Consider the following 54,323-nt stretch of genomic DNA (forward strand, 5'->3'; position numbering starts at 1 on the left):
TATATCAGGAAGCAAAAAAACCAACAACAACAACAAAAAACCCAACTCAGAAGAGGAATTATTAGAGCCATTCTGCTCAGGAGTCTATACCAAACTGGTGTTACTAACTAAAAGAAGTTAGGCTGCCACTGGCTACATCACAATACAGTCTTTAGCCATGTCTCTTCACTAACAGGATACAACAGTTAATGCTTTGCAATGCATACTGTTATATGAGCTTTCTATGTACGTCCTTTGTACATAGGTATTCTGTATTCCCAGAAGTCATCGAATTCTCCTCTGTACCAGATTGACCACAGAACCAACAGGCATGTTGAGTCATATGCATTTCAAATACACAGAAAAGCACAGCAGGAGTTGCAAATAAGAGATAGAAAATTCCTTACATAAGTTCTAATTTTAGATACACATGATTATATCTAACTGATTTTAAGAATATAGCCAGGTAGCTGCTGGCACTCACTTTCTTGGCCTCTTCTCCTAGGTAACAGTGACAGGACAAGTGGGAATGGACTCAAGTTGCACCAGTGGAGGCTCAGGTTGGATATGGAGAAAAATTTCTTCTCTGAACAAGTGATTAGGCAGCAGCACAGGGTGCCCAACGAGGTGGTGGTGTCACCATCCATGGAGGTGTTCAAGAAGCATGTGGATGTGGCACTGAGAGGCACAGTGCAGATGGTGGGGATGGAATAACGGTTGGACTAGAAGATCCTAGTGGTCTTTTCCAACCTTAACGAATCTGTGATTCTCTATGTACTAACATCAATGAACTAAACCAGATATGCTTCTCAGGTGAGAAGTAAAAAGACACAACTACATTTTTCAGACTGCACCATGCAGCTGGAATTGCAAAGGTGACCTTTAGCCAATAAACTGCTTTTCTTAGTCCCTCAGCACTGCAATCTACTTTTGAAATAAGGATGAAGATATATGATCTTGAAGATACTGAAGTTGTTTTAAGGGAGGTTTCCATGCAAGTTTCTCCAGGGTTAGCCTTGGCAGACCTTCTATTGCTGCTGAGGATTTTGCTATGAGGCATTTCATTGGATGTCAGTGCAGCACCCTAGCAATATGCAAGGCTTGAAGTGAGCTAGCATTGATTATGTTGCTGTGAGTAAAACTAAATACTACAAGAAGAGTGCATTTAGCTATCCTAACAGAGATTACAGTTTAAAGAAATTGAAAAGAAGTCACTAGATTGGTGATGGTGGTGGGAAGACGGTTGGACTAGATGATCTTGTAGGTCCTTTGCAACCTTGTGATTCTATGATTCTATGATTCTGTCAAATTTTAGAGCTGCTGAGAAACAATGATCACAGAAAGCAGTCCAAAGACTCCTGGTGATTTTGCATCAGATTTATTAACCGCTCTTCTCGTTAACCTCGTTTCTTCTGTGGGACACTTTGAAAAGAAAAGCTTTTAGCTGCATGTACCTCTTGGTAAGCTGGTGCTCTCTGACATTCCTTACAGGCAGCCAAGGGTGGCTGCACAAGGTTAACAGCAGCACTGATGCTGCTCTAGGAGCAGCTCACATGAAACATCACTTAGTGCCCCTCTCTGATGGCATGATGATCTCTGTTCTGATGCATCCTGAAAAGATAACATAACAGTGTTGTCTCAGTAACCCAGCAGGAGCTGCTCTGCAGCTGCTTCAACCCACAGCAGGAAATCAATCAAAAACACAGCCTATTGATCTTGGCTTGATGGGAAGCTGTGGGATTGCATTTGGGCACACCAGCATTGGAGCATCTCAGTGCATCACCACAATTGCAGCAGACAAGAAGTGAAGCCTTTTTGCCCACAGACTTTTGAATTCTCCTTATTCTCAGGCATTGAGAAAAGCTTTCATTGTGGTTGTGGCATTACCCTCCTACACAATCATCTCGCTTGCTAGGTGCAGACACTTAGGTGTGATCTTATTCTGCTGACATTTTTTTTCCTTGTAAGTGAAATGCTTGTAGAGGACTTCATAAAATCTCCCTTAGCCTCATAACCATGTAAAGATTGTGAGACTTTTAGCTGCCTGTTACATTTTTAACTATTGAATTCCTATCAAACTGCAATAAAATTAGAAAATGTTCATGCAACCATAGAATGCCTTGTGTTGGAAGGTAGCTCAAAGCCCACCCACCCCAACCCATGCCATGGGCAGGGCTGCCTCCCACCAGCTCAGCTGTCCAGGGCCCCATCCAACATTGAGCATCTCCAGGGATGGGGCACCACAGCTTCTCTGGACAGCTGTGCCAGTGCCAGGACTCCTGAGAGACCAGAATGATGAACCTATAGCACTGCATAAGCCTTTGTTTGTCAGGTGATTTTTAAGAGCTGCCAATAGCAGGGGCACCTCCCTCTAGCCCAGGTTGCTTAAAGCCCCATCCAGCCTGGCCTTGAATGATTCCAGGGAGGGGCATCCACAGTCTCACTGGGTAACCCGTTCCAGTGTCTCACCTCCCTCACATTAAAGAATTTCTTCCTGATACCTAGTCTAAATCTACTCTCTTCCAGTTTAAAGGCACTTCCGCTCACAGTATCACTACCTGCCCCTATAAAAAGTCTCACCCCAGCTTTCCTGTAGGCTCCCTTCAGGTACTGGAAGGCCGCTATGAGGTCTCTTGGGAACCTTCTCTTCTCCAGGCTGAAGAGCCCTGGCCTCCTCTCTCAGGTACTTCCATTAGACCAAGTCTATGAAGGAGTATCATCCATTTTGTCTACTTTTAAAATAAAAAGCAGAAACTAACTCACACAACATCAAAAGATAAAAGACCGCAAAAAAAAGACATGCATTAATTTTGTTTGCTAGCATAGATCTACTTAAGTAGGCTGTCACAAGTCAAACATTTTCTTTTTAAATGCAACAGTTGCACATTTTTATTGCACAGTTAGTCACAACTTTAAATTTCATGATTAGTGTTTTCATCTCTGTGCACAAACAAATCTTTTCTTATTTTGTAAAACAGCATCTTCACTGGAAATTTGTCTGATTTCAACACAACCGTAAGGTGTTTTGTTTTTTTTTTCCCTGAAATATCTGGCCTGTTCTACTGATAGGCTTACCAGGCATCAAGGACGTTTGCTGCATGCTTATCTCAGGTTCAGCCAGTATTACCATAAATACCCTCAAGATGTTCCTGCAAGGACACCTGCAAATTTACCTAAAGACTGTCATACAAAAGCAGGCATCTTTTGTGCTTGAGTATTGCGTATTTAGCCAACTGTAGCACTGCAGAGGCTCTGACAGCTAGATACAAACAACTTCAAAGTATAAAGCAATTATATATGGTTTCTCGCACACAAAGCTCAGTAGGGCTTACAGAGCTACTTGGCTGAGGAGCAGCATGCTGACACTCCAGTCAGATGCCTGAGAAGTCTGCTGAGCAGGCAGGCATTGCTCGTGGAGGGGGTGGTGGGAGCAGCAAGACTGGGGCCAGGACAGACTTGCAGACTGTGGGCACTGCTAATCACACCGGCTCACAACATTGTCTACATCGCCAGCCTAATCAACTGGCTGTGGTCTCGGCACTTTTCCCTTCATGATTTTGTGATTTTCACATCCGTTATTCTTGAATCCATGAGTAATCATCATAGAATCATAGAACTGTTTGAGTTAAAAGGGACTTTTTAAAGGTGACCTAGTCCAACTCCCCTGCAGTGAACAGGGACACCTGGACACAGCAACACCTGGTTGCACAGAGCCCCACGCAGCCTGACCTTGGATGTCTCCAGGAATGGGGCATCCACCACCTCTCTGGGCAACCTGTGCCAGTTCCTCATCACCCTTATTGTAAAAATCTTCTCCCTTATATCCAATCTAAATCTCCTCTCTTTTAGTTTGAAGCCACTTCCTCTTGTCCTGTCACCACTGCTAAAGAGTCTGTCCCCTTCTTTGTAATAGCTCCCTTTTAGACACTGAAAGGCTGCTCTCAGGTGTTCCCAGAGCCTTCTTTTCCTCAGGCTGAACAGTCCCAGCTCTCTCAAGACTGTCCTCGTAGGAGAGGTGTCCCATCCCTTGGATCACTTTTGTAGCCCTGCTCTGGATGCACTGAGCCATATCTCTCTTTTATTGAATATGATAACATCCCTTCCTCAGCCTGTAATTTCACCCCTTCTCTTCCTGCACTTTCTCACAGCTCCCTCTCCTGCGGTGGCAACATTTGTAAATCCATGTCCAGGTTAGGCAGCTGTGCCTAGGACTCATGGAAAGGAAGCAACTGAACCAGGAGGGGGCTGGTGGGGAAGGTAACAAGGGGTGCAAGGGTTACAAGGAGTGCAGGTTATGCACCGGAGGGGCAAAGAGGAAAAGTCCATGAATTACAAGTACTGAGAACTATGATTTGCTTGTTGTTTGTGCTAGCTGAAAAATGATGTTGTTTCTCAGGCTTTTCATGGCAATGCAAGGATGGAACTGAGAGCGAGCACAGGAGGTCAATACAGGCAAGTGCCAGGAGATGTTGGAAGTGGCAACCTTGGGACAGACCTACAGAAAAGAATTAAACGCCTCTGCAATTGCGCTTTCAACTGGCAAATTAATTTGTTCTCACTAATTGAGGAAACCAGTTCTTTAAATAGATGTTCAGCAGATGGTAGATGAAGAAACGACTGCAAGACATTTCTTGTAGGTTTCAGAGTGATGGGCACTATATAGGATATAAATTAAGTGAGCAAGAAAAACATGATAAATTCTGTCTTTCATTTCACAGTGGAATCCAGAACTGACTCATGTTATTATTACACTGCCAAACAATAGCAATTCAGCAGCATCTCTGTTTCTTCCACTCTACTGCAGAATTTTATCTACCTAGAGAACTACCACTTCCTGCATTCCTACTTCCCTTCATTCAGACACCCCTTCTTAATACAATTTTCTTTTAAAATCAACATTTAAAGCTTCATTTAATTACTGCAAAACACAAGTGAATAGGTGGCTGCTTCAATCAACACAATAAAAAAGGACTTTTGCTTTAATGCAATTACTAGAATTTCCCAGTTGTTGTTTCACATTGTACATCGCTAATTTTATATGCAGTAAAAAATAGAATTAAAATTTTATTCAGGCTGAGAAACAAAAATTCTGGGGAAAAGAATGAGCAATCAATCTGGAAAAGAAAGTAACTCATTATTTTATTATTTATTCCTAAAAATTAAATCTTGGTGTTCAAACGTAGTCAACCTAAATCTTATAAACCAAATTTAATGCATGTGCGATCTAATAAATAACTGCCATATGCAATCTGCATTTCCAATTAAGGCAGCTGCATTACCTAGGGAATGTTACATGGAAGAAAGATGTCTAACAGAAACAAACAAACAAAAATCAATTCTGTTCCTAGGGCTTGATTAATGAAAAAGCAGCAACGAGCCCCAAACCCCATACCCTCTTTCTGGAAATGGCTCGTTGGCATGGAAACCAGAGCATGCATCACCATTCGGGGGTGCTAACAATATCCACATCCAACATGAGATTTCAACTCAGGAAAAGGGGAGAAAATAGCAACATTTTTATAATACAGTTATTGAACTGTTCCCAATCTCCCTCCAATAAAAACAAAACAAAACAAAACAAAAAAACATTAAAAAAAAAGATACCAAAACAAAACAGAACAAACAGGAAGAATCTACATGAACATAATAGATTAAGCTCTTAAATGGATCCAACTCTGCAGTCTGAGCTTTTACACTCATATGGATCTCGTTTTGATCAAGCAAGACTCCTTGTGAAATTAATTACTGTCTGAGAGCTTTACATCCAGCTCTGTTCTCACTGTTGGGGTCTCCAAGCACTGCAGTATAAAGAAAGTAACAATAGGATTTAATATTAAGTTTAGGAGAATATTTTTATTGGTAACATATAGCTTTGCGAAAAGCAAAAATTACCCTCCCCACACAAAGAAAACTAGGATTCTTTCTGTCCTTTACCACCAGCAATTAAAAAAAACCCACAGCAATAAACAAACAACAAAAAACAGAAAAGCAGTAGCAATTCTGTGTTTTAGAGAGCACTTCATGAAGATCACTGCTTCACCAGTTTCTGGACAGTTCTTGGTTGTATTTTCAATGAGCAATAGTTTGCAATACAAAGAAAAACTACTAAATTTCAAGCTGCTAAGACTTTCATATTGGCTTTTGTTTGATAGGTGTTCATTGCCTCAACTCTCTTGCAAACACTTTTCTCCTCCCACGAAAAGCTTATTTACCAGTCACTCAAAACACATCTTGCATCGGAATACCCATAGGGTCAACATTACATATACAGAAACAGCTCAAATTTGAGGTATGATTTACTCTATAGATTTCTCAGCAAAAGTCAGGGAAGGCAAGAGGAAAGAAACCCCATGCATGTGACGGTGTTTTCTTATAGCACGTTGGTTTAGTGGTTGGCAACCCTGCCTATGGCAGGAAAGCTGGAACTAGATGTTCTTTAAGGTCCCTTCCAACCCAAGCCATTCTATGATTTTGAAGCCAAGCATCCGAGAGCACAAGCACATCTATCTCCTTAAACTCCTGATATACAAAGACATACAACAGCAGCTCCAGTTCTGAGCTGCCAGACAGCTGGGGAACATGCTGACCCCTCTGCACTCTAAGCATTTTCCTCAGAACATAAGCAGCAGCAGCAATACAGTTAGATTTTAAGAACATAAGCTAGGACTGTGCTTTCTTCCTGACTCAAAATCGGATCAAGGGCAAAGCATTAAAAAAATTGTGTTCCTATGGCTTATGTGCTCTATAAGTTGTCCTTAATGATAACCTACCTTAAAAACAGAACAACTCTCCTCACCTTGCTTGTATCAAAATCTAATCTACAAAAATACAGTGCATAGAAAGGTATTAGGTAGGATGCCTTAAATGTAGATGCTATACTTCTAATTCCCACAGAGGCAAGGACAAGAGCAGAAATACAACCTAATTCTTTCAGAACATCTCACTATCCAGTTAAATGAAATTCCTCATCAATCTAATCAGATAGCTGGGACTTCTAGATGCAATCTACAATAGGCTGAATTATGATCATTTTCATGGACGTAAGCAATGATGGCATTTCTCCACTCACCTTATATTATGCACTGGGATAAGCTCTCTAAACACTGAGATAGGCTCCCCAGGGGGGTGGTTGAGTCACCATCCCTGGATGTGTTTAAAAACCGTTTGGATGCGGTGCTCACAGACATGATTTAGTGGAGGGTTGTTAGTTAGGGTAGTATGGTTAGGTTGTGGTTGGACTGGATGATCTCTAAGGTCTTTTCCAACCTGAGCAGTTCTATGATCCTATGATTTGCAGTTATTTTCATATTGGATTAATATCCACACTTATATTTATTAATACATCTTCTGACAGCCAAAATCAGGGATTACCTTCTGCACATTTACTTATACACCCACTTGTACTTGCAAGCAATACAACACTATCACTATTTTCCCTTCCTAAACACCACAAAATATCCAGAGACAGATGAGCTCAAGTCCTGGTCCTGCACACTTTCACACCGCTCAGAATGCCTTTTAACAACTGCATTCTGATAGATAAATACATAAATATCTGTTCTACATGGTTCAGATGTCAGGTAGGATGATGGAAAAACTGAACTTAAGCTAATTTGCAGTTTTACTTTAAAACCAAACTTAAATCTTTCCTCTTGCTAGTCATTCTGCGTAACTTTCACTTTTTATCTGAAATAATTAAAAAAACAGAGAGCACACAGATGAACTTTAGGGAGAATAAAGTTTCTCCCACCACCCCTTACTTTTCCAGTGCAAAGCTGTCATTTTCAGTTACGTAAATGCAGCTCTACAGTTATTTCAATAAACATTAACTAGAACTTTTCAATATGATTGACCAATACAAGTTCTCAAAAAAGCAGACTATTCTGTTTTACAATGTGTCATTACTGGTGTTCTGATTCTGAAATACAAACATCACAGATACAAATTCATGAAAATAAAAAGTCACGAGAGTAATGCAGTATTACAAATTTATTTAATTTCTTGAAGTCATCTTTTTCAGCATTGAAAATTTCACACATACAAAACAACTTCTATGCATTAAATCCTAAGTATGGATTGTATTATGAAGTGCTGTGCTTTTCTTTTTTTTTTTAAACCTCTCATGAAACAAATTTTTCAGTTACAAATTTGATAAAAATAGGTGATGCACCACCACTTTTTTTTTTTTTTTAAAGAAGTGAAATTCATCTCTTTGGGAAATAAGGTTTGAGTTCGCTTTTTTTTTTTTCTCTTAAACATTGTATCATGAAAGATACAGACCTGAAAAAGGATAAACAATCATACACAAGGCATAAACTTTACACAGAGTAGTTTAGACATTTTATAAAGAGATTTGGAAAAGTATCTAAAATAGCATTATTTAGTACAAAATCTCAATAAAAATATTGCTCATAATAAATAAGACATGAGTTTCATTAATACTGTTCTCCTGTTAAAGCTCTCTTTGATGTAACATGATCAAATCTGATCAAAACTCAGTTTTTTATTCCTCCTCTGTATGAAGTAGGCAGATTTACTTCTGTATGGAATGGGCAGGTTCAGGTCGTTCTTTGTTAGAAACAATTTTATTATCAACAGAACACAAAATTTGGTTCAAGGTTCATGCATCATTATGGGCAAAAACAAACCCAGGATGGGAATAAACCCCATTATAATAGGTTTAAATACCTACAATATTTGTGTGTTTTCTTAAAACCGAAGTGGCTGAAGACTTTATATGGATTAGGAATGCAAAGAGCAAGCTGCCTGAGTTTCCTCAAAAGCTTCTAAATATCTGTGCAGCTGTATTTAATGGTTATCAAAGCCACCAGGGAAAGTAAGCTCTACAGGGGATATGAGCTGTATCCCCATCATATGGGGACATTTGATTTCATTCCCGCGCGTCCCATTTGTAGACATGGCAATTTGGAGCAGTTCTTCAGCAGCTGCTCTATAGCAATATGACGGACATTCAGTTCTGAAGCCAGTGAGTCCTTTTCTTGGACTTGTTGCGTCAGTTCCTCAAATACATCTGCAAGAACATTAATTATTAGGTTAATGCATTTGGTCGCTGTACTTTTATTACAGAGTTAAGAAGCAATGGTGAACATAAATATCTGTGCCTTCTTAATAATGAAGTGAGCTCACACACTAGAACAAGCTTCAGCACAGCCTGGTATATGCACTGTATATTAAACAGAATCACCAGTTATGTTTTAGGGGACCTGAGCCAAGGTGGATCAGTTTGTAACTTGAAACGAAGCTGAATCCAGTTAAAAAAATTAAAGAAAACGCACATTATGTGCAAGTTTGTGTCACTCAAGAAGGTTACATAATAGAAGCACTGAAGTTTCTCGCATGTGGAACAAGGTGCAAAGAGATTTTAGTTCAAAATTTAGCTGACAGTAAAGCCTTCACTTTTTTTTTTTTTTTTTTAATAGAAGATTCTTTATTACAAAGCAGTACAAAACCAAAACAAAGAGTACTGAAAATTTCTCACCCTGGATTTGCTTGAGCAGTTTTTCAGTCAGCTGCTTTAACTCTCCAGGAGTCATTGCATTCACTGTAACAATAAAATCAGTTATCACTTCTACAAAAATAACACGAACACCTCTAAACAGATTGCCTTTTTGTCTTCTTTTTTTTTTTTTTTTTTTTTAATTTGCAACCTAATAATCAATTGTTGCATGACAGTAAATCAGAGGCAGCACTGTTCATTAATACATTCTAGAAAACTTGAAAAGTGTCTCCTGACATTGACATAGATTTCAATTCCATAGGAAAGTCCTTTCCTCAATGTCGAATCAAGCACTCAAAATAGAAATGCCCAGAATCAGAATTGTTTGTAGACTGCCTGCCCCCTTTTAACACTTCTATGAGAACTTCTGACAGCATAACATGTTTTCCACACTCTGACCCCTGCAAATACATCTGTTCAGCTGATGTCAAGCAGCCAATACTGAAGCAAGTCCTGCTATTTTATTTATTTTATTTATTTTGAAGTCCATAGGAAATCCCTCCTGGACAGAATTTTCAGCGCATAACTACATTGATTGCCTAGAAAGTTCTGTGTTTTTGGCATACAGAAATAATGTCTCCATAATATAGAAATCCATAACATAGAAATAATGTTTCCACAGAGTAACTCAGTGACAGCTGATGAAGAAAAACCTCAGTTTGATGCAAGCAAAGACCAACATATAAAAGGCTTACTTCTCATCTTCCTGAATTAGAGAACTAAAAGATCCTCTGCATCATTCATAAGCCCCCTCTTACATCTCACTTTACAAGCACACACTGCTTATCTTCAGAGAAAATGTGTATTAAACCTCAATGCAGAGAATTCTGGAAGTCTTCTATGCAGATCTGAGTCAACAGTAGTGAATAGGGAAGCACTGTCCTCAACCCAGATGATGTGGGAAGAGTTTGGTGCCACTTCTGTTGTGTGATGAACTGGACAGAATGGCAGAAACTGATGACAGTGATCACCAGGACACTGGTTACAGGACACTGAAACAGACTTTAATACCTTGTAAACCCTTCAGCCTCCCACCCCAAATAGTGCAGCCTGGCAAAACAATGTCACATGGAGACTAAGGAAAAAGAAACATGCTGCAGTAACAACTTTTGCTCAGGGATTTCTGAATGCAAGAAGTTTTTATGTTGTTAAACTTTGTTCTGATGAGGCTGACTTTTACTTACCCCAAAGACTGTTCTATTTCCCTATGGTTTCTCTTCCAACCTTTCTCACATCTTGCAGTTATGGGGCATTAACTTTATGTTGCTATTGTCAAATTAAAGATGTCATAGCAACTACAAGAGCCAATTTGTTGTTACTCAAGACATAAGGCCACTTATGGAAGTCTTAGGGAAGCAGATCCACTAGCCTCCACTGACAGCCAACTACAGTAGTACTCCTTTCAGCTATCAATAGAAATTCCTCTCTCACATCTTACTATCCTTTAAAAGTTAAGACTTCTTAAGTTCCATGAAAACCCTGATAAGATGTAATATGTTAATCAATAGCTTAATAAATAAATCCATAAGTAAAAACACAAGAAATCTTCTTCTTCCTACACCCATCCTTAAGAAGTTACTTTCTACTTCACTGTTTTCATTAACATTTCATCAGCTATAGCAAGTAGGTAGGTTCACACATTACCCTTGTGTGTATATCAGGACACATTAGCCCTTATCAGTGTGTATATGAGGATATATCAGTTATGTTGCCTAATTTTGGTATAGATAGCCTGACTAGACTTTTCTCTAAACTTTAGGTAAGCACCAGTCTTCAAATGAGCATCATTCAAGGCAGAAGAGCTAAATACTGCAAAAAGATTACTTATATTATAAAGCAAAAATGTCTTAATAATGCATTATGTAGTCATAATAAATAGGGAAAAGAAAAATAAATCTGCTATCATGCTTAAAAAAGCTTTATATTCCCGTGTCTTGAAATCAGAGAGATAAATTCCAAGTGACTAAATGCAGTTAGATAATTCCATAAACCAGGTCAAGCTTTCATAATTCCTCTGTTAACTTCTGCCCTGATGTATTTAATCCCAATTTACGACTCCAGAAGACAGGTGGTCAAACAGCACAACACATCTGTTTTGATTTATGGCTTTAAGACTACTAATTCATTACAAATGCAATATGAAACATCATGCAGCAGTTAAAATCTTCTTGTAAATAATGAAGAATAACCAAACTCTGCAAGGATGAGTTTTGTTAGTTCATTAAAAATAGGAATCTAAAGAAACTGAACCCAATTTTTTTTTTTTTTTTTTTTTTTTTTACAGCATCTCCTTTTCTCACTCTTCTGATATTCTGAGTTCTACCGTTGCCTTCTTTTCCTGTTACCTAATTTTTCCACTGAACTTTTTATGATCTTTTTCATCTCTCTCATATCTTTTGAAATTCAGAAGCACTTTCCAACTACTTTCTGAAGACTTTTCTAGAGAAAATAACAGGAAAATTAATTTTCTGCTGCTTTCAACGTCACCACAGTTACCACAAGAATCACCAGGTCTACTCTACAGTGTTTGAGATGATATGGCAGCATGAGAGCCTTCAGAGTCCGCTGCTATTGCAACATTTAACTCTGTATGTTGCTTCACAGATTTGCTCTGTTACTTCACCTTTAATTTCTTCTACTGTTTAGAGTGTCTCTGTGCAAAAGTTAACTCAAGATACCTGACACACTGATTTCAGTTTAGTAATTGGCACAATTACTTCCCTCCTCCCCCCATCTGCTTAGCTGTGCAGTCACCTTATTCACAGATTTTACAGAGACTCCAAACCGTTAAAAGCTGCATTTCAGGCTGTTAATTAACGCCCTGTGGGAACACTAAGTGATCAACAGATATTTCAGAGGATGCCCCTTGCTTGCTATGTTGCATTTAGATAGCAATACACTTACATTCCTCCCTGCTGTAATGAGGATGCCTTCTGTGAACACTGGTGAGAGAATCAGTTTCAGCTTTTTCAGTTTTCTGGGCTTGGCTGCGATTGGACCACAAGACACTGCTGCAACAGAACGTAGCACCTGCTTCTTGTAACATACCAAGTCTGAAATCAGTGGGTTCGCTTTGTTCTAACAGACTTTGTGAGCAGTTTGAGATGCTTCCAGAATTTCCATCTATCCATTTTGCAGAGTATCTAGGTACTGGAGAGTCAAACTGTGGGAGCAATTTTCTATCAGTCTGATGTCTCAAGTTAAAAAGCGGGTGTTGGGATGTTTTTGAGCTTTCAGTATCGGAGTCTATATCCTTGTTTTGTGCATACTGTATGATCCAGTTAATTTTTTTGCTCAAGATACTTTTTACTTCTGCATATGGGCTTCTAGAGAGCTTTGAACGTGGGCAGTCCTGATTTGCAATTAAATGGAATTTTTCAAAGCAGTCTCTGTGTCCCCTTAAAGATCTTGTATGTAGAAGATCTGACTTTGGTACTCCTGCAAAGACACAATAAAAAAAACTTTAATTACTGTATATTCAGAATTTTTTTTTTCAAGTCTCTTCTTGTAATTAACCAAGAAAATAAACTGTTAACTGATGCGTTCATATTAATAGTCTAATCACTGAAGTAAAGCAGGATATGTGATAGTCTGAAATGATCTAAAATTCTACTCGTCTCAAATCTATCACACACAAAGTATTTTGCACACAGTAATCTCTAGTGCAGGAATTATAGATTACCTCCACATGCCTCTCATGCAATAACAGAGGTGAAGCAAGCTGCCAACTCTGTATACATATTACACGAAAGCTATACATAAAGCTATAAAGACATATAATCTGTCCTAAATGATTCCAACTACATATCAGACATTTCTTTGGAACAATACTGAAGAACATTCTGATAACAGTCACTTGTGCCCCCATCTTCCACACATAATGCTTTAAGCCATCTGTTTGGATATTGCAGTGTGCAAGTTTGTATCATTCGAGGGGTCAAACAATGTAGACTTCAGTCATAGTTTATTATTTCGCATTACTATAAGCCTGTAGCTGAGCTAGAGAAATTTGTTCTAACACTGCCAACACTTGCCAACATGAAATCATCTGAAATCATCCTGAAATTAATTTTGTGTAAGATGGTTACTTGTTCTCTTTGATTGTCCTCTCTTAAAGATTACTCAAATAGCCACAGCAGGTAACCTACTCACACATCAAAGAAATTAATAGTGATTAACATGTTAAAAAGGAACACAATCTATGAAGACTGACAGTCAATAAGTGAAGATGGCATGAGAAATAACTATTTCATAAAGTAAATAGCACTCCAGTACCAAATTATTTTCTGCAGCTTCAGCAGATAACTTATTCAGACTCACTACACAGTAGATTCAAAACCCAAGTCTAGAATACTGAGCAGTTAGACTTTTATCTCAATCAAATAAGCTACTTGGGAGATTCCCAAAATTAACAAAAAAATTAAAATCTGTAACACAAGTTCCTGATTACAGACAATCAAAAACTAGCCTGTGAACTGCTGGCTGAAAATGCTCAATGCCTGCTGAAGTCAAAATATTTATAATCAACATATGAAAATATAATTTGATCTTTTAAGCTGGGTGAGCTGCCACCATTTTACTCCTTAACACATAAAAAAGCTACACAGAAGTGAAAACCTTGAAATGCAACAAGATATGATAAATGATTTTAAAGAGAAATTAATGAAAAGCTACTCATTACAACAAATTTTACATTACACCTTAAATTCTTGTTATGAACTAAAAGCCCATCCCATCCCAAACAATTAAAAAATGATAACTTGTGTTAAGTTTGTATGAGTGCACATACAATTTATGGGGCAAAATAACAATACTGAAAAACAATGCTTTATCCTCAGCAGCAGAGGATAAAGATGAAGTCATGAGAACAGACACTCCTGCTATCCAGGAACTAAATATTAAAATGAACCCTAACCAGAGATAGCTTTTAAGAAAGAAATACAAAGACAGATGTCCTCTTCATGGGGATTAAACCAAGATTCTTACCCAGCACCTCAAAATATCTTTCAATTCCCTCCAGCAAATAAACGTCTACTAACTTAAGGTCGACATGGTCTGTCTGCTTGCAATGGCTATTTCCCCCTCTCTGTCTCCACAGAGACATTAAAAGCAAACAAAAACAAAGCATTCATTTCTAGTGCAAACAAGAAAGACATTTGGCTTCATGGCTTACTAGAATAATTCAAATATAACAAGTCTGCTTAACTGACCTAATATCATGTAAACTCTGAAATCTCTAATCCATAAAGGAACAATACTGTCAATTAAAGTTGTATCTTCGCAACATTTCCAAGCCTATAAAAACTAAGACTAATCCTTTTCAATGCTATCTGTTTTACCCTTTTTTTTCCTCCTTGTAAATTTCTTCTCCTTTTTGAAATTAAAGAAAACTTGAATAGACTGGCTGGAAAAAAAAGACCACAGCCTTGTGCAATTTCCCATACAGTAACTCTGAGGAGTTCACTTAACAATTTCATATAAGTTTAAAAAATGAAGCCACTATCTTCTGATGACAGGACAGGCCAAATACTTAAGATCTGGCAAAAAGGAGGAGAGGAAACTTGAGTTAGCACAGTTAGCAAGGTTTGGGATACAGTTTTGCACTGTGTTCTGGCTTTTCACAGGTACTGCCACATGCAATACTTCTGGGACATCAGTCTTCTCCCGACTCAAAACTAATAATAAATAAAATAATCAAACACAATCACCAAATTTTTACTTCTTTCCACTCTTCCCTGCATCTTTGCCAGCCCTGCAAAACTGGTGTAAGGACTGCCACAGTTTCTATTAAAAATAGAAACACAGAACCATGGAAATTCAATGAAAGATTCCTAAAGCTAGTTCAACAGAAATGGCCTCCTGCAGTTAGGTCCCCTATCTGACATGTTTGAAGAAGCAGGTCAGACTACACTCCCTCATCTATACATTCTATCACTTCTGAGGCAATTACACAAACCACCTGCACAAGTGACAGAATGCTGCAGCTTCACTAAAAATAATGCTAATTAAAAAATTGATTAAAAAAGAATTGAATATCACATTAAGGGTAACACGCCATTTGTCCAGAAAAAAGTTCTCATCTTCATTAAAGAACAATATTTATGAAGTTCCCTAAAATGCTTTTATAGTTTAATTTTTGGACATAAAGATCTACACAGGTTAAACAGTAAATATATGAAAATAAATTAGGAAAGGCTAGTAATTGATTCCACTGGGATATACTACGGTATCTTATTTTATTAAGCAGCAGAAAGACAACAAACAGGAAATAGAAGTACAATGAACAAATATTCTAAAATAAAATGCTGAAGAGTTCAGAAGATAAAGGAAGAGAACTGCAGTCTGGATTACACGCTGACAAACCTGAGAAAATTCTATTTGAACGTATAGCAAATCCTAGGGTAGAAATGCAGTTGGATAAGAAGACGCACATCAGGTTCTAGGCTTCACACATTTAATCTTCACTGTAGATGTTAAACACTCATCTATTTCTGCGAATCTGAGATTCAGCAAGATAGAATACTACCGTATGAATAAAAACAACAGAAAAAAAATCCAAACAAACAAAATCCTGAGGTCACTGAAAATCTCAGCATTATTTACTAGTTGAAGCATATTCTAGACATGAGCTCTTCTTTCCCAGAGAGTATAAGACTACACAAAGCAGAAAAAGCACAAGAATCAGTCATACAGAAGAAGAGAAAGTGCACAATGGATTTATAAGGGCCCATCTGATTTTCATGTCTTAGTCATGAGCTTAAAGTAATTGAACATTTTTTCCTACTGATAAGGTTATCTTTCAGAAGAGTTCTAAGTATTGTTAACTTTCCCACTCCACAGGCATACAGCTCAAAGAAATAAATCTATTTTATCAGATTTCAGTAATAACCATTGCTAATTTCAGGCGCACCTGTTACAGAAGGAAAAAAAGCTTACTTCAAAACGTTACTATTTATCAGCCACAGAATATTAGCCACGTTGTCACTATTTCTGAAGAATGAACAAATTATTATAGAACACAGGTACAAGAATAGAACTCCAATCCCACACCAAAATGTATAACCAATCTCCTCTCTTGTTGCACTGGAATAACTAAACAGGTCCATCCAGGTACTCTTCAAAACAATAAGAAAAAGAAATCATCCAAAATTGGTTTAAAAGATGCCTTCAGACTAGCACAACTGCTTAGGCTTTTACATTTTGATTTAGTCTTAGAGAAGAAGTTACTTTATTCAACACAAAAACAAAGTAAGACCTCCGTACTTTGCAACAAGCAATACCATAGTTTGGAAGTACAGTTACTGCCTATCAGTTTTGTGAATTTTCACAGGATTTCAGCTCTGTCTCAACTCTCCTATTTGCTAAAATTCATCTCAATCTTTTTAGCTTTTGGCTGGTCTTTCAGGTTAGCACACACACAGAATCATCAATTTTTTTTTTTTTTAATATTTATTTTTTTGCCATATTGTAGGAACATGTACGTTTGTCTTGTCTTACTTTCCAAGAATAGGATTAGAAACTATGTTCAAGTATGTTCTGTCATTCAGACTTGTTTCATCAGAGAAAGAACAAAATACTCAAAAACTCAACAATTACAGAGCAGGAAAGTTTTACCTAAGGCCTAAGAGTGCGTGTGTGTTGGGGGAGAAAGGGGGGTGGTACATCTAGAAGACCATATCTAAGTAGTCCAAGACAGATGCCATCAGGAAACAAGATTATGCAATAGATGACAATTCAAATGAACAAGCTTCAGAGGCAGATGCCAAACCTCAAGACAAACAATAAAAGAATGTGCTTACCACCAATTTCTGACTCCAATAACCTGTGAAATATGAGTATTATATATCACCTTTCTCAGCAGTACTCTTTGTACGCTCAGCACTTCCAAGAACAGAAGAGAGTATGGTAAGAACTGAAGAGATCAGCGTTCAGGCCAAAAACTGAGTACTTTGCTTTGTACGCTAAGCAAGAAAGAAACTCTCCCTCCACGCCACTGTAATTCTCAACACTGAGTTCTAACCCACTCCTGCAAAATAATTTTGTAAAGAAATCTGTAATCAAACAATGTATGAGACAGCATACATTTTTCTAATTTCCAGCCATTCTTAAGAGTAAGCTTAGCAGAGAAGAGGGAGAACTAGGTGTGTGATCAAGTTCCATGAATTCTAGGTTATTTGTACTAGAAAATAAATCAGTTTGCAAGTTTTCTTTTGAAGTGACGAAGTCTACAAAGACTTATTCTGTCCTTGCAAACAGCGCATCTAGAACAATGATGTGACTAACTATGCATAACTCTTCTTCATAATAAGATACAGCATGAAATTGAAATGTTTGCTCATATTTATAAACAAGGCTAGCTAGAACAATAGATTGATTTGGAGATAACTATAATAAACAAGTTCAATTCAGGAAGAATGCTCTTGAACAGAGAGACTACTTCACATTTCTTCACAAATGTATTCATTTAAAAAGATCAATTTATCTTCCTGTGCTTGTTGCTGTGTTTGTAAATACTCCTTAGTCAGTCTTGCAGCTCCATGTTAAAGAAAAGCCTGCATTCCATTCTTAGCAATTTATAATGCGATGCTGGGAACAAATTGATTTTGCAGCAGTGAACAGCCTTAGCCCGAACAGTTGAAGAAGAAAAACAAACAAATAAAAAACCCCACACAATTTAAGATGGAATTAATTAAAATGAACATGGATAGTTCTAGACAAAGCTAATTGTTTCAAGTCTTTAATACTGCTTAACTAAAGCCACATTAAAATCTCTTTAAAGAATTTACAAATTCTTCTTGGTAAGATTTATACCTGACCATAGGTAAAGGAAAACTGCAAAATGCTAGTGGCCATCATACATACAAATTCCATAATTTTATGAAGTACGTATGGTTATTAAGGGTAGCAAAATAAGAAGAAATGCACTTCATAACATAGATTTGTACAGTTCTGGTAAAGTCAATGAAGTGGATGACTGAATTATAACACCTTTAGTTTTTGCTGGTCAGACACTGCCTCCACAGCCACTGAAAAATGTGGTTCAGGCACAATCCACAATCCTAAAAAGTTACCTCTAGAAATATTTCTGATGAGCACGTACACCTTCTCCTGTAATCCTGTAAGCAAGAAAGAGGTTGTGAAGAGTTTCAGTCTGTGGCTGCCTACTTTAAGAGCTCTGGCTTCAACTATGAACTTCTGAAACATTCCATTTACTGCTCTCCTCAACTGTCCTCCTTGCCTGCACACAGTACTACTCTTGAAATGCTGATGCTTAAGCAGCCTCTAAACAACTGCATCTCCATTCAAAACACTAAGATCAGACAAGCTCAGTTTTGATTTGTCTTGTGTGCAGGGCTAGGACCTGCAGCACAGAAGGAAATGCTTCGAGACATTACATGTTCACGTCTATCCACTAGTCAGATCATTCAGACTGCTAAAAGAAGAGGGTTCTTACCCCAAGACCTCTTCAAAATACATTAAATAAAACCAGCCCATGACTACCTGTGACAGCATGTCACCCTCACATCTAAATGATTAGGGGTGGAGGAAAACTGTTATTCTTAGTTGCACAACTCTGCCAACACTGAGAATTGTGATCATTAGAGACTTATCTCCAACATATCTGCGTGACAAGATTTAAAGCCAAGTGCTACTTTCTAAGTGTATTCATGCAATTTCACTGCAGAATTAAAACTTACTATTTACTAGATTAGCTGGAAGGAAAAATGCCAGTGGTATTCATTCATTAACTTCCAAAACAAAACAAATGGTAGATATTATCTTGTTTGCAAATTAGAATTCTCTCTTCACTTTCGTTTGATAAAGCCAGCGCATTTCATACATCAGGTGGGGACAAAAAACCTCCTACCAGATTTCTATCAGCTTGCTTATACTTTACCATATAGCAAACATATCCCATATAAGATAAAACATAGATCCAATCAGTCTTTCAACAAATTTCTGAAATTCATGCTTTCTAGAAAAAATTTTACTGCTGTAGTAGATGAACCAATTAATCCTGCTGAAAACTTCATTACAGGAACCACCATGTTAGATGTGTCTCACATTTCCTTAGGAAAGACTAGTCAGATCACCTAGAAAAGAACAAAAGCCATGAGACAGCATTTCTGTGTTCTGGATAACACCAGGTAAGTAGGATTAACTGTTCAAGTCACTTGCTTACATGTACGAACTTCCCTAGCTTAAAAAATTCAAAAATATAGTTTCAGAACAAGCCATACAGCTCAACTTACTCAGCAATACTTATATGGCACTTCATGGATTAAGAATACCATCCCCAAATGTGTTTGGACTTGAATTCATAGTTAAGAGGTTTACTGGAAGCTGCAGCTAGTTCTACAAGTCCATTCAAGTTTGCAGAAATGAGTCATACCCCTGGACAGCAAGTACTACCTTAACACAAGATTTTATCTGTCTGCCCCAAAGGACAATGATGAAAGTTTGTAGCTTTTGTTGCCAGAATAATGCATTTCAGTTCCTGTTATTAATATTGAGGGGGGGGGGAAATAAAAAAGGATGTGTAATACTTTGGAAGAGAATGAAAGTAGAACAGTTACCAATCTTTTCAACTACACTTTACCATCTATTTCATTTCAGTGAGATATTCTTCTGAAAAGAATAAAAGGAAAAAAGTGAAACTATTAAGAATGAAATCCCATTTTTCAAATATGAAAACAGAGAAAACAGAATAAGGATATTATACAAGACCTTACAGACCTTAGCAAAAAAAAAAAAAAAAAAAAAGGAAAACAAGGAAAACAGAAAGGAAAACAAAACAAAAAAAAACCAAACAACCAAGACATTAATTTATAGCATCTTTGTCTCAACCTTGAGACTGGGATGCACTAAAACTTATGATGAAATTCCCTAAAATACTGAGTCTATCTGCCCTTCATGGAAGGGAAATGGAAATGTAACTATATTTAACATTAATCAGCACAACTACTGGGTTATCTATTCCCCCATCCCACCTTTCACATTAGAAGGCCTGCAATCCAGGTTTAGGTTTCAACTTTCAACATTTACCATTCAGCCGCTGTTCAATTCTAAACAGAAGCAGAAGCAAGTGATCAATTAACAGCACCAGTCAAGCAAATCCGTAAGTAAAAATCAGTTCTATCAGATCTTCCCACATACTACACACTGCTGATTTTCAGAAAACTAACACACTTTAAGACAGTTTTGCATTAAGATATGCCACAGCATAAAAACAGGGTAAGATAAACATGCCATCTATGACAAATAATAAAAACTGAACTGTGAATATTACAAGTTTTAAAACCATAAATGAAAAGGCTCCTGAGAAAAAACTAGCCTCCAACTAACATACACTGCCTTATTTCCTGACTTACACAATTGTTACACGTGAATTTAAAACACTTCCTGTTTCAGTCACAGATTACTAACACTGCACCTACTCAAAACCAAGACAGTACACAACAATCTCCATCCACTTTGCTTACAGAAGGCATACAAAAGGCCAATGTCAAATCCCAGCAGATCTGTAGTACCCATATACTCTAAATCCTACCTAGGATTTTAAAACAAAGTGCTGTTATTTCAGCTTTGCATTTCATATTTAAGTACTTTAAAACTTCACACATCACGTTAACAACAAAACGTGTTAAATCACCCGATTTCACTTAGCTTAGTCCACTCAGCTTCCTCAAACGAATCCTCAAAGCAGCTAAGCAGACAGTGAAAGCATGACAGACAAGAATACTGTCCTTCTGTCCATCCACATTTAGACTGAAGATCAGCAAAAGCACTGCTAGCCTCTCCTCTGCCTTAATTTCTCCCTGTTCCTCAAGAAAAGTTGACAACATAATAGGAGAAAGTTTAAAAGTTGCATCTTGGCTTCTTGTTTATTGTGTATGCCCATTTGCCCTTTTCTTCTTGTTTTGCTACCAAAAAAGTTCCCTTCCAGGAAGCTTTCAGAGAAATGGGCCCTATTATCCACAAATACCACTCCTGAATAAATTCAGTGATAGACAGCAGAGCTGAACTCCAAGCTGCACTCAAACCAGTTGTTTTCGTGACTTAACAAAAACACTGAGAAGAACCACCCTGTCTTAAGCCACCTTTTTTCTCTTCCATTTAAGCATTAGAAGTCTAGTATTCAATATGACAGAGACAATATTTCTGATTAAAAACAAAGGTTTTATGACAGCATAAACATTTTTCTTGTTCAGAAATTCAGCAATTATCTAGCTAAGGCAGACAAAGCTTTCTGTACAGGAGTCTTCTGTATAAAATGACTGGAAAAAGAACTTGAATATTTATTTCAATCATGCACCGTTATCAATCTATTGTCCAAACAAAGCTATATAAAAACAAACAGCAGCTGAGGCCCATAACAAGGCAGGAAGATGTGTGTTGAGTCATTAAAGATTTGGGGTGTTCCCTGTTTTACTTGGCTCTAATTATTCATCCTCCTTAACTGATCTAGAACATTACCATCGACACAAACTTTGACAACTGCTGAATTCACAGATGTGAAGACACACAGATTCACTAATACTCATATATAATGTGCAGTTAGCTGTGACTTTTGTACAATAGTTTTTCTACAGTTTTCTGTACAATAAGTTTTGTTTATGTACCTTTGAGGATGTCTGCTTTGGGCAGCTTGAACTTTAAGCTAGCTCATTTTCATGTGCCTGGATTTACAACTGACTGAGCTCTGAGGTAAGTGATGGTGGCAGGAATGAAATCAGTGAAAAAATCCTGTTTCCATTAAAGCATTAGAATACTATGCCATTTAAAACAAGGAAATTGGGAAAACTGCTTCCAGAATTTCATATGTGAAAGTTGCCACAGGCTGCTGCAAACAGTGGAATACGTAAGCATCCTGCAAGATGCTTAGTTGCAACTATGTCGCAGAGGGAGAAGGTAGGTGTGCACATCAACACTAAAACGGAGCAATCCTTCAGTGCAGCCCTAACTGTTGCACGAATATCTATAACATCCTATTTCACTTAAAATAATAATTGAACAAAATGAGAGTTGTGATGTGTTTTAATTGCTTGGATTTTTAAATATGATTTTAAAGTAGAAGAAACTATCAGCAAAAACGACCCATACTTGTACGTCTAGGATAGTACATTTACAGAGTTTACTTAACTTTGATTCTGAGCAACAAGTAGTTATACGAGGTCTGTTAAAATGCAAGTGGCAAGTTGATAAGAAAACATCCAGTATAATAAACTGAGTTAGTGAATTATCCATTCAATTCCCTATCCAGAACTGTTACAAAATTACTGTTCTATATATATATATATATAAATCATAGTCTGTATCATAGGATAACACAGGAGATGAAAGCAACAGATATGCCAGAAGTAGGGGGAATATGGTATAGAATATGGTAAAGAATCAGCTTACACATTGGATCAGCTGAAAATTCTTATAGAGACAAATTTTAAAGTCATTTACAGAGACAGTGCTCCACTGCCTATAAAAGTAACATCTTATCAAAATAGGGCACAGAAGACAGAATGATCAGAAAATGATAAAAAGAATATTTTTTATTTTGCAATGATCAAGATATTAACACTGTAATATTGCTATGCAAAAGGAAAAAAAAAAAAAAAAAGCCATAATGGCCTTATGTTCCTGAGATTCAGAACAAACAACATGACCACCGGGCACAATGCTCATAGATCACAGCACAGTCCCATCAGAGTTGGGTGTAAGAAGTTTCAATGTACTCACATACATCAGACAAACTGAATCTTACTCTCACCAAAAAACAGAAACATTCATGAAACAGCTTGAAAGTCAATCGCCCTCAGCAGTTTAGATTAGCCTAGGTGGTCACATGCCTGCAGCATTGGCAAATACCACTTTCTGTAAGTGGAATACCCAAAAATCAAGTAACGGTGCTTATGTTTAAGAAAAAACCATAAGAGCTTACTTGATTTAAAAATGGGAAATCTCTAATGTACTAAAAGTAACAAGATGAATTCATTCAATAAACAAGGCTTCAAGTTGTAAAACTGTACAGAAAAACATTTTACTGAACCTATGTAATTTTGGAGGTCAGAAACAATGCTTACAAGGCCAGCCTTTTAAAAATGGCAAAAACTCTTACTTCACAGTTCATAAACCACAGGGAAGTGCTTTAGCAGTGGGTTGGACCAGATGATCTCTGGAGGTCCCTCCCAACCCCTACAGTTCTGCGATTCCATATGACACTTTAACATGCTGTGATGATGAATCTGGTTTTATCACGTTGCACGTATCATCTTATGAAAGCACACAACCAAACCTCTGATAATTTCTATCACACACTCATCTGATTCCAAGAAAATCATGCGATAAGATTCGCAGCTGAACTGAGTTCCATCTGTAGTTCCCCTACCACTGACTGAAGTGCCGAGCGAAGGCCGAGCGCACGGTGCTTTCCACCTGAACTGACGCCAGAGGTCTGCGGAAGCTGCTGAAACCTGATCACATCTTTGCAAGTGTTATTTTAGAAAGCCTCAAAAACCTACTGTTACCAGGAAGGAACTTAATTTGGTCAGTAAGAAAACTTCTCGCGCACAACTTTCCGAAGCTCTGCGGGAGCTTTTCAACGAGCTCCGTCTGCACCCAGCTCCACACACCAGGGCAGTGGCACAACGGGAGCCCCTTTAACACTGTACCTTCGATGTTCAGCTCGAAGCAGATGTGGCAGAACGAGAGCGTCTCCTTCTCGGTGCCCAGCTTGCAGACGCTGCACACGTTGTCATCGTCCAGGTCGATGTTGACGAACTGCTCCTCGTTCATCGTGCTCTGAAAAAGGAGGAAACAAGGCGCAAGACTGTTACTCCAAGCACCCCGGCAATATACTGCTCCCCCAAGCCCAGCAGCGTGTAGGGCAGGACCGTTCCGTCCCGGCCAAGTTTCCTTCTCAGAACACGAGAGGCGGCGCGGCGGGCGGCGGCCACATCGCACGGTGCTCCCAGAGCCCCGGCGGAACGAGCCCCTCTCACCGCCCCCCCGACCCGCTCACCCCTCCCTCCTTCTTCGCAGCCCCGTCCCGTCCTTCTGCCCGAGCTCCTCGCGCCCTCCCCGTGCCCAACACATCGCCGCCACCGACCCCCAAGCCGCAGCTGCCGCCGCACCGTCCCCCTTCCCAACGCGCACCACTCGCACCGCCAACCGCCCCGCGCCGCACTCCACTATTGTTCGCCGGAGAGCGCAGCCGGAGCTCGGCGCCAGCACCGCCCTCCGCTTCCGGCCGAAACCACGGCCCCGGCGGGACGGGGGGGAAGAGTAGGGGCTGCGCCGGGCGGAGCGAGCTACTGTTCTCCGCCGCGCCTCGGTGCCAGCACCGCCCCAGGGTTGCGCCGGCGGGGCGGAGGGGCGGGGCGAGCCAGCGGCCGCTACAATCCGTGCGAGCAGCGGGCGCCCCTTCTTTGGCGTCGCTTGGGCTCTTCCGGAGCCTGGCTGTGGTGCCTCCCCCGCGGCCGCTGGGGGCGGCTGAGGGGAAGCGTAGGCGGTGCCACGGCTGACCTGCTCCGCTCCCTCTTTTCTCTACGCGGGGCTTTCCGCCGGGGGCTACGGGCGTGATTTGCGCTTAGTGTCCTCATAGCGCACCCCGAGTGCTAACGTGCCGGTGATGCATACTGCACAGTGCTGTTTGGGTCCGAGTCACTGGGTCGCGTGAGAAATGCAGAAATCCTCTGTGTATAGGAATTGAAACTGGGAAGATTAGCTGAAGGCAGGGAGAAAAAAATCAGGATTGCCTCTTCTGCTCTGTGCTGGTGTGGTCTCACCTCGAGGGCTGTGCGCAGCATTGAGCACCGCGGTACAAAGGGCATAAAACGATTAGAAAGTGTCCAAAAGAAGGCTGCAAAGTTAATGAAGGGTCTACAGAAAAAGACATATGAGGAACAGCTGAGGTCCCTTTGTTCAGCCCAGAGTAGAGGAGGCTGAGAAGAGGAGGCCTCGTGGCAGCCTGCTGCTGAGCTCTGCTCTCTGGTGACAGTGACAGGACTCGAGGGAAGACATGGATATGTGTCAGGGGAGGGTCGAGCTTGGGTGTTGGGAAAAGATACTTCACCAGGCGGTGGTTGAGCCCTGGAACAGGCTCTCAGGGAGGTGGTCATGACCCCAGGCCTCACAGAGTTCAAGGAGTGTTTGGAAAACGCTCTCAAATATCTGGTCTGATTTTTTGCATGATCCTCTGTAGAGCCAGGAGTTGAACTCCATGATCCTTGTGGGTCCTCTGACTCAATATTCAGGCTATGTGGTGTCATCAATGGGATGCTATTCAGAGAGACCTAGACAGGCTTGGTCTTGGTCTTGGGCCCAGGTGAACTTCTTGAGTTTCAACAAATCCAAGTGCAAGGTCTTGCACCTGGGTTGTGGCAACCCATGCTACCAGTTCAAACTGGCAGATGGAAGGATAGGGCACAGCCCTGCTGAAAAGGAACTAGGAGTACTGGTGGATGGAAACTGGACATGAGCCAGCAGTGTGCCCTCACAGCCTGGAAAGCCAACCATATCCTGGGCTGCTTCAAAAGAAGCATGGCCAGCAGATCGAAGGAGGTGATCTTACCCCTCTACTCTGCACTGGTGAGGCCTTGCCTGGAGTACTGTGTCCAGATGTAGAATCCTCGCTGCATGAGAGATGTGGACACGCAGAGAAAGACCACAAAAATGCAAGGGATACAGCACCTACCCTACAAGGACAGACTGAGAGATCTGGAGCTGTTTAGCTAGAGAAGAGAAGGCTCTGGGAAGTCCTAATAGTGGCTCTCCATATCTAAAGGGGGGTATAAGAAAGAAGGAGACAGACTCTTTAGCAGTGTCCATTTTGGTAAGACAAGGGGAAATGGTTTCAAACTGAAAGAGGGGACCCTTAAAGGTCAACTCCCCTGTTCATTGCAGGGGAGTTGACCTTTAAGAGTCCCTTCCAACTCAAATGCTTCTATGATTCTGTGATCTGATACCACATGAATATACAAAGCTGGCAATCTATGCTGAATTTTAACAGTGTCCGTTCATTGGCTCAGGATGAGCTTGCTCTAATGTGAGCTTTCTAGGAAAGAAATCAGTTCTTGGGAATTGTTACCTTTCACTCCCTTGGGAGGAAGGAAAGAAAGTTACTGCTAAACACAGAAGTTGAGTGCATGAAAGGAAAATGGAAGAGGAGAAAGGAATATATAAGAGAAACAGTGCTAAAGTTTCATGCATACTTGTTTGACATGATGGGAAATAACCAAGTACTGACTGTAAGTGCTGTCTGAACGGAAAGTAAAACTAACTCAGCTCCATGCTTGCCTTCAGAAGGTTAAGCAGATTGTGCCTTCCTGAGAATTTCCACAACTCATGGAAATTACCTACAATGCATTTCTATATGTCAAAAGTAGGGTTACCTATGAAACAGCTACTTCATCTTCCAAAATCTCCTCTCTCCAAACACATTTGCCTGTGGTTTTTATGATCCCTTTCACCATATTTTCTTGGAGCATTTTTTCTAATTCTATCAGTAAGAAAAAAGAAATGTTGCTCTTTAGTAAATTCCTCTGCAGCTTTTAAGTAGTGGGTAGACTTTGGATTTATTTCTGTTGAAGGGCAGCAGAATAATTTAATCTCAGAGCTTCCTGAGATCTTCCTTGAATTGCTTTTTCCACTGGCTGACATTGAGCTTGGGAGAGCGGCTATACCTCCTCTTTCCTCTCACTGTTTGCTTATTTGATATGCATGAAAAGTGGCAAACAAGCAGCAGCCTGACTTCGTTGCAAAAACAATATTAAGAGAGAAAAGAATGTGAGCCTGGGGTGGAGGATTTACAAACATAAAGAAGAAGCTGGACAGATGATGGTAGTGAGGATTATAAAGTATATAAATAATGGCGTATTTTCCCCTCCAGAATCTGATGTTTCTACGCCTCGTTGCCACAGTGTATGAGCAACTGTGAAATCCAATGGCAAAAAAAAACCATAAATCTTGTTAGCAGATGAAGTGGAGGAGGCAGTATGGCTATTGGTAATTGAACTACTTTTCTTGTAAAAAAAAAAATAGTTTAAAGCACAGAGATCACTGCACTAAAAAAGTGAAAGAAAATGTTGCAGGTGCAGGATTATGAAAAAACTCCCACAACACCGTTCAATCTTAGTGCCCATGATGTGGTTGTACATATACATACATATACATATTTTCTTCCAAATCCCTCATTTCATCAATATACATTATTCTAGCCAGAGTTTACTTTCACTGGAAAATTATGTTAGTAGCAAACAAATCTGTGTGGTTTTTTTTTGTTTTCTTCCCCCCCCTCCCTTTTTTTTTTCCCCTGTCTGTTGAGATTGTGTTTTCATTTTAGGAAGGCTTTGGTAGTAATCATATTTTAATAATTCCCACTGCTTCACATTCCCCAGCTGGTTGGTTGTGTTCCCACGCTGTTTCCTCACCATGTTTCAGTCTTGATGAGATGACACAAGGGACTAGATAACTGATTTAACAGAAAGAAAATTAATTCTAACTCACATCAACTCATTACTTCATTGCATAGTACAGCCCTGTAAGCACTGGTGGGAAGGCAGCTGTAGGAGTAATACAGAACTGAAAGTGATACTCTGCCCCCTGTATCATGACATTGTGTCTTTAACTTCACTAGTTAATTCACTCTAAATAGGTAACAGTCTTTTGAGGGCACGTTAATTCCAGTTTCCTAAGTGAAGATATAGAAGTTCTAAAGTTAAAATGTATTCTTACTGAAATGTACAGGAGTCAAGGGAGAGGTGGGGTTGCTTAGGCATTATTAAAAATACTGTGGCAAGCTCCCAGTGGAGAATATAAATAGCGTTAGCACTGTTGAAATGAAAGTGTCTGTGTAGGTGCGCACATGTAAATTAAAATATACAGGAAAAGTTAAAATTCAGTCTAGGTGAGGTCTGCCCCTATGAAAATATCTAGAAAGTAACATTTCCAAATCAACCTGATTTCATTCTCTTTCTTTTCTGCTCTCTTGTGAGTTGGGGAAATTCTTTTTTCCTCTGCATGACAGGTGTCTGGGGTTTTCCAGGCACTCCTGTGAGTCTTAATGTTCTTCAGGCAGTTCTCTGCCAGCAGCTAATAAATATAGATGTATTTTCTTCACTATTCTGGTTTTGTTTAGTCTTGTGAGTTTTCTAGCTTTTTGTTTGTTTGTTTGTTTATTTGTTTCAGATCTCGTTTCAGCATCCTGCACCCCCTCCTAGTTTGTTTTAACTTTCAGCCCAGAATATATACATGTACAAATATCTTGCTATAGTCACTATCTTGACTCTTCTGTTTTGTGAACTATTGTCTCTTCCTATTTTTTTCAGTCCTCTTTCGACTTCACTCAATATTTGACCTTTTCTGTCATGTATTTTAATTCTTTATTGACTAGCCTTAGTTCTCTTATTGTGTAGTGTAAAAATCTGACTGCAAAGAGGCAGTTCCTTCATCTAGCCATTTCCTTCCGTTTGGATCTCATGATCTTATGGCTACTCCGAAATGGACTAGGGTGATCAAGGACAAAAACAAAAACAAGCAAAGAAAACTTTTTTTTTTTTTTTTAATCAGCTCTCTGAAATGACTGTATCTTCAGCTATGTTATTACTGTATTTGGTGTAAAGCTTTTTGGAGTGGTGATGTAATTCCTGCATCAAACTAGATGTAGCATCACCAGTCTTAGCCCTCAGTCCCAGACCTGCTCATTTATCCAGTCTCTTTGCTATATCTGCCCTTTGGGCTATGATTCCATGATCGTCTTAGCAGCAGTGCCAGATTAAGTGTTCCCAGCTTCTGTGCATTTTATTCCTGTTATTTTAATTTGAGTTATGTGCTGAAAAGTAACCATCATCAACCAGATTCCTGTCCAGTTCACTGCATGATTACCCAGACATTCATTTTGGCACAACAGAAGTTGTGTAGAATGCAGCAGTAGAGATTAATTAAAACAGCTGCATGAATACATAGGTAATGATAGCCTAAATCTTTCTTCTTTAGCCTCTTTCTGTTTTTCTATTTTTCTCCTTATTACCATTTTCATTCAGTTCCTTTCCTAAATGTCTTTCCCATTCTGCCATACAAATCTAGGAAATTTCTCCACTGATCACTTTATGGAGTGTCTGTGTCATTTTACAACATGAAGCTGTTTCAGGGTAGTGTCACACCACCAGTCTTTATCTCTTACACATTCTTCTACTCACTGATTTATGTGCCTTCATTAAATTGAGATCTTCAAAATTTGATTTTGTTCACTAGTGACAGCAGAAGATGTAGACTTGTTCTGGACAGTAGGTAAACTCAACAGTAACTTGAAGAGACACCACTGAGGAAAGTTTTAGAAGGTAACCACAACACCAGTGATCCAATTCACAGCTGTCATCTCAGTAAAACAGCCAGAGAACCATTGTTTTTTTGTTTGTTTGTTTGTTTGTTTGTTTTGCATGAAAATTGCTCCTGAAATTGAATATCCAACTAGTGTGAAAAATTAGTCATGGACAAACATGTTCTGAATTGTCTGAGGTTAGAAAAAGAAATCTACAATTGTGTACATTAAATAGTCCACACCATGGAGGAAACTGAGCCAACCTGAAATTATTCCTTAGTCATAACACGCAAGGGTGGAGCAAGCAACAGGCTGTGTATTGTAAGCAAAGGGTTCTCACAGATTGATGATTGGAGTGGATCAGGGACTTGATAAGTCAGTATGTGGCTGTTCAAACAAGCCGTGAATGGCAGAGGAGAGAAATGACTTCTTTACATACATGTTCTGGGAAGATTTCCTAGTAACTCGTTTATCCTCATTCTCTGTTTGGAAGAACACATGTGATTTCCTAATCCTAATAAGATGTCAGTGATTAATTATCATGTCGACATAGCACTTCATTTCTAAATGTTGTTTATGTGTTGATTTTTCATCCATAGATTATTCTTTACAATAAGAAAGCCCATTTATTGATGAACCAGAGCTTTCTACACATTTCAGCTTAACTGAATGTGTTGTTTCCTGCCTCAGCCCTCTGTCTCCCATGGCCTCAGTTTCCTCTTTGATCATCCATCAGTTCACAAATTTCTGAATTTCTCCCAGTTACTGGAAGTACTCTCACAATCTGAGTACAGCTTTTTCCTATCCAAATCTCAGCACTTACTAATCTTCACTGACCTCTCAACATCATCTGTCAGTTTCTAAGATAAAGTCTTCAGGTAGGCTTTATTTTTTCATTTTGTCTGATTTTCCTTCTAATTCTTGGCTATTTCTCTTAAAGCAGCTGATTCTTGTCAGTCAGCTTTTAATCACTTTTTGTCATACATCCCCGAAGTTATCACAGCTGTGAGGACTATCTCTCGTTCTCTTATCCATGAACTTAGCACTAACTGGCATCTTATTCTAATGACTCATAGTTCTCCATTTCTATTGCTGACTTGTCTTTCCTCATCTGATCTAAATCCATACCTTTTTGGCACTTCCTTCAGGACAATTACCATGGCTAACAGAGGTATAATACATTGAGATAATATTTTTTCCAATAATTTAGGCCTTTAATTTGAATACAATGCCTCTGCATTATCTAACTTCTTTCTACATATCGACTAGAAGATTCAGTCTTGATGAGTGTCTCAGCTGCCTGTCACTTCACACCTCAGCTATTAACAACTTCATTGTCTAATTCCTGTGCCTTTCAGTGTGTTCTTCTGAAGTTCATTCAAAATTGTATTGTGAGGATTATCTTCTTTGCTGACATAATGTCTCTGTCTCTCTCTGGCTTTTCAGTTCATCAGCATCAAAGGCAAATTCTTTGTCCTCTTCAAAGTTTCTGATCAATTGGCTCTATGCTGAATCAGCTTTATTGTCTCATTGAGCATCAACCCTCATGTACTGTCTGTCAGTAATACTAGTCTTCACTGTCTCATTAGAGTATTTCTCACACAATCACCTTTGGCCTTTTTACAAAATGCCTCCTCCTTTGTTGGAAGTTCCTCACAAATGTTGAAGTTGAATTAGTTCATGATGTTAATCATCCAAGACTTAATTCTCCATTGTTGAACAGAGTTGTTTCCCAGAGTTGAATATGTACAATATAGTCACTGTGCTTTGTACCTTCCATTCCCTTTCCAGTAATAGTTATCCAGTTGTTCCATTCTTTTGAAAACTGATAAACTCTTCTTTTTATTACAAATACTTACAGTTGTTACCAAAGCCTTGAGGTTGCCAAACTGTGGTCTGCTGAAAATCATCTTAAGTAGCTTGCAGTCCCATGTTGCTCAAGTGGAAGTTTCATTACAGTTTTGGCAGACAGGTGTATAATATTACATGAGAAACTTGGGGAAGTGCCAGAGATCAACGGTTCCCCAAAGATGAGTAGCAAAACTGAGTAGTAAGAGATCTCTGATTTCACAGCAGGGATAACCTCCTACTCATAGTGTTATAGAATATTAACATTTAATAGCTTTCCACATTTTGAAATAACAGCTTGAAAATAATACAGTAAGATAGCTACATATTTTATCTATCTACTGGACAAGATTAAGGTACTGATTCTGAAGTATGTAGATATTTTAGCATCTTAGCAAATCTTTACTTGCTTAAAGAACTGATTTCATTAGCTTTGCTATCAGAATACAGAAATAGTCTGTTGTCTTCATACTGCAGTCTTCTGTAGCAGCAAACACAAGAAAAACAGCTTCATGCTACTGTCCTCCTGTATCTTTTTAATGTTGAAACTGCTCTTTGACAGAGTATTGGTAGGGGCTGATCTGTTAAGTGACTTCTTCCCCCTTTTGTTAATGAGAATTAAAGTTCTGTAGGCAACAAACAAACAAACAACAGTACCCAGCAATAAGAATAGGAAAAATCAGCTGCCTGCACAATGTATGAAATACAGCAAACACTGTGGCCAGGTTATTTGCTTAGCCCTGCCTTCTTCCTGCTATGCCTGTGCATTTGTACTAATTATACAATCAGAATCTACTTATATTCGCAGGAAGAAGAGTTAGTTCCATAACACCATGTTAGGAATGACCACCATTAATTCACTTCAGATGCCTAAACATAGGACAAGATGGAAAGTAGACAGAAAAACCCCATCAAAAGATGTAGCCTGTTGGTTTGAGATATACTGTGTATAATACATTCAGTTACATTTCTAATCACACATGCAATCAAAGACCAGCTGATACAGAAAAGCATCACTGGAGATTATCTGATCCAAGACCCTGCTCTGAGCAGACCAAGACAGAACAGGTTGCCTGAGGCTGTATCCAGTCAAGTTTTAAACATCTCCAAGGATGGAGACTCCACAGGACGAGCAATCAGCCCCACTGTTTAACCACGCATACAGTAAAAAGTTTTACTGCATAATCAAATGAAACAAAGGTGGTGTTTGGGGGCTACAAATATGTTGAAGGGTCTAGAAGAAAAAAAGTGTGAAGGTGTATGAGATGTATGAGGAGCAGCTGAGGTCCCTTGCTTTGTTCAGCCAAAGCAGAAGAAATTGGAAGGAGGACTCATGGCAGCCTACAGGTCCTTGTGAGGGGAGCAGAGGGGCAGTGCTGTGCTCTGCTTCCCGATGACAATGACAGGACCTGAGAGAAAGTCCTGTCCTTCATATGTTTGGAAATGGCTTCCAGGATTATTTGTCCTATCACCTTCCCAGAAGCTGAGGTGAGGCTGACAAGCCCATAGTTCTCTGGATGTTCCTTCTAGCCCTTCTTGAAGATACAGATGATATTTGCTTTCTTCCAATCAAAGATTTCTCCTATTTGCCACAGCCTTTCAAAGATGATTGACAGTGGCTATGCAGTAATATTGGACAGATTTCTCTGCTGTCATGGGAGCATGACATCAGATTGCCAAGGCTTGGGTATGTCCAGATTGTTTACATGCTCCTTAATGTGCTTCTCCTTCACTGAGGGTTAAGTCCTTTTTGCTGTAGTCTTTCTGCCTAGACTCATGGACCTGCAGCATTTAGTGGTATTCAGTGGCACTATGTATTGTGGTCTTCTCCATGTTCTTTGTCACCAGGTCCCTGTCACTCTACCGTGTTAAGTGGAGGTCCCATAATTTCCCTGGTCTTCCTTTTGCTGCTGATGTACCTTAGAAACCATTCTTGTTGCCTTTCACGTTCATCACCAGATTCACCTCTAGGACGTCATTGGCTTTCCTACCCCCATCCCTGAACATTCTGGATTTCTGTCTATCTCATTGATTCAGTTTACCAGCCTTTGTTTAATGCAGGGGTGCTCTGTGCTACTGCCAAATGCACACGCTACCTCTATTGAGCTCAATGAGAAGTAAAAATTGTGTTTACTCATGTCTTTTTAGTTAATTAAAATTAAAATGATGCATCACTGTATGTACAGGCTGAGCCTTAATCTCTAAAAACCGTCAGATAGTATTAAGCTCATTGCTGACAGTGGCCTAGTTTCTACTGGTAGATTCATTAAAAGTTTTAGTCAGCAAAGTCAGGAAAAAGTAGTGACTGATAGTCCTGAACTGAAATGACGGGGAAAAAAAAAGCCCAAACCCAACCTGTTTTGTTAATCCATCCATGTACATGAAAACAGCACAGCAGGATGAGGGAACTAATCCCATTTCAAATCAGATGCCTGCTGGTTCCATTTAATGAGCATTATGTCTGTTTCTTTTTTAACCCTAAAATATCTTAATACTTAGAAAAGCCAATCTGATTTTTAAAAATATTTTTTAACTACAACTATAGAAACCTGGATTAATTCTGAATAATTTTCAGGGGATGTCTGTGTTTCTCTTGCTACTGAGATGTTAATGTTAGGTTCCTAACATAATGATATATACAAGGCAGGGCTTGATCAGCACCTCCATTAAACTAAATGAAGGGCTCTACTGTAAGAAGGGAATGTGTGGTATGGACAGGAAGCTTAGTGGTAACTTTTCCCTTTGGAGCTCCAAGAGCAGTGTCTGACAGTCATGTGGGAAGAGACTTGTTGGCCAGCTCATCACTGTTGACCATCATAGCCTCGGAGAAGAGACTGCTGACGCCAGCAATGTTGAGTTCCCAGCTCTCTGTGGTTTTGCTCTGTAGAACTCCTCAAAATGGAAGGGGCTGTGGTTGCTAAGTGTATTTCTTCAAACAGCTGTGTAATTCACAAGTAGGATGCCCATGTTACATAGTTTTGCCCTGCTAAACAAATTCATATTTGATTCAGAAGCAGCAAGACATGCTACTCTCCTTATCATTTTGGGGGTAAAATAGGGTTGCAACCTTTTTGAGGTGAAGGCTGCTAAATTTATCTTTCAGCATACATCCTAAGCTTTTGTTGAGTGATGTTTTATTTGTTGAAAATATTTGTTGAGTATTTGATTTACTTAAAACAGGTACATCTGAAGAAGTGCAAACCAAATAACAGAAGATAACAAAATCCTTTGTTATGAAGTCCTGAAACATCCAATTTAACAGTTTAGACTGTAGTGATATTTGTATTTCTTGAACAGCTCTGGCAACACTCTGGGAGATAAGAAAAGCCTCAATACAGATAAAAATATCTTCTTGTCTTCTCATATCACAGACAGATTTGTGAAAATAAATGAATTTGCTTGATCTAGTGGGTAGCAACCCTTCCCACAGCAGGGGGTTGGAACTGCATGATCTGTAACATCCCTTCCAACTAAAGCCATTCTGTGATTTCCTGCATTGTACACATTATTCAAGTGCTTGCTTCTATAACTTGCCCAAAGATGGATTGCTAACTACCATCTTAACTGTCACACTGCATGCCAGATTTCATTCCAAGTGAAATATCTAGAAAACAGAATTATTATAGAGTTCTGTAGGATTTCTATTGATGAAATCTCCTATAAACTTTTATCTACTGAATACATTTTCTGGTGTGTAGGAAGGAATAACTAATGTTGCAGATTGTCTTAGGGTTGAGAAATTTAAAACATCTCTGTCCTCATGCATCTCTAGTACTTTATAAATATTTAATAATCTCACATTCCAGTCTTACTGCGTAGAGGTGTTAACATCCTTCTATCATAGGTTCCTGTCTTCATTAAATTTACAAGAAAAAAACCCTGAGATTTCTGTTTGTCTGCCAAATATAACTGAAATTGGAGAAAAATCTGAAAATAATTAATGGTAGTAATGAATATGTATAGACAGGTGCATTCTTTGAACAACCATACCTATTCACAACTATGCAGTGAAGCATTCTGAGCTGTTGGTCCCTAGAAATTAACCAGGAAATCATGTGCTTTGGAAACATTCCCTGAAGAGATCTGGCTCTCATGGTGATAGATGAAGAGGCTTTTACTTAATAGTCATGTAATATAATGAAATTTAGCAGTTGCAAGATGCCCATGTGACATGACAAATTCATGTTCTTTAGTACTATGAAATGTAAGCAAATGATAACTGTGTGAAATTAGCAGAAATAAAATGTGGAAGACAAAAAGTAGATCAAAAGTAAAGTATAGGCTGTAATATTCAGTAAGGTAAAAGTTTTAGTTTTAGTAAAGCACTAGTAAGAAAGTTACCCACTGGGACAGAAATCTTATCTGATTTATCTAAGATGAGAGATAACGCATCAGAAAAGACAGGTGTCAGCACTTGAGAACCTCTGCACGCACTGTAGTTTTAAGGACAGAGGAAAACTTTGTGTATTTGTCTTTATATCATCTTAATTATTAAAAAAAAAAAAAAATCACATAAGGTAATCAGACATACTTAAACTAATTTAATCTAGATAAGGCAAATTGCCTCACATTGGATTAGCTACAAGTTTATTTACGACTTGGTTTTCTGTCTATTGCTTCTAATCTTGTACATATGGGAAGCCTGAACTTACATGTATATTTGCTTATCTTAGCTGATGCTAAATTTTCTTATTTACTATTATATGCTGTAGCAGTACTCATATGCTATCACTGATGATTACTATATGCTATTTTGTAAATAGGATGTATTGTTCCTGTCTTATAAACAAATCGTAGAGAAAAATAAACAGCAGGCAACCTACAAAAATGACTATAAGCAATACCCATTTTTCATTGCTCTGTTCCAAAAACCATGTTAGCGTGAGTGTCCAATGTACCATTTTAATTTGGCAACATTTATATGTATATGTTTGTTCAATGTATCATGTGATATGTAACATAAACGTATACGTACAAACAGTGCTATATGTATATATTGGCAGTTGTCAAAGATCAGTCTTATATAGCTGTGCTATATCATTACATATGTATCAGCCGAAGAAAGATATTTAGAGAATTAGGAGCATATGTTGTTAAACAAAGTTAAAACATTTCCATGTTGAGAAAATCTTTGCTCCAAGTCCTCTTCTTACACTGATCAAACTACTGTCGTGGCACTGGCAACTGAAAGGATAGACACACTGCAATAATAGCACTGTGGTGCTGACCTACTTGAGCAAGCTGTATACTAGATAGAATGCAGTGAGGTAGTTAGGCTCTTTTTGGTAAAACAATACATGGCTTCCCAAATCAGCATGCAATTTGAAACATGAATGACCAGACACATCTTTTTTGCAACTCAGTTATGGAATTGTTATATTTATCTACATCTCACAAGGACACCCATTGCATCAGAGTGATGCAACATCTTCTAAGTACAAGTTAATTTTGTGCCAGCCAAGGCCACAGGCTGCAAAAAAAACTAGACAGAAATGTGTCCAGGGGTGAGATGTTTTCATTATTTCTTCTTCTGATGTCCATACTATAGCTACTACCTGCTTTGTTTCTCTTTCTCCCACCTGCCCATACAACAAATAAATACCAACTCTAAACTCATAGCTTTATTGAAAGAAAAACGTGGGAGAACATGTGCTGATGATATGGAATGTCTTAGTGTGAGAAATAATTTGAAGTTCATTCCTTAGAATGTTTCCTGACAAAGTAAAGTAGAAAACAGGTGTGTCAAATAGCACTTCTACTCTGTTTTTGAAGGGAAAGGTAACAACTGGCTTCATGAAATCTTGAGGACTGTAAACAAAATCTGAATGAAACTTCTATTGGTTTTCAGAGCAGGTTTATGTAAATATTGTTTACATTCACATGACATGCAGGAGCCAGACACAACATTTCACAAGTCTGCAAGATGCTTCTACAGACTTTAATATTTCTGGTTAGAACTTTTAAAGAAATCTAGCCTGTTCATTCACTATCATTCCTGAAATAATTATCTAGGGCACATTTTTGAAAAAGCTATTAAAAGAAATAGCAGATAAAGATTGTTGACTTGGAGATTTTTTTAGATCTTTAGTGTTTAGAAATCTGTTCCATAGCTAGCAGCACAATATTACCAATAGTAGAGAGAACAAGATTTTGTGTTTTTCCTTCAAACTGCTATAGGTTTTTGACCATAGATCCAGAAAGCAGCTGTTCAGATTGGGAAAAACATGCTAGAGACATTAATGCTAAGACTAGAGAAGAATGCCTGGTTAAATAAAGATAGGAAGAGCCAAAAATAGGAAGAACGTAGCTAGCAGGACTAAGGAAGTACAACTGGAAGAAAATGAAGATCAGGAAGCAATTTCTCCTATTAGTTTTCAGCAGTTTTCAAACTATTCAGTTATCTTTCTATATGTTTCTATATGTTTCTATATGTTTCTATATGTTTTCTATATGCTCTGTCATATGGATATGTTGCAACTTCCCGTTTCTTGCTGCAAATCACCTGGCTTCTCAGCCACTGCGTTAATACAAGAAATTTGATCAAATCTGACAAATAAAAATGTTTTATTGTTCAAAACAAAAGGAATAATGATATCCAAAACCGTTTTGCAACTGCAGCAGACACAGCCACGATTAAGATGCCATTTGGAGATTCCAGATATTCTATGTGTCAAATGTGACTCTGGCTCAGCTTCATATTTTGCATTATGAATGAAGGTTGCCACCATTTTATTTTTAGGCTATTTCTCATCTAATAGCTGCCTTTTTATTTTATTTTGGGCTTGCTACAGAGCTTGTCCTCTGATTATCAAGTACAGCAAGTGTAGTGTTAACATCAAGAGGAGCCTGCCTGACTTGTATACTTGATGTTAATGAAGCTGTGAATTTTGTCATATTAGCCTCATTTGCTTCCCATATGCTTACTCTCGTTTTTCCCTCAGAAGCTGCAACTCTACTTTTCATCTTCATTTATATGCCCAAAATGTAGCTAGCTTAATTACCAATTATAACCTTCCTCATTTAAAAGCTAAATCAACTGGAAACAACACTAAAAAGTGTCTCCCTTGAGAAGAGCAAAAGACTTTGTGTTAATTTTCTTCTCATATTTTGATTAGTATGGAGCACTGTGTAACTTACAAGTTAATCTCCCCAAATGATGTCAATTTTAGATTGAGATGACACATGCATACTCCTGGGAGGAACGTCAGAGGAACCTACATTCTCTGTCTCCTTCAACTCTGACCTGCTGCACAAAAATACTTCTTTCTTGGAAACTGATAATGAAGTACTGCAGCAAAAGCACTGGCAACAGCTTTTTATTTATGTCCATCTTTTCTTGTTTTATTTCTTAGCTGCCTGACCTGTGCTATTTCCTCGAGTTTGAAAGTCCCTTGTGTGTTTCTTCCAAATGCAATTTCTTCTGCCTTGAGAAATTAGAACTGCACAAGCTTCAAGGTAGGTTTTGTGGGGTCCTGTCAAGCAGTGAAAGGCACAATAGCTGTCAGGCTTGATATATATGTGAATACTATTGACTACCACAAAACATACTTCCAATCAATGCTGTAAAACTCCCAGACGCTCTTTAGTTCCTGAGTGAATTTACTGTTCTTTGTGACATTCTCCATTAATACAAAAAAGACTAAAGTAACTCTTGGAGAAACAGATTTGTGGCTGGAGGGACCCCTGGGGGACCAGGAAGGCGATGCTGCCTGCAGTATGGAGCAAAACAGCGGTAAGCATGCTGCAAGGCAAGGGGACAAGTGACAAGTGCTCTGCAGGATCGTACCTGGGCTCCATCCAGAGTGGGATGGGAGGACACTCTGGGGGCAGTCTGCTGAAGTGGGAGGCAGGGAGCCCAAAAGCAGCTGTGCTTGGAAGTGCTGGGTAACAACGTATCCTTGTGCTTCTTGCAGCTGGCCAGGCTGGGACAGCTCTATAGCGTGTCTTTTGTACCAGCAGAACTGCGGCTCCCTGGGTGGGCTCACAGTAGTTTTCTCCTACATGGGAAATATCAATCCACACAGGTACTTAGACACCAGTGCCTATGGTACACCTGGCTACAATCACGCAAATGCAGACACATGCATCCCAAAGAAAAAGCGAGTGATGAGCAGGGAAATTCCATCCAAAACAGGCATAGAGGGCAGCACTGCTCCAGCTCGCAGTGCTGTGTATTATGGGGCAGATGCAGCGTCCCTGTGCCTTTCTGTTTGCCCCCAGACCTGCAGCACACACAGCACAGGGCTCAGCTGTGACCCAGGAGCAGTTACCTTTCTATCCTGGGCAGGGTGACCCTGTGTACTCTATGTATACCATCATGTTCTCCACCGGGATGTGCCAACAGCATTTTTCTTGTTGTTGTTCCCCCCAGGACAATAAGAGAAAGTCTCCATTAAGCCAGTAGAGATGTTCCTGTTTCAAGGTGTGCAGAAATCCCCACCTGCAGTGCTTTGAACAAGGGCTGGTGACAAAAAGCCCAGGGCTGCAGAAAGCAGAGGGAGATTGGTCTGTGCTTTATGGGGCACATCCTGGAGCAATTCCAAGATCCTATTTCAGTACCTGTGGGATCACACGGAGAAATTCTTAAGTCTGAATTCAAATGCTGGTTCATCAGTGACAAAAGTGAAGGGAAAGTGCATGAGGAGAGAACACGACTCCCAGGGTCAGCATGGCCATTCCCCCATGAACGCTGCTTGGGACAGGGCAGGATGGAACAGGGGACGCTCTGAGGGACAATGGGAGAGATAGAAGATATCTCCAGTGTGAGACAAGGACCTTGTTTGCCCCTTGACCAGGGAAAAGTAAGGGCAGCTGGAGAGGCTATATTCTCAGTGACGTATACTCCTGGGCTGAGCCTTCAGCCTTCTGTAGGGCTCCAGCTGTGCAAGATCATTCTCTTTAGGACTGTCCTTCAGGTGTGTGGCCATAGGGGGGGGACTCATGCAATACCAGTGTCCAACCCATTTCTCACCCCGCTCCTGCTACTGGTACAACCATCTCCTTTGTCACATACTTGTAGCTGAGGACAAGAAGCCCTTCCCTACCCCACTGCAGAAGACTAGGGATAATGTGGGTCCGCTGCTGAATGAGGGGAGTGTCCTGATAACGGGGGATGCTGAGAAGGCAGAGCTGCTGAATGCCTTCTTTGCTTTGGTCTTCACTTCAAACACTCCCCCTCAGAACTCCTAGACCCTGGAGGGAAGAGAGAGAGTTCAGAAAATGGAGAACTTCCATCTTGCTGAAGAGAGGATGGTGTGGGAGCATCTGGGTGGGATCAGTGTGCATAAATCCATGGGCCCTGATGGGATGCATCCATGTGTGCTGAGGCAGCTGGCAGAGGTGATTGCTGAACTGCTCTTTATCATCTTTGACAGATCTTGGAGAACAGGAGAGGTGCCTGAAGTCTGGAGGATATGGCAAGAAGGAGGATCTGGGAAACCACAGGTCGGTCAGTCTCACCTCTGTCCCTGTGAAACTTGATGGAACAGGTTGTTTGGGATACTATCTCCAAGCAATTGGAAGAGAGAAAGGTTATCAGGAGTAGTCAGCATGGATTTACCAAGCGGAAATCATGCTCGACCAACCTCATGGCCTTCTATGATGCATTATCCTCTGGGTAGATGGGGAAAGAGCAGTGGATGTTGTCTACCTTGACTTCAGCAAGACAGCTGATACTGTCTCCCATGACATCCTGATAATGAAGCTGAGAAAGTGTGGGATAGATGATATATGGTGAGGTGGATTGAGAACTGGCTGACTTGCTGAGGTCAGATTTTGATTATCAGTGGCACAGACTCTGCTTGGAGACCTGTGACTAGCAGTGCTCCCCAGGGGTTGGAGCTGGGTCCAGTCTTGTTCAGTGTCTTTATTGTCAACTTTGATGAGGGGATAGCATTCACCCTCAACAAATACAATGACAATACAAAGCTGGGAGTGGCTGACACACCAGGTCTTGCCATTCAGCAAGACCTGGACAGGCTGGAGAGCTGGGCAGTAAGAAACCAGATGAGGTTTAACAAAAGCAAGTGTAGAGTCTTGCACCTGGGAAGGAATAACCACAAGTAACAGAACAGGTTGAGGCATGAGCTGCTAGAGAGGAGCTCTAGAGGGGTTGGACTCAATGATATCTAGAGGTCCATTCCAGCCCCTACGGTTTTGTGATTCTGTGATTCCTCAAATTCTACATGGTAGATGGCTGCAGACATAGTGAGCATTCTTCTATGAATGTGGCATTCTCAGAGAAGTAATTAAAAAATAATTGTTTAAATAATGTCCAATTTAAGAAAAACAAAAACAAAAACAACCAAACAAAGCCCATAGAAGCTTATTATAACTATCTTTAAATTTAATCCTTATAACACCAGGAAATTCTGAGCTGAAATTTAATAGAACAATATGTTTTATTTATTAATTTTTACTTTAAAGTGATAAATTCATGTGAAATTGCCTGTGAAATACACAAATTCATCAAGACAGATTTTCTACTTAATATCATGAATAAAAGTAAGAACAGCGAAGAAGTGATAATTGCATTGCAAAATTGATAATTAATTTACAATTAGATATCAACCATTGCTAGTATAAGTCACAGAGTAGAGATCATAGGAATCACAGAATATAGAATCACTCAGTTTGGAAAGGACCTTAAAGATCATCAGGTCTAACCACAACCTAACCATACTACCCTAACTAACAACCCTCTGATAAATCATGTCCCTGAGCACCACATCCAAACGGTTTTATAGGGATGGTGACTCAACCACCTCCCTGGGGAGCCTATTCCAGTGCTTAACAACCCTTTGTGTAAAGAAATGTTTCCTGATATCCAACCTAAACTTACCCTTGTACAATTTGAGGCCATTTCCCCTTGTTCTGTGAGAAGAGACCAACCCCCCTCTCACTGCAATCACCTTTCAGATATTGGAAGAGAGCAATAAGGTCTCCCCTCAGCCTCCTTTTCCCCAGACTAAACAGCCCCAGTTCCTTCAGTTGCACCTCATAAGGCATATTCTCCAAGCCCTTCACAAGCCTTGTTGCCCTTCTTTGGACCTGCTCCAGCACCTCAATGTGCTTTCTGTATTGAGCTGTCAAAAACTGAACACAGTACTCAAGGGGGGCTTCACTAGCCCCAAGTACAGGAGCAGGATTACTTCTCTAGTTGTGCTAACCAAACAATTTCTAATACAAGTCATTGGATCAATGTAATCTTTTTTTTCTGAAGCTGCTGAAGCACTATTGTAAATGGTTTAGAGGCAAAGAACTGGGAGCAAGAAAGAAGAAACCTCAAGTCTTATTTTAATTAATGTATTGTATGCAAGATGCCTTAACAACGATATATCTCATGCTTTCCATTTGTAGATGAAGGCCTGTGGACCTCTGGAAGCAAGCATGGCCATCACGCACCACACTGAGTGTCAGACATAAGTCTAGTATATCCCTCACAGATGGCTGAGGCAAAGCTATTGAAGAACAGCAATCTAAGGTCAAAACAGGAAATTTTCTGTTTGCAGCCCACTTCTTCGCCCCTGAGAAAGCTTTATAGCACCTCAGTAGAGTGGAAAAACCTTAGTAAAACTGAAAATCAAGTTTATTTTTTCAAATCATGTTTGTTGCTGAAGAAGTGAAATATTATATCACTTTAGGTTAAGGTGATGTTCTGAAGACTTTCTTCACATCAGGGGTTTAGAAACCGTATCTATTATTTTAGATAGAAGCTTAGATTTCAGAGCACAGATTTATAACAGAGAATAAAGACTGCAACTTGTTTTAATGCAGCTGGATTAGAGAAAACATGGGGGCCTGTCCTTCAAAACAAAGGCTCACTCTTTTTCTCCTGTAGTGATGACATAACATTTACATTTCAGCAGATAATGAGCTAGATCTTTCCAGCAGACCAGCCCCACAGGGGACTTGTTCCAAAAGCTTAAGTGTTATTATCCCTTCCATCTGCTCCCCATGGAGCTTGAGGTAAGCTATTCTTAATGCCATATGAGGATCACCATTTCTTGAAAGCAAGCACACTTTTCATTTTCTGCTTTAAACAAGGAAGATCTTATTACTCCCTGTCTTTTTTACTGCAGTCACCATTACTGCTGTTGATTGGTAATTCACCAGTTTTACAGATCCATTTTTCAGAGTGCATGAAGTGATGGGGAGTTTGCTGTCATTGAAAATGGGCCCTTTGGATGTACTGAAAGCCTCAAAATGTTATTCATGTCTCACAAAAGACCATGAAAAGCAATCTCTGTTGATTTTCAGTAGTTTCATAGTCAACAGCTCCTTTCCGTAACTATGTTTCTTTCCTATTTCTTAGCCCTGAAGGATGTTCCAGGTAGAAAATAAAATGAATGCCAAGGATACACGACTTTATGCCAGAGATCTTTCATCACAGCTCCTTCACCCTCACCTGCCTGCAGTATCTCTACAGCTGCTTCAGCCTCTGGGAAGGATTAGCAGAAAAATCCGTATTAAGGGCCAGAAGATCTGGCTTCCAATTATGGAAATGGGATCAGTAGGAAATTAATAGCATGCAACTTCATGCACCCTCCTGACCCAAAGTCTCCCCAAGAACCTAACAGGGGCACTTTGTCACAGTGGCTCTTTGACGGGGGCATTCTCTTTTCATACACTCCTCCTGGCACTATTGGTGCTGTACAATGCAGGGAATCCCAACCAGCCAGGCAGTGCAGTGGGTGACCAGCAGGAAGCAGCCCAGTTTGTGTGCATCCCCAGTATCCCAGCTGTCTGAGAGTGGAAACAAAGCCTGAGGTGTGCAGTGTGAGTGAGAGACCAGTGAGTCGACTGCTGGCTGCTTCAATTGGATGTGCTATCATTAGTGCTGATGTGATGAGGCAAGTGCCCCAATGTCCAAGGTGAGAAAACTGGATCTAGGATATTATCATGAATGGGGTAAGCAAAGCAGGTTGGCCTTGGGAAATATTTCTGAACTACAAGAGGAGTGATTTAGGTTAGATGTTAGGGAAAATTGCTTTGCTCAGAGATTGGTGAGGCATTGACGCAGGCTGCCCAGAGAAGCTGTGAGTACTCCATCACTGGAAGCATTCATGGCCAAGTTGGATGGGGCCCTGGGTAGCCTGAGCTGGTGGGTGGCAGCTCTGTGTTGGACAGGGATTTAGAACTAGGTATGCTTTAATGTCCCTTCCAACCCAAGCTATTCTGTGGTTCTATGATCTGTGGTTTCCAAGAGAAGTCTGTGGTGCTGTGTGAGACTGTGGTGCAAGAAAGGACTGGAACCTTCAGGTGAAACCCAAGGAGCACAGCTGACACGGCATCACAATGAACTCTTCCACAGGGAAAAGTGAGAAGGGCTGCAGTAATTTTTCATGCTGTTCTACAGTCTTATTGCCATATCTCTGAGACCTCCCTTAGTCATTCCTTTCTGATTTGTACTCAGACTAGCTTCCTACTCATAGGAGCCTTTTAGATGCTTTCATTGTTTTTGTGTTTTATTTTGTTTTTGATTTTCCACTGAAATAGTGTACACATGAAATATATACAAAACTATTATAAAGAAAACAAGCAATTCACTGTGTGTCTTTCTTGGCATTACACTGTTTTTCTAAAGAAAAGTGGTCTCAGTGATTGTACTGCATCCTTGTACTTTGGTAGAAATGCTGCAGCTGGTAGCTGGCCACAGGATTTGTACTGATTTTGCAAGGCCTCTGAGATGAGGCCTATCAGACATCATTTGATTCAGCTTGTCCTGGCCTGCCTGGATTCTTGTTTTTACATCAGGATTTAGATGTAACAGTAATCTTCCAAATGACCAAGTGGCTACAATTATGTTCTTTTACTTTGGCTATCTTCGCATGGTATGACTGTAATTTTATGTAGATAGCGGTAACAAGCAGCTGTTCTGCATAGAGCAAGATATTTATGGCTAACACAAGGACACAGCCCTGGTATGACACAACAGGCCTTGAGAAGTGAAGCGCAGGACACAGTGTGTGTGTGTTAGTAAACATGAAAAATGACCTTAAGTTTTTCCTAAGAGGTAAAGAAAGCAGTGTCAACACCAAACTCCAGCTGGCGAAGGAGTCAGATTCTGATGACTTGTCCTCCACCCATGCTGAAACCACTGATCTTGGGGTGCAGAGGGGCAGTGACAGGGTAGCACAACACTAGAGAAAGGGGCAGATAATGAAAATATGCATGTAACATTTAAAATTCTATTGTATCATCATCATCAAGGGACTTCTGAAAATATTAACCTACTCCAAATTGAAAAAAAGTCTGGCTTAATATAAGTACTATTCCCATAAAACCTGTGGGCATTAAATTACTGCATTAAGTCATAAAAATTAAAGAAGAACCCCCTATGATTTCAGTGAAATTTCTGTTCAGGCCCTGGGTACTCAGGAAGCTCGAAGATGCTTTTGTTAACATCAGTGATCCGGACTTAATTTTCTGTAACCCCTTGCCATTTTTTTCAACTCAAGTAGTATGAATTCAGCAGTCATCGACTTGTATCATTTGATTTCAGTGACTTTGTAGTCAGCCCATAATTTCTAAAAGATTCATTCTTTAAGACTGATGATGTAGGTGGGAGAGCACATTGTTAGGAAATGTAAAACTACATTTTGACAAGGATGTTAAAGAAAGGATATCCTTCAAAGTGCAACTGAATGTCTCAATTACTATAATTTCTGTAATTGCTTTTTTCTCTTTTGAATTTGAAGCAGATAAATTGCTATTTCCTCCCACTGAAACAGTGAGAAGAGAAAAAAAATGTATCAAGGGTAAACTTTCTTCACACAATTGCAGCATGATCACATAGCCCACAAATCTGAGTGAAGAATTTTGCTCCAACGCTGCAAACAGCATTAGAAGTGTTTGTAACGTTAGGCCTGTGCAGAAACAAAAATAATTTATCAGAGCATTTAGGTTTTTGTGCTGATGATAAGCCTTCTGTGGGACCATAGACGCAGTCCATAATCTGCTACAAGGGCAGGACAATGGGCCCTATCTGCCCAATGAGCTCAATAGCAGCAGGCCTAAGCCCAAAGTCCCTTGGCGAGAGAGGTATTTAATTAATTTCTATACTTATATAAAATAGCCTCATTTGATTCCAGTGGGGATAATTTGTCATTCAAGCAAGGATCTTGTCTTGAATGCAAATGTTCCCTCAGAATCATTCAAATGAAAAAATGCAACGATACATATGTAGATGTTGTTAATTTGTTTGTTACTAGTCATCTAACATAGGACTTTGGATCATCTGCTTTCACTTTTCTGGTGCAAGTATGTCTTCATCCCTCCCCAAAATGATGCAGATACAATTGGAGTTTGATCCAGCTACCTATAGAGTTATTTTATACTGTGTGGCATGTGCAGAACATTACTGCTGTTAGAGTTGAACATTGTTCACTTGCTGTTGACATAACTAAATTACATTTCAGCCATCCAAGTACATTATTTCTGCACTGTGAGTTAATATACAGTAATATATACAACTGCTAACAGCAATTAGTCCAGAGATAAATGTAAGATCTCTGTAAAAAGGATTAACTACTGTATACCTAAGAGCAACAGCAAAGTGTTTTCTTTTGAATATCTGATCTTGTAAGAAGAGATAAGTCACGGCATCCAGGAATGACCAAGAGCTGTGGTAATCCTAGGTGATAAGAGAGAACTGGTCTGTGCCAGATGTATCACAGAATAACAGAATGGCCAGGGTTGGAAGGGACCTCAAGGATCATGAATCTCCAACCCCCCTGCCACACACAGGGCCACCAACCTCCTCATTTAATATTAGACCAGGCTGTCAAGAGCCCCATCCAATCTGGCCTTGAACACCTCTAGGGACGGGGCACCCACAACCTCTCTGGGCAGCCTGTTCCAGCACCTCACCACTCTCTCTGTAAAGAACTTCCCTCTGACATCCAACCTAAATCTTCCCTCCCTCAACTTAAAACCATTTCCCCTTGTCCTGCAGTTATCAACCCTTTCAAAGAGTTGATTCCCCTCCTCTTTGTAGGCTCCTTAATGTACTTAAAAGAGATTCTCTCTCTCTCTCTTTTTTCTTTTTTTTAATCTATTTCAAATCTTCTGATGAGACTGCATCATTGGAAAGAACATAGTTGGCAAGGTTTGTGAGGATATATTAGAAAGCTAAAGCTTATATGCCTGGGATTTTGGCTGTTTTTATTTTTTTTTATTTTTATTTTTATTTTTTCCCCTACAATATTGATTGCTCTAATAAAACCTGACTTCTTTGTATTATTATTATTATCTTCCTCCTCATCGTCATTATCACTGCCATTATCATTATTATTATACTGCAAATATGTTAAAAGCTAGAAATAAAAAAGAGCATCTGGCTGTACAACACTTGGTAGTGCAATGTGTGACCACGAGGGAACCTGGCCTCTCCCAGATAAGTCAGTCCTGAGTTGAGAGCATGGGCTTCCTCTATGATTTATGAGAAGTAGACACTCAAGATGTTATTAATGAAGAGCAGGAATGACTGTAGGAAATACTAAAAACAAGTGAATATGCTCTTGCCTTGGACTTAAAACAATTTATTCTGGGTTTCACAAGTTTGATTCTTCTTTAAGCTATCTCCAAGACTCTGATGAAGAAGAGACTGTTAATAAAGAACATGTAAAGAGAGAGATATGGTGATTTTTTTTTTTTTTTTTTTTTTAAGCTAGTAGCTCAGTATGTAAAATTCTCACCACAGTAACAAAAGCTAGGATTATGTTCTTCCTCCTACTGAAACGCTGTAAATCTGTATCTCTCCCAGTGAAGTCAGACAGTTTGGTATCAGAACACTTCCTTGCACAGGAAAAAGATCAGAGTTTCTGTCCTTCAGTATTCTCTGTTGCATCAGTGTAATAATGCCGTAGTTGTGCTATGATATCATCGCCTTATGTTTGGCTCTGCAGTTGACAGGAGTGAAAAACCAGACCTCTGGCTCATTTAGTCTGGGATGCCTATATATACAATGCTACCACACCTTAGGCAGCTCCAGACACAAAGTGCCAATGGAACTAGGTATCCCAGTGCTTCAAAAGGCTACTGAACAGATAATGTACATTTTATTTGTATTAAAGAATGGTTGAGGGGAACTGCCCAAGAAGGGTAGAATCATAGATTCTCAGAGAATCATATAATGGTTTGGGTTAAAAGGGACCTCAAAGATCATCTAGTTCCAACTCCCCTGCATTGGGAAGAGTTGCCAACCACTAGATCAGACTGCTCAGGAGCCCATCAAACCTGGCCTTGAATGCCTCCAGGGACTGGGGCATCCACAGCTTCTCCATGCAGCCTGTTCTAGTACCTTACCACCCCGTGAGTGAAAAATTTCTAACTCAGAACAGGTTGCACAGGACCATGCCCAGGCAGCTTTTGCATGTCACCAAGGAGAAAGACAAGAAAGCCTTTCTGGGCAACCTGAGCCAGTGCTCTATTGTCCACATAGTATAGACGTACCTCCTGTATTAAGAGGAAACCTCCTGTGTTTCAGTTTGTGCCCATTGCTTCTTGTACTCGTACTGGGAATGACTGAAAAGAGTCTGGCTCAGTCCTCTTTGCATCCTCCCATCAGGTGTTTGTGTAAACTGCTAAGACTTCCCTGAGCCTCCTCTTCTCTGTGCTGAGGCTCACCAGCTCCTGCAGCCTTTCCTCATAATTGAGGTGCTCTAACTAGAGCCCTACATTGGATGTTGGAGAGCCCAGCACTGAAACCAGTAGTCCGAGTGTGACCTGAAGAGAAAGAAAGCTCACCTCCTTCAAACTGCTGACAAAGCCTTGTCTAATGCAGCTCAGGATATCATTAGTGTGTCCTTGTGGCACACTAAGTGGCAGGGACGCACACACTTTTGGCTCATGTTCAGCTTGACATCCACCAGGATCTCCAGGTTCATTTCTACAGACCTGTTTTTCAGCTGGGTGGCACCCAGCATATATTGGTGCGTGGAGTTGGCCCTTCCCCGGTGCAGGAATCTGCATTTCTCCTTGGTGACCTTCATGAGCTTCCTGTCAGCCTGTTTCTCCAACATGCTGAGGTCTGGATGGCAACTCACCTCACAGGTGTATCAGCTGCTTCTCCTCATTTTGTGTCATCTGCAAATTTGCAAATGTTGCACTGTGATACAACATCCAAATCATAAATGACAATGTGAAACAGATCTGGATTTTGATATATGCAATATTTCACTCAGGTGCCAATAAATTGTATGGATTCATGCCTCCTGAACCTAGATTATCTTAATGGATAATCTGTGGAAGCACAGTTGATGTTCCAGTTTCTGTGCTTGTAAAACATAGATAATGTAATCTGTTACTTACGGGAATCAACAGCTTCTGCACCTAAACTGAAAAATCCAGTCTCTCCTGAACTGCAAAATTCCATTGTTTTTAACTGGGCTGAGGAATGGAAAGTAAGAAAAAATGACCATCATGTTGAGAAGAAAACAGTATGTCAGTGAAGACAAGTTATGCATCTTTCGTTCAGATCAGCTTAAGCATCAAATTCATCTCCCTAAGTTAGCTCTTTGTATAGCTTCATGACTTGATCATTTCTGCAGAAATCACTATATACTTGAATTTGAGAAGAAAGTCTTGCTGGAGGAGTTATAGAATCATTTAAGTTATTTGTAACATCCACTGCAGAAATGTGTTGGAGTCCTCTAGTGCCAGGTCCTGCCAGAGACATGCTGTTGGGCCAGACAGACCACTTGTGTCATCTGATGTGGCAGCTCCTGCATACTTGCAGCTAAGCACTGACATTGTGATAGTAAAGCCCCATGGGGACTTCAGCTGGCTTCTTTGATGAAAGTACCCGCTTTTAGATATGTCAGAGTGTGCACTTGAGGGCTGGACAAACTATGTCTGACATCCTTGTGGACTCATTAACAGGGATCAGTACTTTTTGAGTTAAGCTTATTGTATTTTCCACTGACAATGCAACTTCAAATGCTGCTGTCTAAACTGAGAAGCATCAGGCCAAGCACAGTAATGAAGTGCTCCCTCCTGGCTTGGTAGTGATGCTGGGACACAGGCTCAGTCATTACCAGTCAGAAAACACATTCTAAAATGTTTATTGCTACATTTCTTCTAGTGCAGGGGCAAACTTAAAGATGATGTTATTTGCTTGTGGATAGGATAATGGAAAAATAAATCAATTACTGCAAGGTGACTGAATCCATTGATGAATAAGTCAGATGCTTAGATGTAAAGTGCCAGCAATGATTGCAAAGTGGAATTTCAGTGTCAGCATCTACAAAATGAATTATGAGTTATGGACATGCTCCTAAGAATTAAATTCTGTCCCTTCAGTGCCTCTGTGTCAATTTAGCTTAAGAAATGGGAAATTTAGATGCTGCTGCTGCATATCACAGTGTTTTTTTTTTTTTTCTTTTTTTTTCCTTACAGGTTTTTAAGGCCAAGACCTTTAGTGAGATTATTTAGCAAAATTGATCCTGAATGTCAGAAGGACAAGAAAGTATTTTGCAAAAGTGTGCACTGAGCCAGAGCAAGGGACTGGCACACTACTTAAATGAAAACAAAACATACAGTTGCTGCATTGTCCTGTAGGGTGGCTCTGGCCACCACATGCTAAGCAGTTCCCATGTTGAGAGAACTGATATTTTGCTCTGCTGTGCTGACCACAATTCAGAATAGAGCCACTGTGGACTTTAAGACATGAAATGTGGAAGGCAAAGCTGTAAGAAGCAAGTCTCTCCTGTTCAAGCAGAGGAATCAATACTCCTTGGGCTTTTATGAAACTCTGCTATCAAGTAGACGCTCAGGCTATAGCAGCAGTATGACAAATACAGCTCAATTTCCATAGCTCTTCTTTGTGTAGAGATCTTATTTTGATGGCAGTTCACACAATGCTCAGTTGGATAATGTGGAACAATATTCAAGTCATAGCCCTCTCTCAGTTGTACACTTACTGATTGAATAAGTTATTTGATAGCACTCAGAAATATTCAGAATGTGGATTTTGGTTCTGAAAAGTCATTGGGATCCTTTTAAGTATACCACAAATTACTTGCCTGAGCTTGCTGAGAGAAATGAGAGGTGTGATTGGTAAGAATCTGAGCTGGACTGAACTAGGGCTTTATCAGAACAAGTATAACCAAAATTCTTTCATTAAAAAAAAAGTGCAAAGCCAAACTAACTAGATGAAAATGAAAAATGTGGTGGAAACCATTTGAACAATCCCCTTCCAGTCTTTAAAATTGTCTTTAAAAAGCTTATTTATATAACTGAGGACATTAGTAATCCTGAATGGATTAAACATTTTATGTCTGCATGCCGTAACATCTCAATTTCTTCCTTGATGCTAGTACAGCATTATGAATTGGGATTATGAAGGCACATTTATTAAAATAAACCTAAACATTAGTGGTCAAAAGGTCACTCAGCCTCTGCAAAGTACAGTTAACTAAATAATGTTGAAAAATGCCTTCTATAAGGAATGTCCTCAGGAATTTCACATTGATGATGATGATGATGATGATGATGATGATGATGATGATGATTTTTCAATGAACCAAGTACTTTTCAGTGATTGAAGCTTTTCCCAGGGAACATTTTAATTTTTCTCCCAATTTCAAATTGTGTCTCTAGAAAATATCTGATGCTGGAGTGCAACAGACTAGGCTAAATCCTTTAGGATTCCTGGGCAGCTTCCAAGGATCCATTAAAAAAAAAAAAAAAGAACAATGTTTGAACTCCTCATGTTGGTTAACACTGAAAATAAGATTTTTAAATGGATAGTCTCTTGCAATGTAAATTAGAAATTTGAATAGCTCACAGAAACATCTTGACTATATATCATAAGGGATTTTCAGCTTGTTGCTGCCCTCCCGTGGATGAAATTAATAATTACACGGCCAACAAAGGCAGGGGAAAAAGTATTGGCGTACTGCCTTAGGAGAAAGTAAATTCCAGATTAATGATTGGTTGTTTTGCGAATGATTGCTGATTCCTTTTCTGACACCAAGCTGAGTGGTGTAGTCGATACACTGGAAGGAAGGGAAGCCATCCAGAGGGACTGGACAGGCTGGAGAAGTGGGCCCATGAAAACCTCATGGTTTTCACAGAGACACAGAGAGTGGTGACACACTGGAACAGGTTGCCCAAGGAGGCTGTGGATGCCCCATCCCTGGAGGCATTCAAGGCCAGGCTGGATGTGGCTCTGGGCAGCCTGGTCTAGTGGTTGGTGACCCTGCACATAGCAGGGGGGTTGAAATTAGATGATTATTGCAGGCCTGTTCAACCCAAGCCATTCTATGATTCTGTGATGATTCCATGATTCTCAAGAAAACTGTTGAAATCAGGCAAGTCAGATTTAATCTTTGTCACAGTGCTCTGTAAAATGCAGGCAACAGCTGAAACACAGAATGGGTAGTTGTGTAGATAATAAAGTGTGTTGAAATCCTTAGCAGACAGCAGGACAGAAAAACAAAAGTGTTTTATGGAGTGTACTGCTGATAGACAAAGCTACAAGTCTATTAGCAGTTAGATTGGTTGGCTGACCAATAAGTTCCAAGATGACAGAACATGGAAGTTAATCTAATGAGACCCTGTAAGTGCAAACATACAGGATTGGACTATCATACAGAATGCTCAATAATTTTCGGTTCTTCTTCTCTGTTGCTATTGCAGAGGATGAATAGATGGATTAAAGAGTTGTCTTCAGCCTTACATCCAAGGAATTCCTGGATTTATAGCTCATGTCAAATTGCTTTGAATATATATATAACTGCTTTGCATATATATGTACAAGAAGTTATACCTGAAATTAATGAAAGAGAATAGAAAACAGAAGGCTACTAATCTGCTTGTGAAATATGGCACCTGCTTTCTCACTTTATCCTTTAACCACTTAAGACCACTTCCTAAAACAATTTCAGTTCTGCATTTCTTCTTTCCAGCCCCAAAATTTTGAGAGGCAGGAACACTTCTAACACGGTATTACATAGAAAATCAGGACTTTCACCCTGGCATGATCTGTTAGAATTTTTCACATCATAATTCTAAATAGCACTACATAACAGAGCAATGTTCTTCATGTAATTTTTTTGTCTGAAAATATATAGTAGTATTTTAAGCACATTGTGAAGTTTAGAACTGAAAAACTGTAGGTCTTGTGTTCCAAATGTCTTTGATGCTGCTCACAGTCTCATGCAGAACTGTCACCATCTGGCTGGGCTGTGCTAAAACATGGATGGAGCTATACACATTGTCTGGAGACCAGACTTGAGGTAGTGATAGCACTGTTGTTTGTAATTGTAGGTACATTCAGAAGATGCCTGGCTGAATCTGGATATATCTGTCTATGTGTTCTCTTGCAGGACTCACACCTCTTGATTCCTTGGGGTTGGGTTTTTGCCTGAGTTTTGGAGAAGTGCCAACTTGTAACTCAGCTTTGTGAGTCACATCTTTCCTTCTACATGGGGCTTTATCAAAATGCGATGTCCAGATTTTAGAGAACTAGGACTGATGTTTGTGGTTTTCACCTACAACTTCAATATATATTTTTGGAGTTGCACCTGTGTATATGCAAAGTGGTGCAATCAGGTTTAAAATAAACAAGTCAGTGTAGCAGCAGAACAGATTAATAAATGATTGCAGATTTCCATGCTATAACGAGCCATCTGTGATCCTCTAAGATGTATTTTTGCTGTT

The 54,323-nt window shown here is 39.6% G+C and overlaps 1 protein-coding gene and 1 long non-coding RNA gene across 4 annotated transcripts; one reads left to right on the forward strand and one right to left on the reverse strand.

The window, feature by feature from the left end:
• Positions 1 to 7,953: 7,953 nt before the first annotated feature.
• Positions 7,954 to 24,793, reverse strand: C1H21orf91 (chromosome 1 C21orf91 homolog). 3 transcript variants are annotated; one of them, XM_031612519.2, is made up of 5 exons: positions 24,647 to 24,793; positions 24,163 to 24,292; positions 12,401 to 12,934; positions 9,479 to 9,541; positions 7,954 to 9,010 (listed from the first exon to the last, which is right to left on the reverse strand). In XM_031612519.2, exons 2-5 carry the CDS (start codon positions 24,284 to 24,286, stop codon positions 8,850 to 8,852), a joined length of 882 nt encoding a protein of 293 aa, XP_031468379.1. In that variant the 5' UTR covers positions 24,287 to 24,292; positions 24,647 to 24,793; the 3' UTR covers positions 7,954 to 8,849. The 3 variants fall into 3 exon arrangements, with proteins under 3 accessions (XP_031468379.1, XP_031468380.1, XP_031468377.1); XM_031612520.2 differs by having other exon boundaries at positions 24,656 to 24,782; XM_031612517.2 differs by having other exon boundaries at positions 24,600 to 24,743.
• Positions 24,794 to 24,911: 118 nt separating this feature from the next.
• LOC149919909 (uncharacterized) lies at positions 24,912 to 41,864 on the forward strand. The gene is made up of 3 exons (XR_016458851.1): positions 24,912 to 26,324; positions 39,011 to 39,113; positions 41,033 to 41,864. It is a non-coding gene; the product is annotated as an uncharacterized LOC149919909 (long non-coding RNA).
• The last annotated feature ends 12,459 nt before the right edge of the window (positions 41,865 to 54,323 follow it).

The sequence above is a fragment of the Phasianus colchicus genome, chromosome 1, assembly GCF_987193195.1.
Source record: "Phasianus colchicus chromosome 1, bPhaCol1.hap1.1, whole genome shotgun sequence".
Lineage (NCBI taxonomy): Eukaryota > Metazoa > Chordata > Aves > Galliformes > Phasianidae > Phasianus > Phasianus colchicus.

Excerpts from the sequence above, each read along its gene's own strand:
- C1H21orf91 (XM_031612519.2), bottom strand. The coding sequence starts at position 24,286 with ATGAACGAGGAGCAGTTCGTCAACATCGACCTGGACGATGACAACGTG. Across the intron at positions 12,935-24,162 it reads CTTCGAGCTGAACATCGAAG|GAGTACCAAAGTCAGATCTT; the intron begins GTACAGTGTTAA and ends GTGTCTTTGCAG. Across the intron at positions 9,542-12,400 it reads TCATTACAGCAGGGAGGAAT|TGAATGCAATGACTCCTGGA; the intron begins GTAAGTGTATTG and ends TTATTGTTACAG.